General features: G+C 44.0%; 1 protein-coding gene across 2 annotated transcripts; it reads right to left on the reverse strand.

The window, feature by feature from the left end:
- Nucleotides 1–32,099: 32,099 nt before the first annotated feature.
- On the reverse strand, nucleotides 32,100–60,716 carry LOC146059048 (methyltransferase-like protein 21E). Of its 2 annotated transcripts, none has more exons than XM_083171193.1 (6): nucleotides 60,602–60,716; nucleotides 57,198–57,382; nucleotides 54,825–54,881; nucleotides 47,853–48,013; nucleotides 40,274–40,391; nucleotides 32,100–33,142 (listed from the first exon to the last, which is right to left on the reverse strand). In XM_083171193.1, the coding sequence occupies exons 3-6, from the start codon at nucleotides 54,838–54,840 to the stop codon at nucleotides 32,730–32,732; spliced, it is 708 nt and encodes a 235-aa protein (XP_083027319.1). In that variant the 5' UTR covers nucleotides 54,841–54,881; nucleotides 57,198–57,382; nucleotides 60,602–60,716; the 3' UTR covers nucleotides 32,100–32,729. The 2 variants fall into 2 exon arrangements, with proteins under 2 accessions (XP_083027319.1, XP_083027320.1); XM_083171194.1 differs by having other exon boundaries at nucleotides 54,825–54,884.
- Between the last annotated feature and the right edge of the window lie 3,329 nt (nucleotides 60,717–64,045).

Below are 64,045 nucleotides of genomic sequence, written 5' to 3' on the forward strand. Positions count from 1 at the left end.
AATAGGGCAATCTGGGGTGTCTCCACTTCAATTGCTCCTGGCGGGGAAGTTACGGGGTAATGCACCCCCCTTGATAGCCCAAGCCTTACGAGTGTGGAGACAGGTGCAAAAGATGACAAACTTTGAGGATATCGATCCACAAACCTCGGTTTTTTCCTTGTCAGAGGTTAAAAATTTGAAGGGGTTAGGAGGGGGAGTGTGGGAGGCATATGGTTTGCTGGAGGTTGGAGTGTGGTTACAAGATGGGGGTATTCGATCCTTTGAGGACTTACAACAGGGGCATGATCTCCCTAGGAAAATGTACTTTAGTTATCTCCAGGTTAGGAGTGCGTTAGCATGTATGATAAGGAAGGGATCCCTGAAGATTCGGGAAGCTCCCTGTAAGGAATTTGTGAAAAAATTGGGTCCCAGGAAGCACCTTTCCAAAATATACAGGTATATCCACTCCTTCAATCAAGAAAGCGGCTGGGAAAAGTTGAGGTCTCAGTGGGCTAGGGTTATCCCTCGGGTCTTGTTAATAGATTGGAGAGAGATTCTATCGGCCACAAGTAAATCTTCGATGTCCCTCTCAGTACAGCAGGTTCAATTCAATATTTTTCATCGAATATATTTTACTCTGGAGCGAATGAGGCATATGGGGAACACCGACAGTGCGGGGTGCCCCAGGTGTGGAGTGGAGCCTGGCACACACTGGCATTTAATCTGGGAATGTGTGCATGTGCAAGCGTTTTGGTCTGCCATTTGTAATATCATGCAGGAGTTGGGCATCCCAAGTTCAACCTTCAGTACTATATGTTTAGTCTTGGGGGTAGTGGATGTCCAACTAAGCGGACATTGGACCCAATTGATCAGGATCTTAGTATCATGTGCTAAAGTAATCATAGCAAGGAAATGGATGGCAACGGTGGGGCCTTCAGTGGCGGAGTGGACCAATTTAGTCAATACTACTTGTTCTCTTAATATGTATACTTACCCTGAATCCCCCCCCCCTCCCTACCTACCGCCTAACTCTAACCCTCTTTTCCCTTCCTACAGCCTAATCATAGCCCTTCCCCCTCTGCAGCATAAACCTAACTCTCTAACCTCAGTGCCTAACCCTTATTAGTCCTTTATGGTGCTTAATTCCTCCCATCTCTGTGATTCTCATGATCATTTAATTTGTGTAATTTGTGTGACATCCTTTGTTTAGTTTGTTCCAGTTACTTAATTGCTTTAATCAAAGCTAAAATAGTATCCTTGGACTTGCTAATATGTTGTTCAAGTTTCACAATATATTTGGTGTTGAATTCCAAATGAGACAAGTGTTGTTAATAGCTGTTTGGATATTATCCATTTTTTGATTAAGTGGTTCAAGAGGTTGATATAGTTCACTGATAGTTCTACCAGCTGCGCTGGACACTTGAGAGGTTGGAGAGGGAGAGATTTCAGACATGACAGAGAGATCCGTCAGAAAATCTGGAAAGGGAGGAGAGCATTTGGAAGAGTGTGATTATCCTTTGGATTTGCGCATTGTGTGTGCCTGCAACGTTTCCAAAACCGCTAAAAACATATGTAAATTTCCTCCACATGTATAGGGGATGGTCACATTTTAGAAAAAGGGCATTGATTCTATCCATTCTCTTGATCTATTGTGACATAACTCAGGTTTCCCTCCTGGCTTTGACCATAGGGCAATCTACCGTTTAATAATGTGAGGTCTCCTATTTTATCTGATATTGGTTTCTTATCCCTTTCTGATGCTTCTACTATATTATTATTTACACACTGGAATCTCTATTTTTTTTTCTCTGCTCTCAATATAAGGGTCTATAAACTACAATCTATCAACTTAATGCCCTTCTATTATCATCTCAATAGGTGTCTTTGAGGAGCTAGACACTGGGGAAACCAAGGGAGCAGATGTTTGGGAATGGATTTGTTCCAACCTATCAGTATTATTCAATCATCAATGAGAAAATTCATTGAAAGTGCACCTGTGTTGGTCCTGTATGTGGTCCCACAGTCTGCATGCAATCTATCCCTCTTCATAAGGGCTATGTTGGTGGGAATGTGGTTTTTGTTTGCGCCCAGTATGTTTCCCATTTGGACCGGAGTACATCAACTTATTACCAGATCATGATGGCATCGCCAACTTTTTCTCTTTTACCCAAATCTAGATCGCCTGTGGCGGAAGCCCTGGTTTCCAACCCCCCAAAAATTAGCATTCATATGTAGACATGTCGGTTGAAGCTGGACTTCAAAAGAAATATGCTGGAGAGCCATTTACCACCTTGTCAATCTTGCATTAGAATCTGTCATAGAATGCAACCATTTTAACAGTGCATGATCCATAACCAGGGTAAACTTGACCCCACAAAGATATTATCTAAAAGCCTCAAGAGCCCATTTTATAGCAAGGCACTCTTTTTCTACTACAGAATACTTAGCCTCTTATGGAAAGAATTTTCTACTCAAATACCATCAATGCCATCAAACTCCTGACACAACACTTCCCCCAAACCTACATCTTAGGCATCTGTTTTTGCCATAAACAGATGCCTAAGAGACTTTATGGAGACTTTAAAACCGGGCCTTTATACAAAAGCATTTTCATTCGAGTGAACACAGACTGGCATTCCTTAGACCACTCAAGTTTATTTGGGGCAACATTTTTAAAACTATCTGTTAACAGAGCCGCTAAGGTAGAAAACTCAGGCAAATACCTTCTGTGATAGCCTGCCAAACCAAAGAAAGACCTCAAATCTAACACCTCCTGCATTACTTTGGACATGTAAGTTTGTCCCTTGGTCAGTAAGGATTTCTTTAGGTAACCGAACCTTGGAAAACAGTTCCAACAATTTAGTTGCAACCTGATTGGCTGTGGGGAGCCTCAAAGGAAATGCCTCTGGATAACGAGTGTCATAATGCACCACAACTAAGGTGGTTAAATCGGACCCACTAAATCAACCCCTAATTTTTCAAAAGGGACCCCTACAATTGAGAGGTATCAGTGGAGCAGGAGATGGTCGGTTTATTGCTTTGTTTTGGCACAAAACTGAGAGACCTCAGCATAAACACCCAGCCAATAGAACTGGGAGGTTCTTCTCTCTATCATCTTATCACGTCCAAACTGACCACCCCAGGGTAGTCATTACCTGCTTTTGAAAAGGGCCTAGGACCACCAATCGTAACACTACCCCATTTGTTTGGGCTTGCCCAGACATTATAAAACCTCTCCAAGCAACACAAAGTGGAAATATTTTAAGTTTTTTACATGTGACAATATGACACCATCAACTGAAAGAACAAAGGCCCTTTTAAAAGCAGGTTCTTCCCGTTGAGCCTTTCTGCCAGAATACAATAACAAAAAATGTAGCTGTTAACCCACAAGTAATTTGTCAGTCTTCCCCCTGATCATCAAAATTGACCATAGTGGTTGGAAAGGCCCAAACATCTTTATGTACACAATAAATGCGAACTAGTTAATGGGGCAACAATAAATGCGGACTAGTTAATGGGGACACAGATCCCTTTGTATTAGTGTGGTAGTAGCAAAGACAGAGTCCACCAAACCCTCAACCAGTCTTTTCCTGACTTATACACGTACCTGTATCCTTGGTGGGAGAGGATAAGTCTCTAAGGCCCTTATTCAGATCTGATCGCAGTACAAATTTGTTCTCAAAATGGGCAAAACCATGCGCACTGCAGGTGGGGCAGATGTAACATGTGCAGAGATAGTTAACTTTGGGTGGGCTGTGTTGAAACTGAAATCTAAATTGCAGTGTAAAAATAATGCAGCCAGTATTTACCCTGCACAGAAACAAAATAACTCACACAAATCTAACTCTCTCTATACATGTTATTTCTGCCCCATCTGCAGTGCTCATGGTTTTGCTCATTTTGAGAACAAAGTTGTACTGTGATCAGATCTGAATAAGGGCCTAAAGCTGTAAAGATACCAGATAAATAACAATCCATATGCGGACATATCGACTCTTGGTGCCCATCTTGGCCACACAAGGAACAAACCTGCACTGGAGTTGTTGGGGAAGCTGGTGGCTCTGGACCTCCAACTTATGGAAAATGAGCGGCCAAGAGGTTCCCTGTAAAAGACTTCTCCGCTGAAAACCCTCTTTACTCATAGCAAAGGGAAGAGCTGTGGGCCTCAATTTCTCTGCTGTCTGATATACCCACTGTAATAGCTACTTACAAAGTATACCATCAGCAGTTCAAATATAATAGTTTAGCTGGTACTTGTGTACTAGCACGGCGCCCCGATAATTAGTCACCCGATTTTTTAATCGCATCGCATCACATGCCATACACCCGATGGCATGCGATGCGATGCGATTTTAACGCATATACGATATTAAATTGTATAAGCACCCTAATGTGTGCTTTTAAGCACCGTAATGGGTGCTTACAATGCCTAAATGCACCCCCACGCCACCCCCCCAGTATAAACGTGAACCCGAAGTGTGGCGAGCGCAGCGAGCCCGCAAGGGGCGGCGGTACGCGTCCTATGACCTTTTCATACCCCCACTATCCACGCCGGCGTGGAGTTGATTTTATAAAGTGTGGCGAGTCCGAACGTGGCGAGCGCAGCGAGGGGACGCGGATACCTGTGAAGCCCGCGAGGGGACGCATATACCTGTGAAGGTATCCGCATCCCCTCGCGGGGCTCGCTGCGCTCACCACGCTTCGGGCTCGGTGGCTCGCTGCGCTCACCACACTTTATAAAGTCAACTCCACGCCGACGTGGATAGTGGGGGTATGAAAAGGTCGTAGGACGCCTACCGCCGCCCCTCGCGTGTTCGCCACGCTTCGGGTTCACGTTTATACTGGGGGGGGGGGGGGTGGCGTGGGGGTGCATTTAAGCATTGTAAGCACCCATTAGGGTGCTTATACAATTTATAATTGCATCCCATTGAATTGTATGGCATTGTATGCCATATACAATGGCATACAATTTTAAAATTGTATGCCATTGTACAACATCGGCCGAAATTGCATCGCATCGCATGCGATATGGTCTGCGATGCGATGGGCGCCGTGATGGAAACCGTGCAAACAGGCAGAGTGTTCACAGCAGTTTCAGTGTGCAAATTCATTCAGGGCAGATAGAGCTCCTAAAGGTGCAGGCCTCTCTCACATGTTACCCACTACTAACTCATCTGGCTGTTATTTATTAAAATAATTAATTATACATTAAATGTGGTAAATTGCAGTATATTGTTTTGTTGGAAATCATATTTAATCCATTACAATGGCAGTATGGTTTTTCAAATGGAACCTACCAGGGGCTGGCTGGCAACTTTTAGCTTGGGGGGCAAGTCCAGAATACTGGCCCATAAGTAACAGTGTTAAATGGAGGTTTTTCATAATAATAAAAAAGATTAGGACTGACCAAAGTTCTGGCAGGCGGCAGTTAGAAATCGAGGCCCCGGCTTCCGGATGGCAGGTAGGCCCCAACTGGCAGGAGTGTGTTTAACATTCCCCAGCTTTGCGGCAGCGACCCGCCGGCTCCAGGGGGCTGGTGCCAGTGATGTGGGGAGGTCTACGGTCTACGGCAGTGAAACATCGAGGCCCCAGCTTCCAGAGGAAAGGTAGGCCGCAACCTGCAGGAGTGTGTTTAGCACTCACCGGCTCTAGCGACCCGCCTTATCTCACAACAGCATCTCTGCCCGCACACTGTACCGCACCCCCCACCCAAGCTCACAAGAGTATCCATGTCAGCACACCCCCTGCAATCTCAAGCCAGCATAACCCACCCACACCCACCCATACCACATACAATTAAAATTAACATTAAAGTGCCGGCTTCCGGTTCCGGCGCTGGAGGAAGCAGCAGCTCCCGCTTAGAGCTCCGTCTGCTCCCCAGCCTTATCACCCAGCCGACCGAACCCAAGCCCCGCTGGTCCTCCCCTACCCATCAGCAAGCATCCAGGAGGCTGCAGGGCGAGGAGAGAGCTGCTTACCCCCGGGATCGCGGCACCGCAGACCCCGCCGCCACGAGGCAAACACGTCGGCCCCCCCCGGCAGCACAGTAACACAGACGCGCTGAAGCGCGGGAGAGGGACGCGACTGACGAGAGGCGCCTAACGGGGATAGACATCTCCCCCCCTTCCGGACAGAACTAACTGCAGGCTCCGGAGACGCCGCAGTCACCGCAGAAGCCTCCTGCTGACCTGCAGCGGCACACACACAGACGCCGTTCCCGCTCAGACAGCACAGCGCAGAGCAGCCATACACGCTGCACGCGCTGGAGCACAGGGAGAGACACATCAAGTGGGGTAAGCTCTCTAACTTCAAGCCCAGACACTCCAGGCACCCCATCCCACCACCCTGCGCCTATCCATTCACCAAGAGCAGAACCAACACCCTGCCAGGCACCCACCCCCAGTAACAGGCCTTTCACACCCAGCCTGTCCGGCCAGACTATACCCCTGCCCTGCAGACCCTTTGACAACCTGCCTAACGAGGCACATATAAAGGGAGAAAAAGCCTCCCCAGCCTCACTCAGCCAGCACCGGCTGCCCTGACACCTGGCAGATATGGATAAAGGGCAACAACTGCCCGCACAAGAGGAGACCCCACGACACCGCTCATCTAGCCGCCAAACTAAAGACAAAATGGCGACTCAAGCAGCGTCCACTGTACAGTCCAAGACCCAGAATACAACAAATAGAGGGAAGAAGGGCGGGGAACCCCAAGACACCCAAAATCTTTCCACCCCACAACCAGGAGCTGGGAAGGATCCACCAGACTCCATTACAGATTCGACGCAAGCTGACCCGGTAGACAAAGCTACCTCACCCACACGCGGGCGACAACTCACAAGAACCCCAAAAGTACATGAGGGTCCGATCACTTATACAGACATGGTCCAGGCCATACAAGACACAATTGGCCCCATTATGGAAACTCATGCTGGAAAAGTTACCCAAGCGGTTCAAGACATTAAGTCACAATTCCAACAAATTACAAAGAGAGTAGCCCACACTGAGCAACTGACTGGAGAGATGTTCCAAGACGTAACCACACTTAAAACCCAATGCGAAGCCATGCAGAAGTCGCAATACCAGATGCAGGCTAAGATCGACGATCTGGAAAACCGTTCCAGAAGGAACAATCTTAGAGTGGTGGGATTACCTGAGGATGTGAAGGGACAAGCCCTACTTACTTTTATACAAACCACACTTCCAGAGATGCTCTCAGTATCAACAGAATGCGCAGGAATGATAATAGAACGCGCCCACAGAATAGGCCCTCAGCGACCCTCTGCGGACGCACGCCCCAGGCCAGTTATCTTCCGCTGCCTTAACTACATCCACAAGGAGGCACTGTGGTCGGCCTCAAGGAGAAAAAGAGTCATCTCTTGGAATGGAGCTAAACTCATTCTGTTCCAGGACTACTCTGCAGAAGTAGCAAGAGCGCGAAAAGAATTCACACCCCTCTGCTCCAAGCTGGCCAGAAACAACAGGAAGTTTGCCCTGCTATATCCAGCGCGTCTTCGCATATTTTCGGGATCCTCCTTTAAAGACTTTTCGACGGTGTCCGATGGAGAGGCTTTCCTCTCTGAAGAAACCCCCGGAGAGACATCAGCAACAGCACTTCTGTCCTCTCAACCACTCTTCACACAAGACCAGAATGAGTGAATTGATCTCCCCCGTTATCCTATCTTCTTACCAAAGTTAATCCCCCCAGACTTCCTTTCCCCCACTCCATCTACCCTTTATTCTGTTATCGGAACGAGACTCTTCCTAAAACGGCATTTGTTCTTTGAAACAGCCAGTTTACACTGAAAGATGAAGAATTAAACGGCCCCACTCCAAACTCCCCCCCCCCCCTATACCTACCAGAGGGCTTTACTGAGGACTATGGCAAACACTGGGAGAACAATTTCCAAGATTATTGACCACCCCCCCCCCCCTAACCCAACCTTCCTAATCCTCTCTCTTTTCCGGGACTTCATATTGGCGAAACCCAAGTTACTTATAGCCTGAAGAGAGGACCAGCGAGCTTAAATTAATGTTGTTTACAAGTTATCACCCCTTGTCATAGAGAACAAGGAGGTCTATATTTAGTCGGTATCTGATAAGTTCACACCATTAGGGTGTCTGATAATACCAGCTTGGTAAGGCTGAGGAGTCCAGGGTCTGCTGGTTCAGCCCTTTAGGCAAGGCCTAATCACACCTCATCCATTACCAACCAGAAGTTAATTAGGATATACAAAAGGTTTAGGTGCACCAGAAGCACCTGATTTATGTATATGTTTATGTTACTGTCAATGATGTGTTTGTTAACGTTTGTCTCCCTTCTTTCCCTTGTGTTTTTTCCCCAAATCACCGAGAGATATTTAATATGGTTTTGTCCACTCAGATACTTCTTAATCATAGAATACCCGGTGCAGAGGCTGAGATATATGCTACACGAGATTACCAAGATGATGCTTCCACGAAACTGTAAGTTACCATATCTCCTGACAGCTAAATGACTTCCCTGAAATTTGGTACATTGAATGTGGGGGGGTTTCATTCCCCTGCAAAGAGAAAAAAAGTTCTGCTATATCTGTCCAGAGTGGGGGTTGAAGTAGCGTTCTTACAGGAAACCCATCTGATACCCGCTGAGATAGCGAAATTAAATACCCTAGGCTGGCAGGTGATCTCATCAGCACCCTATAATTTCAAAGCCAGAGGAGTAGCCACTTTAATAAGGAAATCAATACCATTCGAGACACATTCCGAACAATCGGACCCAGGGGGTAGATATACAATATCGGATGTTACTATTCACTCCTCCAGATATGTATTAGCCAATATTTACGCTCCTAATGTTAATCAGAGCCAGTTCAATATAGACATGGTCACCAGGCTTCTCCCCTATACACATCAGCAAATAGTTCTAGCAGGCGACTTTAACCTGACGGCCTCTAATATACTTGACAGAAATGTCACATTATCTACTAGGCACCAAACTGCCAAATATGGCATCCAGTACCTTATGTCCCAGCTGCAACTGGTAGATGTTTGGAGGGTGTGCCACCCAGTTGACCGGGAGTACACGTGCCTATCGGCGGCGCATGGCTCCCTCTCCAGGATCGACTATGTGCTCATGTCCACACCCCTATTTTCAAGGGTACAGGACTCAGCGCTAGAAACCATAACCGTATCCGACCATGGGATCAGCTGGGTGGTGCTCGCGACACACATAGATAAGGGCCCTGTGAGACAGTGGCGTTTCCCATCCCATTTGTCAGACTCAGAAAACTTTCGCAATATGCTGGAGGCATCCTGGATGGATTACAAACATACTAATATGCAAGCAGAACAGGACACCCCTCTCCTATTTTGGCAGGCCTCAAAACCGGTAATTAGAGGCTCAATCATATCATATTCAGCGAAACATAAAAAGGAAGCCCAAAAACTGTATCTAGAATCCCAAGTTAAGCTTACTGAAGCATACCAATTATTCCAAAAAAAACCCACAAGGATAAACAGAGCTTAATATGAAGAGCAGAAAACCCTCTTCGATATAGTATTATCTAAAATAGAATCCAAACTCACATTCCTTTCCCAGGCCAGATTCCACAAACATGGCAATAGAGTGAGTAGACTTATGTCAAACCTGCTAAGAGGCCAACACCCCCCGTCCACCATACAGGCCCTACAAAAAACAGATGGTACAGTGGTACACTCAGGCTCTCAAATAGCGGAAACCCTACACACCTTCTACGAGAACCTATATTCTCAACCTCAAATAAACACACAGGAGAAAGAGAAATTTTGGGAATCATTAGAACATCCGACGCTAAACGTGGATTCCTCACATACACTAACTGCCCCGATAACTGAGGAAGAGGTCCTAGCCACAATCAAAACCCTGAAGACGGGAAAATCCCCGGGGCCCGATGGGTTATCAAACGAATATTACAAGCTCCTGGCCCCCAAATTAGTTAAGCCCCTGTGCTCACTTTACAATGAAATATTAAAAGGCGCCCCCCCTCCATTGTACTTTAATTCAGCTATACTAAAAATTATCCACAAACCAGGTAGAGATCCCCTTCTCCCAAGCTCATATAGACCTATTTCCCTTCTAAATACGGACTATAAGATTTTCACAAAACTGTTAGCCGACAGACTAAAACTCCAACTCCCTTCCCTGATCCACCTAGACCAGACGGGATTTGTATGGGGACGCCACTCGGTGCTCAATGTGCGGAAGGCACTTACAGTTATGCAGTGGGTGGAGTCGGCCGGGACGACGGACCCATATGCCTTGCTCTCACTGGACGCAGAAAAGGCGTTTGATCTAGTCACCTGGGACCACCTGTTCCACACAATGGAGCGGTTCGGGGTCCCGACCGACTTCACCCGTACGATTCAATTATTATATAATAACTCCACCTCCCAAATACTAACAAATAGTTACCTGTCAGCCTCCCTGCCGATATCCAGGGGGACTAGACAGGGTTGCCCCCTGTCACCATTACTTTTTGCACTAGCAATTGAGCCCCTAGCAATAGCCCTGAGAGCTACCCAAGACTTTCAGGGAATAAAGGTGCACACATCGACAGTTAAAATAAGTTTATTTGCGGATGACATTTTATTATTTATCGCTGACCCCAGCTCTTCAATTCCTGCAATTCAGAGAGTTATATCTCACTTCTCTCAGTTTTCTGGGTTCAGAGTGAACTATGATAAGTCCCGCCTACTTCCCTTTCATACCTCCCGAGCCTACTTTTCCTCCCCATCGGCCATTTCTCAATTCACGATATGCCACCCCACTCTAAAATACTTAGGAGCAGTGGCGGAACTACCAGGGGTGCAGGGGATGCAGCTGCTATGGGGCCCGGTGGCTGGGGGGCCCGATGGAAAGCAGGCACTCCCCTGCACCATGCTTAAAATCTTTATTATTTTTTTAAGAGTGCCGCAGCAGCTTTTAAGAAGGCTGAGCTGCACGGCACACGCAGGAGAGTAAAGAGCCGGGGGAGAAACGGACACACCCACGCTGTCTGCTAGGAGGCAGGAGCGTTATCGGCGGTGAGAGAAGACTCCTGAGTGTTGAGTCGACGTGCACAGACGTGGTGGTGGTTGGCTGTATCCATGGAGGCCAATACACCCGCCGGCAGCTGCCAATACCTCTGGCCTCCCCTCCAGCTGCCGCCGATACCCCTGCTCCCCCCCGCCGGCAGCTGCCGCCGATACCCCTGCTCCCCCCCGCCGGCAGCTGCTGCCGATACACCTGGCCTCCCCTGCCGGCAGCCCCCGATACCTCCGCCCGCCGCCGATACCCCCGGCACCGATACCCCCGGCACCCATCTGTCGGCCACCGCCGATACCCCTGCCCCCCCCCTCCCTCAGGCACAGGTGCAGGAACATTGAGTCAAGCAGATCGGGGAATAGGCTGGAAGCCAAACTTGTAGAGATAGCGCAACTGCATGTTGAATTTGCCGCTATCCATGAACTAATCACTGCTCGCTCCTGATTGGCTTCTGGTCTGTGAGCTGTGATTAGCTTCAGGAGAGCGGCAAATTCAAAATGCCGCAGCACTGTCTCTACAAGTTTGGCTTCCAGCCCAGTCCACGACCGATCTGCTTGACTCAAAGTCCTAGGAGGGACAGTATCAGCAATCTCCTGCATCTCAGGAGCTTTGTATATGGATCCACTGCCATGCCTGTCTTTGGGCCTGACACACCAGTCCCATTTTGTCCACCTCCCCTACAGCAACACGCCTGCCTGCCACCCACACCCCCCCTACTCCTATTGTCGCATGATTAAATGGACCCCCCCCATGCTCCAACATGTACTGCCCAGCAGTAAGGCGATAGTCCAGAGGCCTATCGTAATCCCGCACCTGTGAAGTAGAGAGGAGCCGCGGTGCCTGAGGAGCAGCTTGGGACAAGAAGGAAGAAGGAGGGTAAGTTTGTAATTGCTTTGTAAGGCAGAAGGGGGCCATAGGGTGTGTCAAATAATGTGTGTCAAATAATGTGTAATGGCATTGCGGTGTGTCACATAATGTGTAATGGGCATTGCGTTGTGTCACATAATGTGTAATGGCATTGCAGTGTGTCGCATAATGTGTAATGGGCTTTGCGGTGTGTCGCATAATGTGTAATGGGCTTTGCGGTTTGTCGCATAATGTGTAATGGGCTTTGCGGTGTGTCGCATAATGTGTAATGGGCTTTGCGGTGTGTCGCATAATGTGTAATGGGCATTGCGGTGTGTCGCATAATGTGTAATGGGCTTTGCGGTGTGTCGCATAATGTGTAATGGAATTGCGGTGTGTCGCATAATGTGTAATGGCATTGCGATGTGTCGCATAATGTGTAATGGCATTGCGGTGTGTCGCATAATGTGTAATGGCATTGCGGTGTGTCGCATAATGTGTAATGGCATTGCGGTGTGTCGCATAATGTGTAATGGCATTGCGGTGTGTCGCATAATGTGTAATGGGCATTGCGGTGTGTCGCATAATGTGTAATGGGCATTGCGGTGTGTCGCATAATGTGTAATGGGCATTGCGGTGTGTCGCATAATGTGTAATGGGCATTGCGGTGTGTCGCATAATGTGTAATGGGCATTGCGGTGTGTCGCATAATGTGTAATGGGCATTGCGGTGTGTCGCATAATGTGTAATGGGCATTGCGGTGTGTGTCGCATAATGTGTAATGGGCATTGCGGTGTGTGTCGCATAATGTGTAATGGGCATTGCGGTGTGTGTCGCATAATGTGTAATGGCATTGCGATCTATTGGAGTGGCACATTTTTTACTGTTCTCAAAACTGGTGCGCACTGGTAGAGACCTGAGTTGGAGGGGGGGGGGGGGGGGGGGGCATTATAAATTTTTGCTATGGGGCCCACAAAGTTCTAGTTACGCCTCTGCTTAGGAGTACTGATTCCCAACAAATTAGAAGACCTCTACATGGCTAACTTCCCCCCCTTATATACAACAGTAGAAAAGCAGCTAACAGGCTGGATGAAACTCCCGCTCTCTTTGGCAGGTAGAATATCGGTCATAAAATCGGTTGCATTCCCCAAACTCTCCTATTTACTACAGATGTTACCACTACAGCTGAAGAAAGCTGATCTACAAAAATTTAGGACTCTATTTATAAAATTTGCCTGGGCGGGCAAAAAGCCGCGTATCCCCTTTGACCGTCTCAGACTTACTAAACAAGATGGAGGGCTTGCCATGCCAGATATACAGGCCTTTTCACTAGCCTCCCATTTTAGGTATATTACAGATTGGTTTCTTGGTGGTTCAGAATATACTGCCCCCACTCTGGAAGGACAGATATTTCAACCTCACTCCCCGGCAGCATTGATTCATGCTCCGGTGAAGATGATACCTAAGCAGATCAGGGACTCAGTGCTGTTTGGAGACACATATAAATCGTGGAAAAAAATAAACAAACTATTACACAGAAACCCTGCTTACTCTCCTTTTACCACCCTATGGGGCAACCCCCTATTTATTCCTGGCATGGAGAATGTGGAATTTAAGGGATGGAGAGATAAAGGAATCACCAGCATCCGTAAGATTTTTGACCCAGGGGGCACCATAATGCCGTTTTCAAAATTGGCTGAGAAATTTCACTTACCAAATAGACAATTCTACATGTTCTTGCAGGCTAGACATTTTGTACAGTCACAAGAACACCCCATGGATAAAAAAGAGACCACTGACCCCATAGAGAACCTACTGAGACCAGAATGCGTTTTGGGATACAGAATAAGGTACCTTTATTCCTTGCTGATGGCCACCGGAATATTGCACCATCATAGTCAACTACATGAAAAATGGACGGTGGATGTCCCTGATCTTCCTGCCCCTCCCAGATTATTTAACAAACTTTCATTTACAATGAAGCACCTACACTCTGTATCCTTACAGGAAACTCATATAAAGTTTATCAATAGGGCATATATAGCCCCAGTTCAGAGAGCCCACTTTGTCCCTGAAGACACGGGGGCCTGTTATAAATGTAAAAAGTCAAAAGCATCATATTTCCACAATTTCTGGGAGTGCGGGAAGATCGGGAATTTCTGGGATAAGCTAATGGGGTTTATCAATCACACTTACTCCCTGAAACTGCAGAAAAATCCATCGGCTTGCCTATTCTTGCTTTTCCATATATGGGACCTAGGACCCAATAAAGTAAAGATAATACCGATCCTCACGATCATCCTAACCCTTGCCAAGAAACTAATACTACTGCATTGGATACACAGAAGAGCCCCCTCTATTTTAGAACTTAAAAAAGCATTACTTAACATATTATTTTACGAAAGACAGGCTACGATAGCTGACCTAGAAAAGGGAGCCCCACGATTCTATAAAAAATGGGAAATATACATAATGACCCTAGACCAGGCAACTCAGGAGCGCATCCAAAAGCTTTTTGAATCTACCTCCTGGTACCAACTAAGACAACTAGCCAGTTGAGAAATGTAGGCCAGACTGCTGCCCTACGGGTAGAAAACCACTATTGAAGACTGAGACGCGAAACCAGATATTGATACTACTATAACCCCCTCCCCCCCCCTCCCCCCTCCCTTCTCTCCCTCATGTTGTCTTGTCAATTTACGATTACATACTAGAGATATGGTTTGGAATAGAAATTAGATTAAAAATTGTTCTGAAGAATGTGTAGCCAATGTTAAAGTAAACATGCTAACTGATATATATACCCATCTACACTGTGCAAATGTTATGCTTGTATTATAACATGTAAAATAAAAACCGTTTTACAAAAAAAAAAAAAAAAAAAACATTAAAGTGCCTGTCTCTCCCACCAGTGTCCCTAGCACCTCCTCAATAGGGATGCCCATCGACCATTAATAGTTTATGGCAAGCTGTGCTGGCATCTGCAACGATGCCCATCCCTACTCCTCAATCCCCCAGCAGCATCCTCAGCCACTCCCCCACCACCAAGCACCTACCCCCACACATAGCACCCTACCCTCACCCACGTAATAAATGCCTTCACAGGTTAAGGGGGCACAGCCCCTTACGCCGGAGTGAAGAGCACACAGGCTGCTCCCCCTGTAAAATAACAACGAGCGGGTCCGGCTCCCAAGATCCGGCAGATCCGAATCTCGGGATCCGGGTCAGGAACCGAAGCGGCTCGGGAGTTCCCGCCTCAATTCCGGACCGAAAACGAGGCAAAACGTCATCATCGCGCTGTCGGATTCTCGCGGGAGCGGGATCTTATAAAAGACGCACGCGCGCCCCGCCATCTTCACTCCAATCTTGGAGAGGGAAGAGGGTGGTTGGGAATCTCTGTGTGCCCTGTGCTGTGCTCTGTTCCATGCTGTGCTGTGCTGTCCTGTGCTCCGTGACCTGCCCTGTGCCCTCACTGCCCTGTGCTCCGTGCACTGTGTTGTAGACTTGTATTGAGTGAGAGTCAGTGACTGTTTATAGGCCTGAGCCCTGTAGTGTGATTTAACTAACTAGGTGCTGCAGTGCTCACACGCAGGGGCTGCAGTGTTCACTGTCCAGGGGCTGTCCTGTGGCCCGTGCCCTGTTGTGATTTATTTAGCCCTAAGCCCTGTGTTGTGATTTATTTAGCCCTGAGCCCTGTGTTGTGTGATTTAACTAACTGCTGCAGTGCTCACACGCAGGGGCTGCAGTGCTGCTGAGTAGTACACTGTGTACAGGGGCTGCAGTAATACAAGGGGCTGTGTCCAGTGTGATGGCCTATATCCATTGTCCAGTGTCACGAGTCACGACATATATCCTGTGTCCAGTGTGATGACATATATCCAGTGTCCAGTGTGACGACATATATCCTGTGTCCAGTGTGACGACATATATCCTGTGTCCAGTGTGACAACATGTATCCTGTGTCCAGTGTGACATGTAACCATTGTGTGACGGCATATATCCTGTGTCCAGCGAAAATATGTCCTCATGGACATCCATGGTCTCATCCATTCCTATCGTACTTCTTTTTTTGGATGGGATGTGCCGGATGGATGGCTGGGTGGGAGAGCCCCAGCAAATCTTTTTCTTGCTCTTTTTTCGTCTTTTTTTGGCTCTTTGGAGCAATAAATATTTTTTTGGGATATGATGGATGAATGGTGGGGAGAGGAAGTCCAAACAGCTGGGGATGGTCATCCAATTAGACCGAGTGTGCGGCTTCGTGAGGGACACACGTGAAGTTGTGAAGTGGTGAGGGAGGTAACGAAACACACGCCTAGCCAATCATATCAAACGAATTAACCTTAGCGGTAAATTGGGTGACAGATGTTGCAGACTGATAGACCTCACAACCTAGATAGGGGTCTATAAGGGTAGACTAGATAGGGATCTCCAAACCAGGGGTTCTAGAGAGGTGGAGGAACTCGGTTATCTGCCACCAATTACCCCCCTCCCCTCCACCCATTAGGTGATGGATAAGGAGGCAACTGGTAATGTTTCCAGAATTCATTATTAGATTTTAAACTGATCAGAACAGATAAACACTTGCCGCAGATTAGAAGTCAGTCTCTGCACAGACCGGCGGCTGCGCAGGAAACTCATACAGGGGAAATTGGCCCAACTACAGTAAATAAAAACAATTCTGTGAGCTGTGAAGTGATCAAAATTGACTAGAAATGAGTGGAAACTAATGTTATTGAGCTTAATAACACTTCAGGGGCAAAACAGGCCCAAATTCTGTTATTTTAGCAATTTTTAGCATTTTTCCCAAAAAATCCAGATCCAAAACCAAAACCCGCAAGGGTGGTTTTGCCAAAACCAATCCAGATCCAAAACACGAAGGGAGATCCAGATCCAAAACCAAAACCCGAAAAAGTGCCTGCCGCTCATCTCTAAATAATACCAGGACACCACACACAGGCTCCTCCCCCTGCATAATAATAACAGGAGGACACCACAGGCTGCTCCCCCTGTAAAATAACAATAATAATACCAGCACACCACACACAGGCTGCTCCCCCTGCATAATAATAACAGGAGGATACCATAGGCTGCTCCCCCTGTAAAATAGTAATACCAGCACACCACAGTCCTGCTCCCCCTGCATAGTAATAACAAGTGCCTTTGAACTTTCACCGGCCTCCGAATCGAGGTCCGTGTGTACTGCAATGCCACTGCTGCGGTTCCAGGCTTTCCAGAGCCGCTGCCACAGCCTGACTCAACCTCCATCATCCGCCTGCGGGCCTTTCCTCTGCATGTCCACAGCAGATGCAGGGGTGGGTGGCGTCTGTGTCATGACGTCACCCGCGCGTTGTCACTTGCAGGAGGAATTAATTTAACACACACGGCCCTCCCCTATTTATCCTGGGCATGTCCTCATGCAGGAGGCCGGCGGCCATGTTACTGTAGCTGCAGCCATGATCTTAAAGCAGCGGCTACAGGAGAAAGAGGAAAACAAGCAGGCGGCCCATAGCATTACCTGATACAGCGGCCTGGGGGGCACATGGCACCCTGTCCCCTGGCCCAGCCCACCTCTGGAACCTACAGTATTTCTAGCATTGTTACTCAGTATTCTCTAGTGGGGTTTTCCCATTGTACTGTGTTTAATGCCTGGATGTATTACAATGTTGGCCCACCCCTTCTTGCCCTCTGCATTTCCCTCCCTTCATTACATTTGTTAACATTTCATTCAATAAAGACATTAATACCTTAATAAAAATTATTTTAAAAGTGGTACAGCATGGAAGCATTACTTTGGTCATCCGCCATACCAATTAAATACTAGAGGAGTGCATGATTTAGCAGCAGGGTATGTGCACTGCTGATCCCTGTTTGTTTCATCCTTGTCTCCCTGTGTCTGTTTTTGTCTTGTGTTGTGTTTTTGTTTTTTTCCATTTTTACCTGTCACAATTCATCCTGGAGACCCCAGAATCAGGCCCAAAATCGTACCTGTCCATATGCTTTCTGTGCATCTGTTTTTAGGCTCTTGTGGCTGGAGAGCCACTGCAAATGCAGGATCCCTCGTGGGTACTCTGTCTTCAGACTTCCTGGTTGTGGCAGCCGGCACCTGCTCTCCATGCCAGCATCTGTACGCTGACCAAGTAGCGGGTGCGTGCATCTCTCAAGGAAAAGTTCCAACTGGTCCAGAAGTATGGGTGTGGGAGTTGTCAGCTGATCGCAGGATAGCCAATGAGGATGCAGTTCTCCGACTTCCTGTGCCTCCATCCAACCAGCAAGTTCTCACCTGTACCAGCCAAGTGTTCAGCCAAAGACCTCACTAGTATCAGTCTGGTGTTCACCCAGAGTGCTCACCCATACCAACCAGGTGCTCAGCCACAAATCAGCACCAGCCCCTGCCCAGCCTCCAGTTTAAGACATCTTGAGATCCAGACAGCAGTTCTGTCTGTTCCTTATTAGTTTCAGTCCAATATCCAGCCAAGTTCCCATCTGTCACATACCTAGTTATTTCTGCATACTGTGTTTATTCAGGATGTTCTTAAGTTGCTGTATTCTCAGGGTATTCCAGCCTGCACTTCTGCTGCCATACATTTAGTGAAAGTCTGTGTGCTGCTAATTGCACACCTGTGAGAATCCCAGCCACAGAAACTTCTGACCAGCCATTAAGTCCTTGGTTGCCTGTTTGGTGAAGTCATGCTAGCTCTCCTCTTATGCATGGTATGCAGTCATTAGATCTGCAGTGTCTAGGTCAACAGTCAAAAAGTCAAAAACTATTGGTCTACAGTCAATAGGTCAACATGATCAAAAGATCGACAGTCAAAGAGTCGACATGGTTAAAAGGTTGTCATGGTCATATGGTCGACATGAAAAAGGTCATCATGAGTTTTTACAGTTTTTGTTGAGCCGAAATTGTCGACAGGCAGTATTTCATACCATGCCATCCACTATGGTGGTGGGAGAACATAGTAGTGTGCCGAATGCAGCAAAGCACCGTGCCCGAAGCATGTTGAGCGTAGCGAGCCATGTGATGAGACGCGGTACATACCGACCTATGTCAACATAGACACCAAAAAAAAACATGAAAAACTCACGTCAATCTTTTCTATGTCGACCTTTTGACCAAGGCGACCTTATGACTGTTGACCAATAGTGGTCCACCTTTTGACTGTAGACCTAGACATTGTAGATATAATATACCGTAACCCTTATGCACTGATTAAGCCATTAAGAGTCCATTCCTGCCATTACAGTTGCTGCCTGGTTATTTGTCCAATCAGTGCAAGGCAAGGGATTTAAAGATTCACCTCTTGAACCTCTAAGCAATGGTTATTTCACAATTTCCTGACCCCAGTTTCCAGTCGCTACTCTGCATCTCTGACAGTTCGACTCCCTAGTCATTCAAAGATTCTGCCACCATCGGTACCACAGCCGTAGTATGTGTTCTAACCGCTTTGATTACCTGCCAGCTACAAGCTGCATCTATCCATTGTCTGCTACATCTCCGCTGACAACTTCCAGTTATCCTGCCATTCAGCTGTATCCAGACACTCACCAGTTGCTGTACAGTAGCTAAATTGCAGTTTTCCAACTCTGGTCCAGCTACAGAACCTACCACCTGCTCCAGGTCCCTGCTACTGGCTTCACTGTCCAGCCCATCCACAGTACGTGTGTCCTGCTACCAAAGCTCTTTGTGGATTATCCAGCTCCCTCCGTTTTCCAGATGCTGTCAGCAAATCATCCGTCATCTGGTTCCCAGCCACTTCTAGCGTGCCATACGCTATCCAGATTTTGGTCACTACTACCGCATTAACCACAACCCAGTTGTCAGTTGCCATAAGTTAGTTCCAGCATCCCTGGATCTTGTTATGTTGCCAAGTTGGCCTATTTAAGTTATTTATTCACTTTCAGTAGCTGTGATATGCCAGGCAGGCTATTCTAAGTTTCCGGTTATCCCCAGGGTTTTGTTTTGCCAAGTGGGCATATTTAAGTTACTGTCACTCTGTGTGATCTGCTCCTGTCTTTCACTACTCCGATACGTAATTCACAGCATCATCCTTGATCACTCTGGTTCCCTTATCACAGATCCCAAATCTGAGTTCATGAACTTTTATAACTCCCTCTACTCTGCAGGCCCTGATAATGAGGCAGGATAATGTGACACATCTAATCTACCCTCACTGACACAAGAGGAAAGAGATTTGTTACACAGCCCGATCACAGAGGAGGAATGTCAAAACACCATTACATTCTAACCCAATGGTAAGAGCCCAGGCCGCAATGGGTTTGGAACGGAATTTTATAAATTACTCAAAAACGAGATCTCCCCTCGTATACTCTTTAGCCATATCTTGACCTCTAAAACATTACCACCCCGTTTTAATGAAGCCAAAATGATTTTCCTTCTAAAGCCTGGCAAAGACACCTCCCTGGTCGGGTCCTACCATCCTATTTAACTCCTAAATCAGGACTTTAAGATTCTGACCAAACTAATGGCCAATCGCTTGCAAATATACTTACCTCTCTTATATATATGCTTGTAATCGCCTGGAATTAGACCCTGACACTGATCTTCCAGACCTCCATAAATGGGCTTCACTGACCACGGCCCCCGACCCTGAAGTTATTCTATCCACATTTCTCTTAGATCTTAAACTTATCCCTTACAGCTCCTACCAAGAAATTCTTATTTTGTAAAATTCTTCACAGGGCTTACTTCTCCCCCCAAAAGATGCCACCTAATGGGTACTGTAGATACTTCAGACTGCCCGAAATGTCACTTCCCTGGATCCAATCTCTACCACTGCCTTTGGGCGTGCCCGCACATACAAACCTTCAGGAACAATATACATAACAATGCCACTTCCTCCCTGAAGCTACAGTTTCAATGTAATGAATCTTGGGCTCTATTTGGCTATTTGACTGATCAACTCTCCGTGCCCAAAAGTGATAGAAAACATCTTGTAATTCTTTCGGCAGCTGGCAAGAAGACTATATTACAACAATGGATTCAGGATATTGCCTCTAGACTTCTCTTTTTATTCACCATGGACTGGCTGGAAACTTCTTTACACCAAGAATCTATGACCTCTGCATTATTTAAATGATAGGACAAATACATCCAGACCTTACCATCTGGAACTAGGTTGGCAATTCAGACCTGTTTCCAATCAACATCATGGTACACTATACAAACCCTTCAAAATAAGACCCCTCTGGCACTTTAATTGCCCAAAATTGACCCTTTCTATATATCCCCCTTTCTCTTCTTTTATTTTCTTCTGTTTCTCAGTTCCCCTACCTCTATCTCCTACTAGATGGCTGGATCGGTCCATGGATGGGTTAATGGCTTGGGTTTAGGAGCTTGGGTTTGTTTTTTCTTTCCTTTTTCTTTATTAGTTTATACGTTTCCTTTTGTTGTTGTTGTTATTTTTGCTGTTTATGTTATTGCCAATATCACTTATTGATTATTTCTTTGATTTTTATTATTTGTAATTGTTGTTTAGTAGTGTTCTCACTGTGAGTCATGTTCAAGCCCTTTTCTATTTTACACTATCGAATTTCTATAGGTATTAGTTCTTTATTTGACACTTATTCCTTTATTAATATTTGACTACAGGAGTCACTATTTTATAATTTCTTACTTTTCATTGTTTTTCCTTGTTCAACACTATTATATATTGTTGGAAAATATTAGAAAATGGTGGATTGCTCCTCAATCATATTGTTTTTTGTTCTTATCGCTTATATTTGATATTGTCATGAGGTTCAATAAAATGTATTTTGAAAAAACATTATATTTGTTATTAGTTAAAATATGATATATTATCACAGCATACATAAGCATTCCAGGTGGTTATTTATTATGCCTACATAGTTATGCCACCTGGTATGTAGGGTTTGCTTTCTGATGTAATGCATATTTCCTTTGTTTGCAAGGACGAATATAACAATGTTGGCATCCATATGTAATTATTTCCTTCTAATCCTGGGTATGCAGTCTGAAAGGAGATGCTGTATGAATCAGATGATCAAGCCAAACATCAACCATATGTCATCACCAGTAAGTATGACTTCCATCAGGCAAGTTACATTGATAAAATACAAGTTATTTATTTTAATTTTTTTTGCAGCAGGACATTTACTTTTTCTTGGATCTAGACCATTGCTTTGCCAGGATTGGCCCATCATAATGTACTCCTATTTCCATACCAGCAGCATGCTGGGGGAGGGTGTGGGAGCCCCGGGATAACCGCCCATCTTTGGATCTGACCATGCGTACACCAGTATTTCTGCTGGCTCTTCGGCATTGGAACTGACATATTAGAATGGGACGCCTTCTCTCAGAAATTTACAAGAAGTCACCTGACTTCACCAGCCAATTAGGTTACAGCAGCCCTATAAAAGTGCTTTAGAAGTCACTACCTTAGTACTGTGACTCAATTGCCTAGGTGGCTCCAGTCCGGTTGCCTAGCCAATTGTACCTGGTTGCTGCTGATTTCAGTCCAGTTGACTTTTTGGTTCCAGTCTGGTTGCCTTTAACTCAAGTTCAGTTGCTTCCACAGTTCCAGCTCTACATAGCATCTGTACATACCTGTCATCAACACTGGATTCTAAATAAAGTTATATTATTTCTAGTAGTCCAGGTCACACCTTTGGGCATATATTCAGATACTTCTACTCTTTTGCTCCAGCCACCCTTTACACTTCTAACCAAACTTAACCCTGAGATGTGGCAATTTGCCACCACCATGTTGACTTTGTGTAGGTTGAAAACAATATTGCATACCCTTCATGTCCCAGTCTAACACTGCATACATTACAGTTACTGTGATTTATTGTATCCAAGATATCTTCATCTTCTAGATGGGTATGTCAATTCATGAGTGTACACAACACATGTAAAGTATTAGGCCAGAGATAGTGAGAAATTTTTGGGAACATTAGCAATATATCAGCTTTCAATATACAGGGATGGAATGATCACGGTTGTTTCACATGACAATATTCCACATCAGTGCAAAGTGTTGTAAGTGATGTTTTTCATGAATGGAATGTACGCTAATATCTGTATATTGACTGAACATATACGTAACTGTAGTTAAACTTCAAGCTCCACACCTTTAAATAATATTGTATTAGTTAGACAATGGAAACAAGTGACATTGGTTGCAATGGTTTACAGTAGTATTATGTTTGCATCTAAAGCAATGTTATTAATTGAACCCTACTACCGAAAAAGATTTTAAAAAGTTTGAGTAGAACCTTTCCATTTTTTGCTTAATATTTGTACATTTTCTTGTCATTTAAAAGACTAACACTATTCTTACAGTAAAAGAAAGAATACCAACTTAATCCTGGGCGCTGATTGTAGTGATCCCCACAGTCTCTCCCCTTTTTTTTCAGGATATTTAACCGAAAAATAAAACAGAGGGGGGGACACACAATAGTGTAATATTGTTTTTAAATAAACACAAGTTATAGATAAAAATTATATGATGTTTCTGAGACGTTGAGACTCGTACCCTTTTGAGTGGTCTGCTTAGGATAGGCAGACAATAGCGCTCATGTAGGGGCGGTAACGTCACCGAATCGTCATCAAGGATGTCCAATTGCAATCAAGTGTACATGCAAGAAAGTTTTAAAAGCTGGTATAGTGTGATACCGCTTTGTTTATTTGACATGTAAACACAATAAAAACAATGGTGTAAAACATCAGCCTCTCACCGGATGGAATGTCTACAAAAACAATGCAGACAAACAGGCATAGATTGAATTCCCAGGCGTCCCCGGAGCCCACAGTCCAAACCAGTCAGAGTCCAAAAGGTTCTCCACCTTCTCTCCACGGCCAACGCGTTTCTGAACCCAAATGGTTCCTTTATCAAGGCATGTGGAGATAGCATCCTAATCCTATCTTTATACCCCTAGTGGGTATAACCTATTTCCAGACATGGGTTAGCTACCAACTAAGTCCCCTATGCTAGAACAACGCAATCACTAGAATCCATTCCATGTTATATAAACAACTCCCGCCGCAATATAAACACAGCTGTAAGGATCGTTATTTAGTCCTTTACTTCCGCATTCCGTCTCCTGGCGGAAGCGGAAGTGACGAATTGCGTTCCAAAGCGGGACAGAAATTTCCTGTGTTTGCGTTCCAGGTCTTGAGACAGAGCTCCCGTATGGCGGAAGTGACGTTTCTTGCGTTTCATAGCGGAATAGTTACTTCCTGTGTTTGCGCTCCATACTATAACGATTGCTGTTTCTGAGCTCATTACATTTATATTCCGCTTTTTATTCCTATCAGCTCTCCGTCCATCCGCCATTTTGTTGGAGTTAACAGAGAAGATAAGAAGCAATTAATATTTTGAAACCTCACAGAGACAAAATTAGCAGCATTTTATGGAAATAATAGCATAAATTTTGATAGCAGCATAATGATTATTTAGCAGCATACCATGAAAATTTATAGCAGCATCTTAAAAATAGCAGCACAAGCAAATAGGTTATTAGCAATACAATAAAAATATTAAAAATAGATTAAAAACAAATAAAATTTATATCACGTCAAATGAACCACTTAAGCTCAAAGTCTTTGTTTAAGCCCCCCGGAATTAATGTTTGATAATTAAAAATCATCGTCATCTCATTCTTGGCAAGTGTAGCGGTAATATCACCTCCTCTGCAGTTGCCTTTGACTTTTTTGAGAATATAAAAATTTTTGGTACTCTTTACTTAGATGGGCGCCAGCGATTGAAATCGCGGGCGTCGGGGGTAAAAATCGCGGTCATCGCGGTAATCGCAGGCATCGCGGGTAAATCGGGATGGCCGCGATGCCCGCGATGACCGCGATTTTCCCATAGGGAACAATGTTAAAAAGGCTGATTGACCGCGATTTTACTGTTAAATGCCTCAATGGACCCGATTTGGCCATAGGAATCAATGTTAAATGGGCCACAGAGCCCAAATAGGCACAATTAACCCTTAAATGTCCCCCCCAATTTTTAACGCCACCCCACGATCCACGCCAACCCGAAGCGTGGCGAGCGCAGCGAGCCCGCGAGGGGCGGCGGTACTCGTCCTCCGACCTTATCATGCCCTACTATCCACTAGGGCGTGGAGAGAGAATAGAATAGTGTGGCGAGCGCAGCGAGCCACTGAGCCTGAAGCGTGGCGAGCGCAGCGAGCCCCGCGAGGGGACGCGGATACCTTCACAGGTAGACGCGTCCCCTCGCGGGCTTCACAGGTGTCTGCGTCGCCACGGACACCTGTGAAGCCCGCGAGGGGACGCGTATAACTGTGAAGGTATCCGCGTCCGCTCGCCACGCTTCGGGCTCGGTGGCTCGCTGCGCTCGCCACACTATTCTATTCTCACTCCACGCCCTAGTGGATAGTAGGGCATGAAAAGGTCGGAGGATGCGTACAGCCGCCCCTCGCGGGCTCGCTGCGCTCGCCACGCTTCGGGTTGGCGTGGATCGTGGGGTGGCGTTAAAAATTGGGGGGGACATTTAAGGGTTAATGGGCTCTGTGGCCCATTTAACATTGATTCCTATGGCCAAATCGGGTCCATTGAGGCATTTAACAGTAAAATCGTGTCCATCGGGTCTTTTAACATTGATTCCTATGGCAAATCGGGAGCATCGCGTCGTGGGCGCATTTATGGCCGGCCGCGACGCGACCGACACGATTTCCATGTTTAACATGGGTTTCAATGGGAAATCGCGGGCATCGCGTCGGTCGCGTCGCGGCCATACATAAATGTACCCGCGATGCCCGCGACGGGCGCCCATCTAAGTAAAGAGTACCAAATTTTTTATAAAATCGGGGTTACATTGGTGTTCACTTTTAAAATGCATAGATAGGGCATGATTTTCTAAGCCTTTGCGAACATTCCTGAGATGTTCGCCTATTCTTATTTTAAAAGGTCTACTGGTTCTTCCAATATAAAACTTGTTGCATGCACATTCAATTGCATAAATAACGTTAAAAGAGTGACAAGTTAAAAATTCCTTAATGACGTGTTTTTTCTCGTTGATGGTAATTTCTGTTACTTTTTGTCCGATGTTATTTTTCACGGTTTTACAGCCCATACACGCACCACATCTATAAAAACCTATAGATGTGACTGTTGATGTCTTAGGTGACGTGGGACATAGGCTTTTGACCAACTTATTCTTCAAATTAGGTGCCCGCCTGAATATACATGTAGGTTTCTCAGGAATTTCAGCACCTATTACGGGGTCTTTCCTAGGAAGGCCCCAATGCTTCTGAATTATTTTCCTTATCTCATGATGTTGTGATGAATAGTTGGTGGTAAAGGACCATTTAAATTTTTCATTATCATTGGTCTTCTTCTCTTTTGGCATGAATAGGACCTCTCTATCCATACTCTGTATTTGGGCCAATGATTCCTCCACTCTCTCAACATTATACCCACTCTGCAGGAACCGTTCTTTCATTTCTGTGGCTTGTTCACAAAAAATATCTTGATCGGTACAGTTCCTCTTGAGGCGTTTAAATTGCCCCATCGGAATTGTATCCAGCCATCGGTCCTGGTGACAGCTGTTCCTGTTTATATAGGCCTGTGAGTCGGTGGGCTTGGTGTAGTTCTTCGTTTTGAAGACTCCATCTTCTATATATATGACAATGTCGAGAAAGTTCACTTCACTTGGACTGATATTATAAGTGAATTTAATACCCTTATCGTTGTTGTTGAGGTATTCACAAAATATTTCCAGACTTTCCCTGTCTCCACTCCAGATAAAGAGGACATCGTCAATATAACGCCGCCAGGACACCAGGTTTGCCCCATATGGGTGGTGGGACCAGATGGTATCGGTCTCCCACTCACCCATAAAGATGTTAGCATAACTAGGGGCAAACCTGGTGCCCATGGCGGTGCCCCTCTTCTGGACAAAAAATTCCTCCTTAAATATGAAGTAATTATTGTAGAGGATGAGCTCAATTCCTTCCAATAAAAAGTGTTGAAGTTTTACATTGATTTCCGACCTGGAAAGAGATCGTTTGACCGCTGCTATCCCCTGACTGTGACTAATGATCGTATATTGGAAGGAATTGAGCTCATCCTCTACAATAATTACTTCATATTTAAGGAGGAATTTAAGGAGGAATTTTTTGTCCAGAAGAGGGGCACCGCCATGGGCACCAGGTTTGCCCCTAGTTATGCTAACATCTTTATGGGTGAGTGGGAGACCGATACCATCTGGTCCCACCACCCATATGGGGCAAACCTGGTGTCCTGGCGGCGTTATATTGACGATGTCCTCTTTATCTGGAGTGGAGACAGGGAAAGTCTGGAAATATTTTGTGAATACCTCAACAACAACGATAAGGGTATTAAATTCACTTATAATATCAGTCCAAGTGAAGTGAACTTTCTCGACATTGTCATATATATAGAAGATGGAGTCTTCAAAACGAAGAACTACACCAAGCCCACCGACTCACAGGCCTATATAAACAGGAACAGCTGTCACCAGGACCGATGGCTGGATACAATTCCGATGGGGCAATTTAAACGCCTCAAGAGGAACTGTACCGATCAAGATATTTTTTGTGAACAAGCCACAGAAATGAAAGAACGGTTCCTGCAGAGTGGGTATAATGTTGAGAGAGTGGAGGAATCATTGGCCCAAATACAGAGTATGGATAGAGAGGTCCTATTCATGCCAAAAGAGAAGAAGACCAATGATAATGAAAAATTTAAATGGTCCTTTACCACCAACTATTCATCACAACATCATGAGATAAGACAAATAATTCAGAAGCATTGGGGCCTTCTTAGGAAAGACCCCGTAATAGGTGCTGAAATTCCTGAGAAACCTACATGTATATTCAGGCGGGCACCTAATTTGAAGAATAACTTGGTCAAAAGCCTATGTCCCACGTCACCTAAGACATCAACAGTCACATCTATAGGTTTTTATAGATGTGGTGCGTGTATGGGCTGTAAAACCGTGAAAAATAACATCGGACAAAAAGTAACAGAAATTACCATCAACGAGAAAAAACACGTCATTAAGGAATTTTTAACTTGTCACTCTTTTAACGTTATTTATGCAATTGAATGTGCATGCAACAAGTTTTATATTGGAAGAACCAGTAGACCTTTTAAAATAAGAATAGGCGAACATCTCAGGAATGTTCGCAAAGGCTTAGAAAATCATGCCCTATCTATGCATTTTAAAAGTGAACACCAATGTAACCCCGATTTTATTAAAAATTTTTATATTCTCAAAAAAGTCAAAGGCAACTGCAGAGGAGGTGATATTACCGCTACACTTGCCAAGAATGAGATGACGATGATTTTTAATTATCAAACATTAATTCCGGGGGGCTTAAACAAAGACTTTGAGCTTAAGTGGTTCATTTGACGTGATATAAATTTTATTTGTTTTTAATCTATTTTTAATATTTTTATTGTATTGCTAATAACCTATTTGCTTGTGCTGCTATTTTTTAGATGCTGCTATAAATTTTCATGGTATGCTGCTAAATAATCATTATGCTGCTATCAAAATTTATGCTATTATTTCCATAAAATGCTGCTAATTTTGTCTCTGTGAGGTTTCAAAATATTAATTGCTTCTTATCTTCTCTGTTAACTCCAACAAAATGGCGGATGGACGGAGAGCTGATAGGAATAAAAAGCGGAATATAAATGTAATGAGCTCAGAAACAGCAATCGTTATAGTATGGAGCGCAAACACAGGAAGTAACTATTCCGCTATGAAACGCAAGAAACGTCACTTCCGCCATATGGGAGCTCTGTCTCAAGACCTGGAACGCAAACACAGGAAATTTCTGTCCCGCTTTGGAACGCAATTCGTCACTTCCGCTTCCGCCAGGAGACGGAATGCGGAAGTAAAGGACTAAATAACGATCCTTACAGCTGTGTTTATATTGCGACGGGAGTTGTTTATATAACATGGAATGGATTCTAGTGATTGCGTTGTTCTAGCATAGGGGACTTAGTTGGTAGCTAACCCATGTCTGGAAATAGGTTATACCCACTAGGGGTATAAAGATAGGATTAGGATGCTATCTCCACATGCCTTGATAAAGGAACCATTTGGGTTCAGAAACGCGTTGGCCGTGGAGAGAAGGTGGAGAACCTTTTGGACTCTGACTGGTTTGGACTGTGGGCTCCGGGGACGCCTGGGAATTCAATCTATGCCTGTTTGTCTGCATTGTTTTTGTAGACCATTCCATCCGGTGAGAGGCTGATGTTTTACACCATTGTTTTTATTGTGTTTACATGTCAAATAAACAAAGCGGTATCACACTATACCAGCTTTTAAAACTTTCTTGCATGTACACTTGATTGCAATTGGACATCCTTGATGACGATTCGGTGACGTTACCGCCCCTACATGAGCGCTATTGTCTGCCTATCCTAAGCAGACCACTCAAAAGGGTACGAGTCTCAACGTCTCAGAAACATCATATAATTTTTATCTATAACTTGTGTTTATTTAAAAACAATATTACACTATTGTGTGTCCCCCCCTCTGTTTTATTTTTCGGTTAAATATCCTGAAAAAAAAGGGGAGAGACTGTGGGGATCACTACAATCAGCGCCCAGGATTAAGTTGGTAATCTTTCTTTTACTGTATGTCTATTTTGTATGATAGGTGATTCATACGCTACCAACCAGATCCTTGGCTGCAGATAGCGCAAGAATTAACCTCAGAGAATCCTTTTGTTTTTAGAATTTAACACTATTCTTAACCTCTTGTATAGAATATCGCACCAGCTTCACTGATAAGAAAATTACCGTGCCAGGTCCAAATAAATATGCTCACAGATCCCAACGTATTGGAGAAACCAGCACCAGTCCAATTGCAAAGAATTAATACGTGTTTATTGTCCAACAGACAGCAAAAAAATCAGCCATGATCATGTCAGAATAACAAACTTCCAACAGGCTTAATTGAGGCTATACTTAGCATTGTCAGCATAATCAGGCCGCGTCTCCTCGACGGCCATTTCGGTGCCTCTGCACCTTTATCAAGAGGGGTGACAAACTCTTGATAAAGGTGCGGAGGCACCGAAACAGCCGTCGAGGAGACGATGTCTGATTATGCCGACAATGCTAAGTCAATCTATGGTTGATGGTATATTTTTTCCCAGAAAATGGGTGATTGAACGTGCTACCTGTTTGCATAAACCCACAAGTGGTACAATTGGGGTATCGGAAACAGCCTTTTTTGGGGGTACCAAAGAATGTGTTGTGCTTCTTTTTAGACATCTCTGTGATGTCAGTTTTAACCAGGTAATTGCGCAGGTTTTTGTTCCTGCGATATGCAGGCATAAGTTGGGTGCCCTGTAAGTGTAAGTTGATATCTGTATTAATTACCGGCCAGAAGGACTTTATTATTTTGGTTAATTTAGGGGATTGATGGTTAAAGGTGTTGGGCCAAACAAATTTATTTGCCTGTTTCTTTTCCCTCTTTTTATTAGATGATGTACCCATTAACTGGCACATTGGTATTTTTAGTGCTTTGGTTCTCATCTCCTGCACCAGTTTCTTGTCGTAACCACGATCATAGAATTTCTGGCACATGTCATCTGTTGGTTTCTGGTAGATATTAGTGTGTATACCTTCTGAATCTTTAGAGATAGTGACATCCAGATAGTTAACCCTGTCTTTACTGACCTGATAAGTCAGCTTGACCGGGCTATCTGTTGCATTATGTTGTTCTATAAGTGTGGTAAATTCAATTTCAGTGCCTTTCCAGAAGACCAGCAGATCGTCTATATATCTGAAATATGCATATACTTTATCTGCTATGCTAGGGTTAGAAAAAAAGATATAATTTTCTACATGAAACATATAGATATTAGAAAAAACTCCCCATCAAAATAGAAATAATTCTCGCTTAAGACCATTTCAAGCAACTGCATGAAAAAAGTCAGGTTTGGACCAGTGTATAGAGGATTGTCCGTCAGTGTTCTTCGTACTGCCTCGAGACCTTCATGATGAGGTATACAGGTGTATAGATTACACACATCAACCGAACACATCAGGCAATCGTCCGGGATGTCAACAAAGGCTCTCAGTGCTGTTAATAACACGGTAGTGTCTTTTAGGCAAGATTGCTTTGCCTGTATGATGGGCTGAAGGTATCCGTCAAGATAAATTGAAATTGGTTGAAATATCGACCCTCTCGCCGATATTATCGGTCGACCAGGCGGTGATAGCAGGTTTTTATGTACTTTTGGCAGGGTATAAAGTAGAGGCCTGATAGGTTTGTCCACTGTCAGGCATTTCATAATGGCATCATTGATAATTCCATCCACACAGGCTTTCTGTAATAATAAATCGAGTTCCTTCTTAAACCGGCTCGTGGGGTCTGAAGGTAAAGCTCTGTATGTGCGTGTGTCCGGTAGCTGTCTTTGGATTTCCTGTTTATAATCGGCCAAATTTTGCACCACTAGTGCTCCCCCTTTATCAGATTGTCTGATTATAATATCATCATAGGCAGATAAGTTCTTTAACGCTCCTCTTTCATCTTTGGTAAGGTTCCAATACTGTGGAACGATATCCATGGTATGCTTGGGAGTTGCTTGCTCTATCGTGCGACTAAATGTTTTTAGAGAGGGGTTGTTGCTTAGTGGGTCAAATGTTGACTTAGGGCAGAGAGGAATTAGATGTGTAGGTAGTGGGGTTTCTTCACTCACTGGTGTACTCTCTCCAAAATGTTCCCTCAATCTGATTTTCCTATTCAATTTATATGCATCCACTTTCCATTGTAGGGTATCAAATTTGGCTGTAGGGGTAAAGGTTAATCCCTTACGCAAGACAGATTTTTCTGCTGGAGTCAGTACGCGTGTGGACAAATTAAAAATGTTGTCATCAGCTGGATTACTCATTACTCATTACTGTGAGTGTATATATATATATATATATATATAGGGGATCGAATGATCAGGCGGCACTCTCGGATTTAGTGAAAGAACTTCAGTGGAAATTTATTGCTCCAACATGTTTCGGGCAGCGTGTGCCCGTCCTCAGGGATCCCTGAGGACGGGCACACGCTGCCCGAAACATGTTGGAGCAATAAATTTCCACTGAAGTTCTTTCACTAAATCCGAGAGTGCCGCCTGATCATTCGATCCCCTGCATTGGGACCCACGGGTCCATACTGGAAGGCACCGGGTCAGCAGATATCTGGACCTGCTCCTGGGAGTGCCGGCCAAACATACAAGCATATATATATATATATATATATATATATATATATGTCAGTTGGGGTCAGTCCGGCACTCTCCGTGATAGATAACAAGAACCCGGGTGCCCTCTGGAGGATGATAGATAGGTTGCAGCAATAGAACAAAACAGTGGCACTCCACAGGATTTTCAAGGTACACAAGCCCTGTTACCTTGAAAAAGGGGTAATTCTGAACCCCGAAACGTTGGTAGTTATCTTTTGATCACTAAAAGTTTTTTTCAAAATCCCGTAATTTATGATTTTTCCCTGCCCTATTTCCCATTTTTGTATATTTTAATCGTATTGGTTTTTGGGCCACCTTCTCTCTAAAAAATTATCTATTTTGCCCTGTTCCTGACTGTCCTGATTGTAATCTTTTCTTCTATTTTGATCACTAAAAGTTTTGTTTTACTGCTGCAACATGTGTGTGTGTGTATGTGTGTATGTATATATATATATATATATATATATATATATATACACACTATTTATTTCTTAATGTGTGAACATATGTAAAATAGTTTCACATATGTTTAATTTTACCATTTTCTATAAAGTTTTTGTTATACTGATTATTAGTTTTAAAAATATAATAACTTAATAACTTAATTGTAATGTTCATGAAATAAATAAACATTATTTCCTGAGCTTACATCTTCTGCTAGCTCTATAGAGTTTTATGTCCAGACTGGGCAGATCATAGACAACCTGCATGTCGAATGATTTCTGGAAATTATTAATAAATGTATTTTCGAGATGAGTATTTTCTGTCCGAAATCTCATGGCCCAGAGGATAGTGGTCTTCTCCTTGCACAAATGCTCAAATGTCTCTAAAAGTTCCTCAAGGTATGGGTGGTTATAAACAACATCCGCTGCTAGGATGTAATCAAAGTCTGAGGAAGACCTAGGAAACGTTTCCTCCAGATAAGATCCCCAAGTCAGTTCTTTAACCTGTGGGACATGTTTACATTTTAGTTTGGTGTTTCGAATAACATTATATTGCAGGTTTCCAATGAGTTCTTTTAGGTCTGTGGCTATAACTTGTGCACCTGCAAAACAAAAAATGTGTGTTTAATGGAGGAGAAAATAATTAGACACTTTATTACATTACACCACAAGATTCTCAAAGTATATAAAAATGTATCAGTTTTATGAAGTGTAAAATGCCAAGATAAAAAAAAAAAAAACTTAGACCTGTATAATACAGTTGGTAAGGCATGGGAGAGAAGGCATGTCACAAGAGAGAAGTCACAAGGCATGGGAGAGAACCAGGGCCATTACCAGGGACATCTTAACGTATGGGCTCAACAGGCAGTTGCCCAAGGGCCTTTCAGCTGGGGCAGATTGGGTTGTGGGTATCTGCCTCCTATGCTTATGGAGAGACAGTGGAGAATGCTGCCTGATACTATATCCATAGGCGAATCTAGAATTATGGTAATGGGTGGTACCAGATCTAGACATAACAGCAGGGGGACCTTTGTGCGGCGTAGCCGCGCGGCAAAAAGGGGGTGTGGTCTCATGGGAAGGAGGCGTGGCATCACAAAAAGGGGTGTGGTATTACACTTTAGACCATACACAGTAATGCCCATTACACATTTTAGCAAACTCCTTAATACCCATTACACATAAAGCCACACGCCGTAATGCCAATTACACATAAGGCCACACACCATAATGCCCATTACACATTGTGCCACATATCATGATGCCCATTACATACTATATAACAAACCGTAATGCCCATTACATATTTGCCACATAAGTGCTGCTTACCTACGTGCTCATTGCTAGGGGGTTCTTGCTTGATGGCACCATAGTAGCCATTACACATGATGCCGCACACCATAGTACCCATTACACATGATGCTGCACACCATAGTACCCATTACACATGATGCCGCACACCATAGTACCCATTACACATGATGCCGTGTACCATAGTACCCATTACACATGATGCTGCACACATAATGTCCCTTACACATGATGCTGCACACATAATGCCGCTTACACATGATGCTGCACACCGTAATGCCCCTTTGAAATAATACCCCTTTCACAACAGAAAATGCAGGGATTTACCCGGGAATATGGTCCCAGGATCATGCAGGGACATTCCCAGGCTGACCCTTTATACACCAGCCTAGTCCCTGCATTTTCTGGTGTGAGGGGGAGAGACAACCACTCCCCTCTCCCTACCCCCCTTTAACAAACCAGCTATATCTTTGGAACCAACTGACCCATTTACATGAGACCAGTATCATATTGAAGAACATTTGAGTTGACTTCGAATGATTTTGGTCCCGTTAAACTAGGCTGTTTGGTTCCAGAGAAATTGGCCCTCAAAGAATATAAACAGTCATGAAATTACATTTAAGAAATGAAAAAAAAAAAAAAAAACGGTTTAACCTCAATATCCCTGGAACCAATTAATCCATATAGATCCAGCCTGGTATCAGATTGAAGGCCCAGCGATTTGGGTTCGACTGAGATAAACCTTGAGCTTCAGTGATGCCGAAGGGGGAACTGGCAGCCATTGAACTGGGTGGGGGTACCATGTTATCCTATAGGGAAAACGTTTCAGCTTTGCCTGGCCGTATCTCCGGTTCCCAGAGGGCTAGAGACACGGGACTGGGCTTGTTGGAAAGCCCCATCCCTCAGCTACAAAATGTCCTGTGCACCCCCGGACTACCCCCTAGATTCGCCTATGACTATATCCATCAATCAGAGGCTAGTACTCTCTAGCTGCCTCCCAGCCTGCAGCCAGACAGTGAATGGCTATCTGTATGCTAAATGGTGGATGGCTAGAGCTATCCACCAATCAGAGAGCAACCAACCATTCCCAACCAGTCCACAGCAAGAACATTTTATAATTTTTGTTTTTGTTTCAATTCTTCCCGTAAATGGGTGCGGAGGGACCCCAAATGCATTGCTTGGTACTTGTGGAGTATCACGGCTCCCACGATCTTCATCGTATGCTGATTGTATGCTAAAAATCGCGATACGATTTTTACCGATTTTTGAGCATTTTTGCTAAAAAATCGTATGCGATCGCATCGGATGCCATACGATGCGATGCGATGGCACCCGATTTTGCACTGAAATGCATCAGAATGCATTGAAATGTGTATTAAACTTGTGAAATGCCCCCAAATGCCATTTTTCATAGTTCACCACCCCCACTATCAACGTCAACCCGAAGCGTGGCGAGCGCAGCAAGCCCGCGAGGGGCGGCGGTACGCGTCCTACGACCTTTTCATACCCCCACTATCCACGTCGGTGTGGAGTTGAGAATAGAAAGTGTGGCGAGCGCAGCGAGCCACCGAGCCCGAAGCGTGGCGAGCGCAGCGAGGCCCGCGAGGGGACGCGGATACCTTCACAGCTATACGCGTCCCCTTGCGGGCTTCACAGGTATCCGCGTGCGCTCGCCACGCTTCGGGCTCGGTGGCTCGCTGTGCTCGCCACACTTTCTATTCTCAACTCCACGCCGACGTGGATAGTGGGGGTATGAAAAGGTCGTAGGACGCGTACCGCCGCCCCTCGCGGGCTCGCTGCGCTCGCCACACTTCGGGTTGACGTTGATAGCAAAAATGCTCAAAAATCGGTAAAAATCGTATCGCATCGTATGCCACTACATATGGCATACGATGCCATACGATGGGAGCCGTGATACTCCACAAGTACCCATTGCTTTCCCCGGGGTATACAATGCTGTTAACACAGCCCTGGACATTATCTCCCTACCTCCCACAGTTCTCCAGCAGTCAGTGGTTGGTTATTGAAGTAGAGGAAGGGCTGGGTTGTACAAGGGTGCAGAGTAGGAATAAGGTGGTGGAATGTGTTGTTACGGGTTAACGCATTGTTTCAACATTTTGTTTGTTATCTGTGACAGAAGGCATTCCAATATCACAATTATGGAGTATGATGTAAAACACATATTTAGTTTTGTTGCATCATGTTGTAATATTGAAGACTTTTGCTTGACTAATTTATGGATCCAGGACAGAAGGAGCATTTGTGCTGCTGATGATTATGCTAAGTGTCAGTATTATGAATAGGGGGCTGCTGCAGCCAGTGGCATGTTATGCTAGCAGTGCCGGTGCAAGGCGCCGGAGCGCCCCAGACGGGGGGTTGCCCAGGCGCTCACCCGCTTCATGGGTATAATTACTCACCCTTCGTGAGGAGCTCGGGTCTAGCTCAGCGGGCGGGAGGGAGAGCTGGAGGTCTGGCTAAGCGGGCAGGAGGGAGGCCTCGCAGTTCAGTCCCGGCGCAGTGTGACTGACATCCTCCACCACCCGCACCGTGTACAGCCGCTCAGCCGGGCAGCGCTGAGCACTTAGCTCACCCTCAGACGCTGCCCGGCTGAGCGGCTGTACGCGGTGGGGGTGGAGGAAAATGTCAGTTAACATGCACCGGGGTCCGGGACTGAACTGCACACAGCGCAGCGAGCCCTCCCTCCTGCCCGCTAAGCCAGACCTCCAGCTCTCCCTCCTGCCCTGCTCCCAACTACCGCCCCCCAACGGCCGGCGCCCTAGGCAAATGCCTAACACTGCCTAGTGGTGGCGCCGGCCCTGTATGCTAGGCCATAACTAGAGTGGTGCGGAGTGTGGTTGCACACTACAGAGATCTGCTCAAACACAATGCAGATTTTTTTTTTAACAAAGTATAAGTAGCATCATATCGTTTTTGTTTTAAATGTCATCAACTGACTACATATGAATCCAAAAATATTTTATATTATAAGACTACCATTTAAAGTAAAAAGGTGATTCTTTAGTCAAGGTGAGACTTTGAGGTCTAATACTTCAGTTTTATCCAAGTTTATTTTATATCCTGATAATGATTCATAGGTATAGATTTCTGCAAACAGTTTTATTGCACTGGATGTGAAAGAGAGCAGAGTATACAATCAACGTATAGGCAGTGGCTGCCAGGCTGAAGCCCAGAATGTCTATTACTGTAGCTCTGGCTCTAACCATTAGACTTTTTTGACATGGGAGAAAATAATTGGAGAAGGCAAACCACTTTGCCCAGTGACCTTTACAATTGGGAAAGGGTTTGCTGAGAACTATTGACAGCGAAGATGCCAAAGCGCGTTGTGGTATGAAGCAATGAGCCCTTCCAGAATACCACCATTTAGGCATCTAAGGATCAGTGATGGAATCTTTTGTATGTTGGCTAAATGAATGAGTTCTATTGTGTTATCTGCGAACTGGAAGCATAGGATAAAGGCAGAATGGTCTAACTGAATAAGCAAGGGAATTGCATGACCTAGCGATGTTGCCAAGACCTTTGGAGATACTGCATGTTGTGGTCCATTTGATATTAGGTAGTAGCTAAAGCATAAAGGTGGATCTTCTGGATAACTAATAATTTGGTTCAGATAGAAGATTGCCCAGGAACACATGCAGTACTTTCAGATAGGGGGGGGGGGGGGGGGTGTATTTCTCTCTGAGTTCTATTTGGACCATTTATATGCAGACCTGGGCAGCTAACTAGGGTATTGGGTTCTGGGGGGGTGCTACTGAGTCTGCCTATCACAAAATTAATCAATTCTGTGAGGTAGACACATTGCAGGCTGGCCCAAGGCTAGTGTGGCTCAGATCTGATTGGACCTGCCCTTTGGAAGCATTTACAGTGCAAGCAGGGATCATGGGTTTGCGGTGCCATGATTCACGAGTTTATGGAGAAGGGGGGGAGGGATGCCGATCCGAAAAAATATCCGAAAATCACAGTATTATGCCACTAGACATGGGCCGATTCAGGGGGGGCGGGGCCACCTGGGCACGTATGCCCCCCTGTCATTTCTGACATAGCTCATTTTGTAACTGAGGACATGTTGCTAACCCCCCTGGGAACCGGAAATACTGCTGGGCAAAGCTGGAATGTTTTCCCCATAATTCCAACCCTCGCCAAGTTCCAACAGCTGCCAGTCACCCCCCCCCCGGCATCGCAGAAGCTTGTGGTTGATCTCAATCGAACCCAAATTGCTGGGCCTTCAATCTGATACAATCTGTTCCATATGGATCAATTGGTTATGGATATATTGCGTGTAAACTGATTTTCTTATTTCTGAAATGTAATTTCATGGCTGTTCATGTTCTTTGAGGGCAGATTTCTCTGGAACCAAACGGTCCAGTTTTACGGGACTAAAATCATTCACAGCCCACTCAAAAGTTTTTCAATATGATACTGGTTGGTTCCAAAGATATAGCCGGTTAAACAAGATAGCCAGTTCATAGGCAAACACAAGGGGAGTTTCCGGTTGCCCAGAAACCCCCCTCCTCTTGGCAAGTGTCTTAAATTGTGACAACAATAGCTGGTATATAATATCAATAGAGCTATCACCACATCATGAAGTGAGGGACAGAGCAGAGCTGCTGCCCTCAAACATCACAATGGACCAAAGAGTAGCTGTCAGGAGAAAGAGACAGGAGCCTTACCATGAAGTGGGAGATTGTGAGCTTAGAAAGTGCAGTACTGGTTCTATTATGTTTGTGTAATTATTAATTATGTTTAACCTTTTCCTGACCACTTATCTTATTTAAATGTTTGAAAGAGCCTATACTATAGACCAGGGGTAGCCAACTCCAGTCCTCGAGAGCTACCAACACGTTTTCCAGCTCACCTCGCAGGTACACAGGTGCACTCATTACTAACACATTTTAAAAGATACTTCACTTGTGATTCTGTGAAGAGACCTGGAAAACATTAACTGTTGGTAGCTCTCGAAGTCTGGAGTTGGCTACCCCTGCATATAGACCATCTGTACCATTAAATATCAATACTGTATTCTATATAGTATCCAGTGTATTAAAAGACCAATTTCCGGGGCTGTTATCACTCCCCCAGACTCGCGTTATTACTCACACCAGTGGTGTAAAAGCGGCCAACCCGGGAATGTCCCTGCATGATCCAGGGACCATATTCTCGGGTAAGTCCCTGCATTTTCTGGTGGTAAAGGGGTATTATTTCAAATAGCCGGGACATGCAGTGCTCTTAATACAGCCGGGCAGCCTCCTGCTCTCTGCAGGCTGTCAATGGCTGTCACTTCTGCCCGGTGGTGGCTGTCCCCCAGTTACCGCAAGCATGTATCCCCCCTTGGCAATGAGCATGTTACCCCAGATGGCAACGAGCATGAAACACCTGTCAATGAGCATGGAACCCTTGGTAATGAGCATGTAGGTAAGCAGCACTTATGTAGCATAATTTGTAACAGGCATTATGTTGTTTGGCATAATACATAATGGACTTTATGATGTGTGGCTTAACATGTAATGGGGATTATGGTGTAAATTTTTAATGCGTGTCTTTGGCACGCAATATCCCTGTTTATGAAGCATATTGTGAATTTTGCCTCTATTCGTTTAGTATTATGTTAATTTTGGCTCAATCCGTGTGGTATTATGTGAATTTTGGCTCATTCCATTTGGCATCATGTGTAAGGGGCAAGTATAATGGGGTCTAGTACAGTATTTTATTGCATAATGTGTAGAAGTTGTATATGGGTGGTACACTACACTCAAGGACATGACCCTTTTTAGTGACCACACCCCCTTTTTCTGGCGCGTGCCTTCGGCGGGTGCACAACTATATCCTTCACTTTTGTCACCAAGATGGGCTTGTGTACTTTAAACACCAGGGCCTATTTTTAATCCAATTCCCCCTCTCTCTGCTCTCCTCTCTCTCGCCGCTCTCTTAGCATGTACACTGCCACCACTAGCACCCCCTCTCTCCCTCCCAAACCCTCTCCTATCATGGTGCCCCCCTGTCATTTTCTCCTGGATCCGCCCCTGCCTCTAGAGGGCAGGGTTTGATTGTACATCATAAGGGTTGTTAGGTACTCGGAGACCCCCCATGCGTGAATCACTGGGCCACCCTCCATGAATGAGTTGCCAAAAGTTTAGGGACAAGCAGATAAGAAAATATTTAAAAGTAGTTAGGGGTTGATCAAGCAGTGAAAGAGTAGAGAAAAGGACCAAAGGGAATGTTATCTATCTCAACCAACCAGCACTGAGGATGCATTTACACTCTATAAATCAATAGGTAGATGCTGACTAGTTGCTATCGGCAAGTCCTTAATTGTAAAAACAACCAGACCAGTGACAGAATGTAATACAGTCTGAGTATGGAGGAGGTTCACGATGCCAGCCGAAAATGCTTTTTTTAGAAATACTTACCAAGTAGACAAGCTACGATTGAAACTAAGCCCGTTCCAGATCCTATCTCGATTATGCATTTGTCCTCGATACATAGCTGCTTTCCGTGCTTTTCCAAAAAGTAACACAGTACTAGTGCCTGTGGGAAAGAAACATTGGACCATGGTCATTGTACTGTATATATCTTTTTAGGCATTACTTCACAGGTATTACGCGTCCGTACGCCACGCTTCGGGCTCGGTGGTTCGCTGCGCTCGCCACACTTTATAGAATCAACTCCACGCCGACGTGGATTGTGGGGGTATGAAAAGGTCGGAGGACATTGTGGGGTGGCATTAACAATGGGGGGGGGAGCATTTGACATAGAAATTACCCATCAGCGTAGGTATACAATCAAAAATTGGGTATGGGGGCCATTTAACATTGGTTCCTATGTAAAATCGGGTCCATCGCATTGGTCGCATTGTATGCCATTATAATGACATACAATGGACCCAATTTTACATAGGAATTTAACATTACATACAATGCTTACAATGTAAAATCGGGTATGTCGCGTCAGTCGCATCGCATGCCATTATTATGGACCCGATTTTACATTTGTCAGGAAACCTAAAAAAAGCCTGAAATCGGGTCGTTCAGGTCCCATCGCATACCTTAAGTTAAGTTATGCGATGGGACCCGATGGGCGCAGTGCCAGGAAACAAGTACGCAATTTTTTTTGTATTTACTAAAGGGGAGATGTATCTGACCTTTAAGAGATAAATTGCTAAAATTGCCCATAGCAACAAATCAGCTTCTCATTATCATTTATATAGCACAGTCTATAAATGACTGAAGCCGATGTTGATATAAGCCAGTGGTTCTCAACCTCGGTCCTCAGGGACCCCCAACAGTGCACATTTTCCAGGTCTCCACACAGACTCACAGGTGAAATAATTAGCTCCACCTGTGATCTTTTAAAATGTGTCAGTGAATATTGAGTGCACCTGTGCACCTGCCGGGTGACCTGGAAAATGTGAACTGTTGGGGGTCCTTGAGGACCGGGGTTGAGGACCACTGATATAAGCAATTTATCCACATTCTTTCTCTTGAAGATTTGACACATCCCTCCTAAATGAGGAGTATAAAAATATACTAGTAATGAGGATCAGTGGCTTAACAGTAGCGCACGCAGGGGGGGGGGGTTCTGAGTACCCAGAAACCCCCCAGGAATCTAAGGGCCCTAGACTGAAAGCTGAGGGTCCCCTCTTTCCATGGGTACAAGAATTTTAAAAATCGGCCCTGGGGAACCGGAGATATCTGACTTCAAAGCAGTGGCCCCATCCAAGCCTGTTAATTGCCCTTCCCAGTCAAATATTTCAGGTTCTGTCTGACTTAGAGATTTTCTGAGGGTATATTCCAAAAGCTGTGACTATCCCCCTTTGAAGGACACTAGCAGTTTGTCTCTACTGATCGCAGAACCAGAGATATCAGCCTTCCAGCAGCTGGTTACGGCTCCACACCTGGTATGTAGTTTTATATTCTCATTGGCCGATTGCTCTGCCTCCTGAACTCTGATCCCCTAGTCCCCAATACCATTTGGTAGGAGGGATTCTCCAGTTTTTAATTCCAGTAAAAGCTAAGAAATCTATTTCCGGGAACTGGAGATATCTGCAGTAAAGCAAGCTGTCCTCCCACCAGAAAATTATGAATAATAAGCCCACTCCACTATACACCCCTCCTCTGCGTATTAAACATCCTCTACCACCCTGGAAGTTATGTATCAGGACCCCTTCATTCAGCCCAATGCCCCCTTCTCCCACCTCATCTCCCACCATCTGTACAGTAAAGGGGTAATTAGTGTAAATTACTGATCCAGGCCCTACATGCTGAGCGGTTGATGTAATACCCCCTACCACCCACGGGACATTAAAGCTTCCGCTCATAGCACCCCCCACCCCTACCGCTGGAGGATAGGTAGAGGCCCCAATACATTGCTATGCCCAGGGGTCTACACTGCTGTTATGTGTGTGTATATATATATATATATATATATATATATATATATATATTTATTATTATTTATATACATTTGGTCTATCTATAATACTTTAACTGACCCGGCATATACTGGGTCACCTAAGTGCCCATCTCTGTGCTTTGCTCAACCCCTCTCAGGAAACCCCCTTCTGAAAATCCTGAGTTTGCCCCTGCTTAACTTCATAAAAGTTGCCCGGAGATACCCCTTCCACACCCGTAGAAGGCATTCTACAGGTGCCCCCCCCCCCCCCCCAACCCCCCTGCAGCTTAAACCTAACCCTCTTAACATGTGCTTAACTTCATTGGTGTCTGGATGTATCCATGATGTGCTACAACTGCTATTCAGTATATAGCTATAAATGATATATGATATGTGCGCCACGCTGCTGGTAATGCCTGACCAATAAAAGGCTGCTGCTGACACTCGATTCTATGAGCGTGGCTGCACTGCCCACAGACAGCAAACATGGGAGGAAACATTTTTAGCAATCTAAAATCTATTGAAATAAACAAATCATCCTAATAGTGCAATAGCCCATGTCTATTATCAAGAGGTAGTAATTAACGGTAAGGTGCATATGTGAACTCCTCATTGAGTCCTAATGGATTCATAGTTTGGAGTTCATAAATCCAAAAACATTCTCTTTGTAGTAACTTGCCATGTCGATCCCCTCCTCGTCTCATGGGTGGGCTATTACACTATTAGGATGTTTTGTTTATTTTAATAGATATTAGATTGCTAAATATCCAACCCATTTATGTATATAATGTGTAGTCTTTATATGTGTATGTGTTTTGTGGTGTAATAATTTTTCTGACATGAGATGCCGCTGCTTAAATGAATTAGTAATGCTGTAAAAACTTTATCTTTAAAAATAGACAGGGATACTTCCTGTATATACTGGTTACTATGGCAGCGGTAATCACCTCCTTTGCATATAGGAACGAAATCATACCTCCCAACATGACCCTCTCCAGGAGGGACACAATGCTCTGTTTCTGGACTTCCCTCTGAATGAATGATTAGCATCACCTGTGTTGAAAAACACCTTTCTTATCAATTACCCTGTTTGGCACAGGTGATGGAAATCAGACATTCACTGGGAAGTCCTGAAATAGAGCATTTTGTCCCTCCTGGAATGGGCCATGTTGGGAGGTATGACGAAATTGCTGTCCCCGCAGCTAGCCCAGTCCACGTGGTGACCGGCATCTGATGTCACTTCCAGTCGCCGGACCCGGGACGCGGCAGGCGAGCGGGACACCGTTCTTTGCAGCAAACACAGGTGGGAATCATTTACTGTATACTATTTATTGATTGCTTTGTTAGGCATTCTGTGCAAGCATATCTTCCCTTTGGCAAAGGTGTGCAGGGCCCCGAAACGGTCCGTCAGGCAATCGAATGGTGATGGAACCCAATAAGTAATGTATAATATGCCTGTGGGGTGGACATTTGAATTATGTTCCTTCAGAGCTATGCCGTATTATTGTCTACAGATGGATCTTTGTCCACGTTGGTGATATTGAGATCAAAAATTTTCTGCAAAAAAGAAAAAAATGTCCAGTGCTGGTTTTTCTATCAGGATTAAAACTCCCAGATGGATGGAATATATATATATATATATATATATATATATATATATATATATATATATATATATATATATATATACAGTAGAGAACAAAGTGCGCCCCTAGACAGACTTCCACCACCAACTTTCAATATAGACAACCGAATTTGCAACCTTTTGAATCACTGGTCAACAGTTTTATTACAATATTTCATAAAAAAACAGTATAAAAATTTCATTTTCATCTTTGAGTATTCGGTTCTATATATGCAAGGAAAACGGACCCGTTTTCCTTGCATATATAGAACCGAATACTCAAAGATGAAAATGAAATTTTTATACAGTTTTTTATGAAATATTGTAATAAAACTGTTGACCAGTGATTCAAAAGGTTGCAAATTCGGTTGTCTATATTGAAAGTTGGTGGTGGAAGTCTGTCTAGGGGCGCACTTTGTTCTCTACTGTCTATTTTTCCCATTTCTACCTCCCTTGCTAACAGGGAGGAACAACTTAGTTGCTGCCCACCCAATTACCAATACAGCGCATTGAAGGGGTACTCTTTTTCTCATATATATATATATATATATATATATATATATATATATATATATATATATATATATATATATATATATATATATATATATATATATACACTGCAGTTTCAGCCTGGCACTCTTTCCCAAATACCTCAGCAGCCACCGGTGCCCTCTCGGAAACAATACAACAAGCACAAGTATTTAAAGGTATGTTTGTTCACTTTGTTTTTGTACACCTTGAAAAAGGGGTTCAAGCACCCCGAAACGTCGGTTTTCACCTTATAAAAGCTATTTCTCTAAGTCCACCGAGTGCCTCTGCCTGTTTGTGGACCACTTGTTATATATATATAAATATATATATATATATATATATATATATATATATATATATATAGATAGATAGATAGATAGATAGATAGATAGATTTATTATACACTTAGAATGATAGTGACCGGGCAATAAAGTCAGAGGAGTTACACCCCCAGTCAGCATGATGTTGTGCCTAGAAGACGGGAGTAGACCACAGGGACACACATATATATATATATATATATATATATATATATATATATATATATATATATACTCTGTATGTGTATATATGTGGGTTAATTTTTAATTAACCTTTGTTACTGTGATCATAGCTTTCTCTTTCACCCCAGATGAGCTAATTTATCTGTAACCTGTGACAGCTGCCCCATAAATTCTAAAGGGGCCCATACATGGTCCGTTAAACAGATCCGTTTGGGTCTTAATTAGCACGCTTCGCATCGGATCGCATGCCAAGTGCATGCGGTGTGCATGCAATGCGATCCGATGCGAAGTTTAGCTAGTACAAAAAGTATGTGCAGCACATACTTTTTGTACCGTACTATGTGGGAGCGCGCATCGCATAGTACAAAACGGACGGTCCGGGAACGGACCGTCTATGGGCACCTTAAGTCAGGTGTTGTGTTAGGTGACTGCCTCATCTTTAATAGCCATAAGGCACTTGGCAGGTGAGCTTTAAACCAGGAAAAAACACATGTCCACTTTAGCTATGATGTGTCAGCAGTTGGCAGGCTCTTGAGAGACTATTGTTAGTGTAGGACTTGCAGTGAAATGGGGTCCCTTGGCGATGGGCTGCAACCCATTATTTATTTGATTATATGTATACTAAAGTGAGTTAGTTCATTATGGAGAGTGTTGAGTCCCTGTATTTGTATTTATTAGAGCATGTGGACCACAGGCCACTTCACCCCAACCTGGGAATGGCGAGTGCTGCTTGCACCCCATTCGCAGGGATGGCGAGTGTTGTGGTACTCTGTATGTGTGTATATATATATATATATATATATATATATATATATATATATATATATATATATATATATATATATGAAAAAATATATATATATATTTTTTTTTTTTCATAATCTTGAGAATGTTTTTGGATTTATGAACTCCAAACTATGAATCCATTAGGACTCAATGAGTTCACATTTGCACCTTACCTTTAATTACCTTCTTTTTTAAACCTGAGAATTCTGACCAAAACCTACTTGTCGCTTGCAGCAATAGTATTATATTTATTTGTTACATATTATTTCACACGTATATTTTATAATTATATTAATCTCAGCTCCAGTACTGGTATTTTCACATGACCTATTTCTCCGTGATGCTGCTTGTTGGGGTATCTCCTGTGATGATGTCTTGAAAAGATCCTTGTTTGGATCGAAAGGTCAACTGACTGAACTTTATTATGGCTGTCTGAGGAAACTGCTGGTGAGTGCCTTAGCCAAAGGATCTGCACTCAGTTCACATAGAAATCACATCTTCGAGAGTTTGTCTCTTTAATTACATTGGTTAAAAGTCCTGTGAGTGCCACCTGAATTGTTCTGTGTTTACCACACACACACACACACACACACACACACACACACACATACATATATTGTGACAATTGGGGTAATTCAGGCCTGACAGCATAGCCGTGAATTTGCCAGCATTCAGGTAGATGACACCCCGCTAGAGTGAAATCCCATCTTACGAATTAATGGGATTTGTACAGCTGCAAATCTATTCTCAGCCATGCAAATATGTTCAAAACCCTTTGTAAGAGATTTACCATCAAATAATTTTTACACTTGGAACCAATTATCACAGGTGCAGAGTAGCCATAGACTTTCTCTGTGGCTGCAATGAAAACAGGCATCTACGGCCTGTTGTAACCCCCCCCCCCCCCCCCCCATCATCAACTGGCCTGTGTACTCTTCATACACACAATATATCTGCTATCCCTTGCTATACTCTGAATAAACATAATAAAAATGTTGCCATCATACCACATGCACAAAATACACAACACCAGAAAAGGAAACGTATTGTGGCACCGAATGGGTTAAACCATGGTGGATGCAGAACTGTGTTTTATACAGTTTAATAAACTTATCTGTGCAAAATAGTTAAAGTTGCAGCAATCAGCTAGCAGTCTCAGGAGCAGAAAATGAGTATACAGTATGTTAGATATGAAAGCTAGAGGAGGTAGTGAGACAAAAGAATGGGTAATAACGACAGATATAAGGGGCGGGGAAGAAAGACAAGAGGACAAAAAGAGTGGTAATGGTTAGGAGAAACAGACATAAGGGGAGACAGAGACAAGAGTATATATTTGCATGCAGCCACCAGGGGGCACCTCTGGGTGTACTGGTGTCTATATGATCTAAGTAGAATATTCTGTGTTCAGAATAATGGCAGTTAAAATCTCTCTCTCTCTCATCTCCTACTATGGAAAGTGGTTGAAAAATCGCTGTAAGCATTGACCAATTTATCAAGCAGCAATTTAATCCCAAAAACTCCCAGTGTGTATGCACCTTAAGTTTGTTTATATGCAACTATCTTCCACAGCTCTCAAAGTGAAGCTGCCAAATCAAACTACATTGTTCAGAGCCATCAACGGATCCGTCCTACCTGTCACCATGGGAGGGAGGCATTAACAATGTGCGAGAACGTCAGCATACGCATTAGCCATTTTTTTAAAGATATCATTTAGAAGGACCCTTCTGAGAAATGCCTTTTAAAAACGGGTCTGGTATGTATGGGGCTTTATTATTAAAATATTAAACTATTAGGCCACATAGAGACAACGCGACAATGAAACAAAGCAACACATATGTAAAACATATATTTTGGGATATGTGTTATCTAGATGTGACATCAGGTAGAGGAGCGATAAAGGAAAATCCAGATTGCTGACATTAGGCCAGAAGATAATAGATAGAAAAGGCCTCAGGCGAAGATAAGAAAATAAGTGAAGTATTATTTTTAACCCCTTGTGTGTTTCACCCCTAACCATCTGCGCTATTCTCACTAACCATTCTCACTACTATATACAATATTCTTCAGTGTCAACCAACACATTCAAAACACAAGCGTAGATTTTCTAAAACTATCCATTGTTAAAGTGTTAAAGTAAAGCTGTATACTCACGGAAGGCCAAACCGTAGCACCATACAGATCTGTGGCTTCTACTATTTTTATATCATGTCCAGCAAAGTCAAAACCTTCCCAGGCCACACTTTTAAGATAAGCTGGAACGTAACGGCGATTCAGGATGTCTGTCACCATACCATCATTCTTGTTATGACCGTCTGGAAATAAACAGGAAACAAATACAACATAGATGACAGTTGTTTGCTGAATACAGCACTTGGCTTAGAATGAGTGATTCATAAAAGTCGCTCCTGCTGTATAGGAAAGGATAACATTACAGTTAGGGAGGCCAATCCCGGGATCGGGATCGGCGGGATCCCGGGATTTTGGCCTAAAATCGCCGGGATTTGAATCCCGGGATTGAAGATTTGAATCCCGGGATTCCGGGATTAGCAACCCCATTAGTTTTTGCTTAAAGCCGGGCAGCGCTGAGCACCAGAGTATGGCTCAGACGCTGCCCGGCTGACTGTTCATTACCCCCGGTGCTGCTGTCGGGAGTTGTGAGGGACAGTGTGCTGTGCCGACGGCGCCCAGGCTGTGCAGCGTGACCCCTGACATCACGTCACACTGCGCAGCCCGGCCGCTGCTCTGCCTGTCGTGCTGACCCAGACAGACGCCCGCTGTTATGCCTTCTGCCCACCCGCCGGAGATAGATGCTGCCTGTGCGCTGTCACCGCCACTGCCGCCGTAAGTGACAAGGCAGAGACTATGGGCACGGGGATGATGTGCGGGGTGCAGCAATTTATATTGACATCTGGGATTGCCCGGTTTTTTTTTATTAGGGAGGCCAATCCCGGGATCCCGGGAATCCCGGGATTGAGCATTTTTCAATCCCGAATCCCGGGATTGAAAAAATGCCCCGGGATTGGCATCCCTAATTACAGTATATGAGGTTTTTGGAGGATCATTGCAAATTTTTTCACTCCAGTTATTAAAGTGCATTTTTCATTAAGCATTACTCCCAGATTTATGAGGGATCGCAGTTCTCTGATACTTTAGGTCACACAATTCTCGAGCCAGTTAGAACAGTTGTCCTTGAACAATGTACCGCACCAAAATCAATAGCAATAAAACAATCTGGAATTGACTTACTTTGAAGGAAACATATATATATAGCATTAGGTGTACTCCCATAATGTGCATTATGAAAATGCCCACAGCAGATCTGTTCAGCTTATTTTGAAACAGTTGGGGCAGATATAATAATAACATGGTGTAACCACTGCACATGCCGAGATTTTGGCAATTTAGCTGACACTATGCCCTAGCAGCAACATGCGGACTATTAAAATTTACCAGGAAAGGGATCATGATCGTCATTGGAGAAAACATTAAATGGAGGCAAACTTACTGCCCCCCCCCCCCAACCTTCCATATTAAATGGAGGCATACTCACTGCCCCCCCCCCCCCTCCCCAACCTTCCCTATTAAATGGAGGCATACTCACTGCCCCCCCCCCCCTCCCCAACCTTCCATATTAAATGGAGGCTTATTCACTGCCCCCCAACCTTGCTAGTGAGCCCACTGAACAAGATGTGTGCTAAAGAGTCTGCCCTCTTCAGTGCTCCCACCTCATCAATGGGTAAGTTAGACAGCAATCTCATTCCCAGAGTCTGCAGATCTCTGCTTCTCTCCCTGCTATGTATGTTTTTCTTTGTTAACAGTTTAGTAACTGGTAAACTACAAGCATGAGGGTGTTACCAACATTTATGGGTCAGTTTTGCCTTATAATAGACTGTCCTCATCATGCTGCATGACATTATTCAATGACATAGCTGTGGAACGCAAGCCGGTGGAGCTGCGATGCTCGCAGCCCACAGCAGAAGAAGGAGGAAACGAAGAGTTATGGCTGAGTGAAGGTAATGGGGCTCAAGGTAATTTGGGTGCACCACTCGGGGACGGGACGCCAGCCCTGGGTACCACCAGAGTGCATCCAGCCACTTGCCCCCAGTGACTTCCACACCACGCCAACCCCCCCCCCCCCCCCACAGACATTGCACTCTAGGGACACTTGCATTTGAGGAGACACATACCCATTGAGAGGTACCGCTGCAGTGCCTGGGTACATCCTCGAGTGCAGAGACTGCTCCCTTGAGTGAACTATCATTCTCACTGTCAAGGCACTAATCCCTCACAGTGCACAATTCCTTATAACTTTTTGTTTTTGTTTTAAAAGTTTTTTCCACATAATTCTTGTACAAATAAGGTACTATCAGCACCACTGTGAACAGACACAGCTCGAGCCAAACCACACCTAGCTAAGTTCTCCAGTAGCACCGCTAGGACACTTATTGGTTAACACTTATTTTGAAAACATTGTAGTTAAGACAGGCATTGTGACCAAATCAAAGTATCTTAAATACACTGCAAGAAACATCTAGGGTGAAATGTAATAGGATGAGAGACTCAGAAAGTGAGAGCTTTGGTAAGAAATCTCCAGTTTCTTTTAAAGCGGCAATCATTTACACTGCAAAACCAGTTCGATTTTGAAGTGTAAATAATTGCCGCTAAAAAACTGGAGATTTCTTATCAAATCTCTCACTTTCTGAATCTCTCACCCTATTACATTTCACTGTACAGAATTAGTAGACAAACATCACAGAGCGCAGGTCTCTGCACCCCTGTTTATATCGATGTCTAAAAGAGACTAGCCCTCTCCCAGAGACCAGCAGCTATAATAGAAAACCCCTTTGAGGTGAGCGCTATACCACCCTTTACTATATAAACTTAACCACATGTTCAGTGTGTCCCAGTGACATCACTGAACAATATTGATTAACGATATTGTTCAGTGTGTATGCATAATATCAGGACCCTTGGCCTTTACTGTTAGTTATATTGGCCATGGCCTCTAATGCCTAATCTGTATGGGGCTTAACCGAGTGGGTGGTACATGCAGTTCTGTCTTTATGTGTCTATGGGGCTGTGTGTGTGGCTATGATGCAGTGTATGATGGCTATCAGGGGCATAACCACAACTTTGTAGCCCCCATAGCAACATATTGAAGGGGCCCCTGTCCCAATGATTCTTGAGAGATCTGTCCACAATAGTAAATAATACTATGCCCCATAATCAGGGCCGGATTAAGGGCCTAATGGGCCTGGAGCTCAAAATGTTCATGGGTTTATTATATGAAGTGGAAGAAGTGAGGCCAACGCCATGTAGGAAAGTAGAACCTGTACACTATAAGCCCCACTGTCTCCCTACATTAAAAAAGTACAAAAATGACATAAATGTGCAAAATACAAATGCAATTTTAATACTTATGATTTATGGTCAACCATGTGACCAGCTGTGATCATCATGCTGTCATGATGTTGGGCCTATTTTTATGTGGAGTCCTGGAGCTGCAGCTCCATCCCTCTCATTGTTAATATGGCCCTGCCCATAATAGTTCCCTGCTTAATTTTCTGAACTATAGTAGTGCCCCAGTCAATATTATGCCCCATAGCAGTGCCATAGTTCATTTTCGGAACCATAGTAGTGCCCTAGTTAATATCATGTCCTATAGTAGTTCCCTATATAATAATAAATCCCATAGAAGTGCCCTAGGTTATTTTATGAACAATTGTACTGTAGTACCTTAGTTTACATGATGTTACATAACAGGGCTGCCAGTGCATATAATGCCATACAGTATCCCAAATTCCCATTATGATAGTGTCCCCAGTTCATATTATGTAACACTACAGTGCCTCCATTTCATATTTTGCCACATTCCAGTGCCTTGTTCTTATTATGTAACATTATGGTGCCCTCCACATTACTATGAGGAGATCATATTATAACACATTACAGTGCCCTCCAGTACATATTGTACCACATTACAGTGCCTTGTTCTTATTATGTAACATTATGGTGCCCTCCAAAATTACTATGAGGAGATCATATTATACAGTTCCCTCCAGTACATATTGTGCCACATTGCAGTGGCCTACAGTTTAAATAATGCCAAATTACAGTGCCCCTTTACCATACCATTATAACAACCACTACATACATCTCTCAATGAAAAGTTTTCAATGACACAATACAGACTGGGGAATTAATCAGTCCCATTTGCTTAGCAGGTAAATCTGAGAAATTGATTTGCAACTTTATAACTGGAGTCCAGCCCCCCCTAAGCCTCTGGACCCCACAGCAGTGGCACCCCTTGCACCCTCTATATTAATGCCAATGGTGGCTATGGGACTGTGTGTTTGTGTGATGGGGGCCTCCCTATTTTGACAGTGTCGGCGCCACAATATCTGATGGTAGCCCCGCAGGCAATGCATCTGCAACTGATGTGTGGGATTGATTTATATAAATTGTCTAGGTAAACAGAACTGAACAAACGTACCTTCCAAGTAGATCTGGCACATCTACTCTTGCCTGTGTGTAGGGAGGAATAGGGCTGCAAAGTGTTCCAACTCAGGTGCTGGATGAGTTTAATTGCTTTGGCAATTGTTCATTCTGCACACTGCTTTACATATAAGAAATGTGTTATTGACAAACTTCATTTTGCAAGTTAAATAGCAAATCTCTGTTGCCTATGTGAGGGAGGAATATCTTATAACTCTTAATGATACATGGTATCTACGAATGCATGGGTGTTTATGTAAGCCACTTTTATTACTTTTAATTGTAGTAGGGGGGTTGGGGATTGGGTGGAAAGAGTCCAATTAATGAGTGTAGATCATACCTCCCAACAGTCCCGATTGTCAGGGCCTGTCCCGCTGTCCCACCCGCGGGCGGCAGTGTCCCACGGTGTGGGGGGGCTGTTGGGAGTCCCCCCTGTCAGCTGCTAAGCAGCAGGTAATAAATGCTGTGCGCATGCGCACAGCGTCTATTCCCGCAGCCAGGGGGCTGGGGGCATGGCTAGAGGCTCACAGAGCCTCTGGGTCATGCCCCCATAGCGGCAACATGGGGGCGTGGCCTCGCGGAAGAGCCGCGAGTATAGGCCACGCACCCTGAAAATTTCGGCACGCCTCCGCCGCGCAGCAACAGCGTCCCGACTGCTGAAGTGCCAAAGTTGGGAGGTATGGTGTAGATGCATTTAAAGATCATTACATAGGATGTGGCCGAATAGGCTGTGTGCATGGTTTAGCTGTGTGCATAATAGTTTTGAAGTGCATCATTTTTAAAGTGCAGCACAATTTAAATATAACTGCAGCGTTATACTGGCATTCCACCAAAGTGAAACAGAAGGACAGAAAACAACAACTGAGAAAACCAAAGACTGCTTTGAGTGAGCTCACTTCATTCTCACAACATACTACTCCTGGCTGCTTAATCTGGCTATTCATCCATAATACTGTATCACCATTTTTACATCTGCAAACAACTTTTACTGTCACTGTTAATGCTTGTATTTGCACTGTCAGTTTTGAAAATGCCCTGCTGTACCTCTAATGACTTCACCTCTCCTGCTCTTCCATTGATAGTAAGTGTCTCCCAAAATGTTATTCTTGGTCTTCTCTATCTCTATACGTCCTCTCCGGGTGAGCTTATTTGCTCACTCGACTTCCACTATCACATCTATGCTGATAACACTGAAATCTACCGCTCTTTTCCTGATCTCTCTCCCTCTATCCTCACTCATATCTCCAACTGTCTCTCTGCTATCTACTCTTGGATGACTCAGCGCCTTTTTAGACTGACAATATCAAAGACTAAGCTGACCTCTTCCCACCCTCCTGCATAAAACCCGACTATCTCTCACCCTAAACTACTGTTTATGCTCACCTCTTTCCCTTCTGTGTCACCCCAGTCTGTCTAACCCTCCCCTTTAAAATGTAAGCTCTCACGAGCAGGGCCCTCTCTCCTCATGTGCCTTTCTTAGAATATATAAACCTCTGCCACCCTGATAATTGCTTCACTGTCCTGTTCCCTGGTGCAACTATCCATATTTACCATGTACAGTACTTGTCCTAAACTGTCTTGTACTGTACTTCGGTATGTGTTTTTGCTCATAACTATGCTCTGTAAAGCTCTGCGGAATAGGTATGCGCTATATAAGAACCTGTTAATAAATAATAAATAAATGAATTGCTTTAATCATCACAGCTCTATTGTCTATTATTGTATGGTTTAACATTACTGCACTATTACTGTGATAAGCCATTGTTCAACATAATACTGCTCTCCATTCAGCACGGTATCCGGACTGATCATAGATTGACTCTAAGTCGACAGGGTCTAAAGGTCAACAATCAAAAGGTCAACAGAGTCCAAAGGTCGACAAGAAAAGGTTGACAGGGTCCAAAGGTCGACGGGGTTTAAAGGTCGACAGACAAAAGGTCAACAGGATCAATAGGTCGACAGCCAAAAGGTGGACATGGTCAAAAGGTCAACATGAAACCAGTCATCATGAAAAAGGTCTAAATGCATTTTTTTAACTACATTTTGAGCCGACATGTGCCGACAGGTGGTATTTTTTGCCTTACCATCTACTATGGCGTGGAGGGCGAATATATCAGTGCTTCAAGCCCGAAGCATGGCGAGCATAGTGAGACATGCGAGGGGACGCGGTACACTTAGATAGTGTCCATGTTAACCTATGTCGAAATAGACACCCTACAAAAAGTCATTTTGACCTTTTCCATGTCGACCTTTCCAACATTGACCTTTTGACCCTGTCTACCTTTTCACTGTCATCCTTTGAACCCTGTCGACCTTTTGGATGTCGACCTTTGGACCCTGTCAACCTTTTCAATGTTGACCATTGGACCCTGTTTACCATTTAACCCTGTCGACCATGTGACTGTCATCTATAAGTGGTCGACTATATGATTGTAGACCTAGACACTAGTTCTAATATACCATAACCATTCAGCACAGAGGTATAACTCACTCGTCTATACACTGAATCTGAAATAGTGCAATACTTCAGATTTTGCATTCATATTAATTAAAACGTATTATTTACTTTAATAGCCTTTAATAGCATTTAATTACTTTAATAGCCTTAGCTAAAGCAAGAAATGTTACCTTGTTCATCTGCCATTTTGTGTCCTGAAGATATTTAAGTACTTAGTTGACGCTCTTCTGCTGGGAAGTAGAAAACATAAAACATACTCCATTAAAGCTGAAGGAAGAATATCCACACCAGAATCAGCATCAATAAGAAACCTCAATTATTGATGGTGGCAAAGAGAGCGGCACTACTGCTTTCTACTAAATCATTTCTATTTTACATAGGGTATACCAATAATGAGGGAAAACTACACTTTACATAATTCCCAGGAAGGGCTGCTATATCTCTCCAGGAAAGTTTGGAATCATGTTACCAAAATTTGGAAAGTAAAACAATTTAGATATCCTGCAAAATTGCGTAGATTATAGACTGCCTGTGTGTAAGGACCTCATGTCAATGTAGTTGCCACGTACTGTATGTTGTCTTTTCTTTAGGTGTTGCTAGGATTGCAGTCTGCTACTCATTCAGGCCTTCCTGTTGGGGGTGAGATAGCCTTTACTATTATCCAAATGAGTGCCCTAAACAGGGTTTCCAAGACTTCTCAACTCACAGGTGCCAAATATGAGGTGCTGTAGAAGCAGACTGCTGGTAGTCAGTGCTACAATCTTTTGGAGGCTGTTTAGTAGGAAAAGAGGCATAAAGCCTATTTGGCAATTCAGATGGCACTGGTGTAGCAAGGCAATACACTTAATGATAGATTGGGAAAGCACATGCATCAGAGGAACAGAAAAGTATAGTTAATTTTATGCAGGCATAAGTCACAGTCCATAGGTGGCATCTGCGGTTTGTCCATAGGAAGGATATATTAATACCTTTTATGTAGACCAGTGCCTTTTGAATGACTTAACAATGTATAAGCCTATCTTTTGTCTCATATTGATGTTCTTTCTGGTAACTTTAGATGATTTAATGGGAGCCAGGTACTGTAGATGTCCACATTCACTTGAGTAAAGGGCAGTGTCAGACTCTAATGACCCTGAAAGGGGCCAAACTTCAAAAAAGGGAATCACACCAACTGCCACCCCAAATGCTGCCAAACATCACTGGCTCTGGACATTGGTGTGGATCCGCTATTTGAATTTGAGTTACATGAGTTTAGGATCAAGCAAAGTAGAATGCGCTTAGTGAACCACTTGCTGGTGGGGTTTGGGGAGTTCACCCAGGGGAGCCGAGAGAGGGGGGGAGCTGGAACTAATTACCCGGGCCCACACTTGCTGACCCCTCCCTTCCCCCTCCATCCCTCCCGGGTACCAACAGTAGCACACACTTCTACAGCACGTGCTGTGCTGACAGCAGGCTCAGCATGAGTGTCTCACTGAAAGCGTGAGAGGTCATGCTGAGCCTGCAGTCAGCACAGCACATGCTGTAGGTGTGTGCTGCTTCTGAGATTACAGTTTTTAGAGTTTTCTTTCACCCTCCTCAAAACATTTTGGGGGTGTGGCCTAAGTGTGGGAGGTTCCCACAACACACACTTAGGCCACGCCCCCAAAATTTTACCGGGGCCCGGCATTCCTCTCGGCTGCCCTGAGTTCACCCAGGCTAATTTAGAAGATACCAGAGGCAGAACTCTGGGAGGCAAGGGAGTCATCTGCCGCCGAGCTCCTGCTCTCAAGGGGGCACTTCTTCACCACTGCCAGTTTAAATCCATTAATTGAAAGCCATCAAAATCGCTTCTGTGGCTGAGTTTTGAAATATACTTTATATGTGTTCTCCCTCTTTTTCTGTATATACATACAGTATATAATATATATTTCATAACAGACTAAGTATATTTTGAATAACGTTGTGTGTGTGTGTGTGTGTGTGTGTGGGGGGGGGGGGGGCACCAATATTCATCTTGCCTCTGGGCAACTGGGACAAACTTACGCCACTGGAAGATACTGTATAGCCATCTGAGCAAGACCTGGAGTGGCCATATACAACAAGTAGGTCTGGTGTTATGTAACTATCTGATCAGAAAGATGTCAAATGAGTATGTAACTACACAGTACCTAGGGCATTATGTGTGGGGTAGGGGATGGGCTTGGCAGAAGCAGAGAATGTGGAGACCTCTCTTTGTGACTGCAGGGTAGTGCAGAAGATATGTTCCTGATTTCAGGACTGAAGCCAAGTTCCTAAGACCTAAGATGTGGCTCCTCACACATTAATAAGAGCACTGGCAAACAATGCCAGATTAAACATAGAGCGTCTACGACTGCACTGTTTCTTTCATTGTGCATACATGCCTCAAGGTTTTGCCCAGGAGTGGCCAGCTTTAGGAATAACTTTATTTTAAAGATTTCTTTATCATGCAAATCATGAATTCTTTGTACAGAATTTTAGCACTAAAAAACATAGAGTAAAATATTAAATATATATAAAACATATTCCACAAATGACTAATTTACCGTAAGATTGTATACTGTTGATTGTAATACTATGTAGGCGCCTGCTGCAGATGGCTTTATAATGAGTCCGACTGATCGCTGCTTCACCACCGTCACTCCATGGGCCATAAGAGCTTGCGCTCTGGCTGGGTGGAGGCGAGCATATATACAGTATGTGCCTTTGCTTCAAACCTTTATTCTATTTGCTACCGAAAAAAAGAATGAATAAATAATGGTTGTTAGTGCTTATATACTCTGGGGGAAATTTACTAAGAATACAGATATGAAAAGTCGTATTCATATTCTTCATACGAATGAATCCGACTGGCATCGCCGTCGTATTTCATTTACAAATTCGTATTCCGGAGTGGAATTTGAAAAGCAGTCGTATTTGACTGATTCGTATCTTCCGATGTCATATGAATTCCTTCCACAGGTACCCCTATGGATTTCTTCTGAACCATCAGATGGAGGGACGGCGGAATACCTACCTACGGTGTCAAGATAGGTAAGATCTGTATGAAAGGGCTATGTATGTAATAAAGTTTTATTTTTCTGGTGTGTATGTGTTTTTATTTAACTATTGGTTCTGCTGTGGAAATAATAATAATGGGCCGCATGCTGGGATTTGTGGTTCTCCAAGTCCCAGTATGCAGACCAGGCTTGCTGGGACTCATAGTTCCACTGCAGAACCCAATGGATTATTCAAAATTTTACACAATGTTCAGCCGGTACCCACAGCCCAGGGATACCGAGGACAGCCCCAGGCTATAGCCTGGGCAGAAAAGTACTGGGGGGGGGGCCTTCATTGGGGGGGGGGGGGGGTCCCCACTTCCCCAAGACCCCTGCCCAGGCTAACTGGTCAGGGGTAATGCTTTGGCCTCAGGACCTTATTTAACAAGTGTCCCCCCTGCTGTGGCATTACCCTGCTTGGCTGGCTTGTTGGGCCTGGTGCTGGTTCACAAAATACAGGGGACCCCTACTTATTTTGTCCCCCGTATTTTGGGAACCAGGACGGCCCTTGGGCCTGGTGCTGGTTTTAAAAAATACGGGGAACTCTTACATGGTTTGTTCCCTGATTGCTTAAAACCAGGACGGGCTCTTTGAGCCTGGGGATCTGCCTGATCCATGCAGGCTAAAGCCAATTACGCCTGGAAAATTAAGTGAATTTTCCAGGCGTATTTTACCGGCATTTAGTGGCAGTATCGCGCTAATTGTTTCAATACGGCCGCTTAGTAAATTAGGAATCACCATTCTTTTGAATGGTGATTCCTATTCATATTCTGTCAATGGCGTATGCATTTGTATTCGTAACTACGAATACAAAATATTGTATTTTGGGCATAGTAAATGGCAAAAATACAAATACGCCTAAAATATTTGTATTTTCTAATACGAATATAAATTTTTGGTACTTATGTACTAACTGGGCTGCCGATTTTGAAATCGGGTCCATCGCATCGCATCCGACCATATCGCATGCGATGCGATGCGATGGACCCGATTTTTCCATAGGATTCAATGTTATAATGGACTGAGTCCATTTTAACATGGAATTCAATGGGAAAAGGGGTCCTTTTCATACCCCTACTATCCAAGTGGGCATGGAGTTGGATATAAACCTGTGGCGAGCGTAGCGAGGCGAGCGTAGCCAGCCCCGCGAGGGGACACAGAATACCGTCCGCTCGCCACGCTTTGGGCTCGGTGGCTCGCCACAGGTTTATATCCAACTCCATGCCCACTTGGATAGTAGGGGTATGAAAAGGACCCCTTTTTCCCATTGAATTCCATGTTAAAATGGACTCAGTCCATTTTAACATTGAATCCTATGGAAAAATCGGGTCATCGCATCGCATGCGATATGGTCGTATGCGATGCGATATCGCATCGCATCGCATCTGGTTGTATGCCTTAAGTTAAGGCATACAATCAAAAAATCGGCAGCCCAGATACTACATAGGTACCAAATTTTTTAGCGTGTTTGCCTTAGTAAATTTCCCCCTCAGTGTTCACCTATGTTAACATTTGATGACATCAGAGAGAACATTTTTAATTTATGTAAAATGTTGACTTTTACCATAGGGGGAGATTCTCTAAACTAAAAAAGCGGTAAAAACCCAGTTATCATGGTTTTTACCGCATTTTGGGATGCTCTAAGCATCCCCCGCGGGGGGGTTGGGGCAATCGCCAGAAAAATTGTGGCGACGCCCCATAGAAGCCTATGGGCTTCTAACACAACCCCCCGCCACCCCGCACAGTGCCAGGTAAGAGAGGGACGGGGGAGCTGTCCTTTGCCATAATTATCACATATGTTACAGTAAATGCGATAATTATGTCTGCGGTAGCCGGCGATAGGGGGCGCGGATGTTAGAGCATCCCCCCCAGGGTTTGCCAACAACTTTACAGTAGCTCAAAATGTATATCCACTTTACTGACAGTATAACCAGTAAATCACACACAATTCCACATTAACTTTCCAACACTGTTTACTGCTATACTGTATATTCTATATAACAAATTATTCATTGTTCATACATTGCATATATTATATCCGTTTCAAGGTCACCTTATAGTCATTATCAGCAGCGTTAGTAATTTTTATACTTGTGCACCCATTCGTGCCGTTCACTTTTTGTTTTCACATTAAATTTACAAAAATAGACACAGGATAATTCTGGTAAGCTGCCATATAACCATGGAATTGGGTGGTGATTGCCTGCAGTATGCTTTCATTAGCCTTGCATGCTTTGGATGAAATATACCCTGCTGTAAATTGTACGTTTATTAGACGTCACCATTAATTCCTGGATACATAAGTGATATGAAGCAGAATGATTTTCTACTGCTCCCATAACAATTTTTACTATCCCCATGATTTACAGCACGTAGTAAATACATCACCACTAAGCACTGACTTGATGACATCACTAAGCACTATTTCCATAATGTAGACACACGAGAGTGATGACTGTACATGTATCTGTTCTTTAAAATTATTCTGTGTGCTTTATTACAGTGCTAATTTAGTGTTGACAATTTTATTTCCGTATCATATTCTCTTCACTTGGTTAATCAAAGGAAGAACAACATGTGTTGTTAGACATAAGATGCAGAGAACATTTCCCCCTGATATAGGGGTATACAGTAAACGTCCCAGAAAGCTGTGTTTGATAAAATATATTTCTGCCAAATAAAACATGTTTTTCACGAATCATGAATTATCACTTGGTCAATGCTGAAAACAAAAGTTTTTTTTGATTGTTTAGTCATGAATATATTGTCATCAACTATGATATAATCTTTTTCTGTGGTTTTGTAAATAGAGTTATTCATTGTTATTATTACTGCTGTGTTTTATATACAGCTGTGTAACAAGGATGGAGCAGGACAAAACAAGCTACATTCTGTCTAATGTAAAACATTACCTTGAACTGGAGCAGGCTATGACAGTACTCACTGCATTCCTTGGAAACACTTGGACTTGGATGTTTTCCTAACAGTACAGTTCTTGCTTCAGAGACAGAGGGACGGAGCTCCTAGTGTTACATGCTGATAGTGTGAGGGATATGTTTTCCCTACAAGGAAAAGGATTAGTGAATGCTGACAGCTGCATCTGGAACGTCCTATCACAGCATTCCTAAAACAGGGCTGAGGGAGAAATCATGCTGAAGATCTTAGTAACCATTCAGGTAGCAAGATTATCATACTTCTCTGCTCTATTTTATCTACACATATATGGATTAATTTACAGTATACTATTAGCTGTGGTGATATTAACAATAGAGAATCCCTAAGCTTTGATTCGTCCATTATATCCTGAAAAAACTGTGGGCCTTATTCTAGTTCACTCTTTCTGACAAAATCCTTCTTAGATGGACAAAACCATGTGCACTGCAGGGGGGCAGATGTAAAATGTGCAGCGAGAATTAGATTTGGGTGAGTTATTTTGTTTCTGTGCAGGGTAAATACTGGCTGCTTTATTTTTACACTGCAATATAGATCTCACTTTGAAGTAAAACCCCACCCAAATCTAATTCTCTCTGCACATGTTACATCTGCCCCACCTGCAGTGCACATGGTTTTGTCCATCTAAGAAGGATTTTGTCAGAAAGAGTGAACTAGAATAAGGCCCTGTGTGAGAGAGCAGAAAGAGAAATAATCCCTTTTACATACTTATTCACAGCATCTTCTACCATGTTACGCTAGCATTAGGATTATGGGGTCGAGAAGATTTGTGCTTGTTACATTAAATAAACTGCATTCAAGGACGTAGATCGGTTCCTGTACATGCGTACTGTTCCCACCATCGGAAGTGTACGATAACCATCATGATTCAGGCCCAAAGTTCATTATTCTTACTGTACCTTCTTATAGATGCACTTTACATATAGAATGGCACCGTTCCTGTGGACAGGGCCCCTAGTTGCTTTTTTTCCACCAAAATATCTTAAAAATAGTTATGTTGACAGTTTAAATGCCTAAGGTGCCCAACAGGATATGTTGGAAGTGAGGCTCAATATGTTAGAAAATATGGGTCACCACGTTAGCATGCGAGGGGATGTGTACGCGAACACCATCCCCTCACATGCGGTCAAAGGGTAAAGAAATCATTCGATCGTTGCCGACCATGGAATGTTTATTTTCCCATTCGGAAATAAGTCAGTGAACTTATTTCAGCCAGAGATGGACAAAAAGGGAGCGCTGATGTTATGGGAGGTCAGCCGCTTGCCCCAAGGAGGCATAGGCCCGTCTGTGTTCCCAGGGGAACAAACGGCACTTTCATGGGGATGCCCATAAACGCTGGCCATTCCCCTGATGCCACCCCGTCAGTGGGAGCGCCTCGGCGAGTGTGATACGCACCGAAGGCGTTCGCATAGGGGGCCTGCACATGTGTATATCCGCGCATGCGCAAACCCCCACCATCGGAATCGGGGACGAATTCAGCCCGTTCTGAACAAGCCTGTGCCAGTATAAGCAAAAGGAAGAAGTCTTGCATTTGTGCCTCGCAATGCTGGGGTCATGAGTTTAGTTATAACCATGGATTTTATAGTTTCTACTATGTTATGTTTGTATGGGTTTCCTCCTAGTGCTCAAGTTTCCTACCACACTCAAAAAAAAAACACTAGACTAGAAGGTTAAGGTCTTCTGATGAATTTACACCTGCTGTGTGTGTTAGATAATGTGTTAGATAATTTAACACAGTTAGCTCCACCAGGGCAGGGACAAGTGTGATTGATCAAACATTCTCCATAAAGTACTATGTTCTAATTTATTAGCTGTGTAAATAAAGGTTCATAATAACAAATGTGAAGAAGTAGTGGTCTAGTATTCACAAAGATCCATTTTGTTTTTATAAATTTGCATAACAAATCTTTACAAGGCATCTAGTACAAATCACACGCGGTTGTAGAGTACCGCATATGATTTGAACTAGCCGCAATGCGATTTAGCACAAAACGTATCGAGCACAAAACGTTCTGTGTGTGGGCACTTTAAATTTAAGCTGCATCATTACTCTTGTGGAAAGTGATCTCTATTTGGAGGTAGTGTTACAAAGCAGTGCTAACTCAGCCTTTACATGCACAGGTCAGAAGGCAGGCTAAACTATTTGCTGTTGGCAAACTGGTCACAAATATATTACAGTATTAATATTTTATTGAAGAGTAGTTTTGAAATGTATACTCTATACTATCTCACTGCGACAACATCGTAAACGAAGCAAACGCCAACACCCAGTACACGCAATCCTACACATTTAAAATTGTGCTAATTTTATCTAAATTATGCGATAAAATGCAGCACTTAGCTACATAGCCACAGCCACTGCCATTTGTGCTAATTCAAACAATGCATGTACAGTACAAAGGGCCGTATTCAATGAGAATATTCACGGCATGCAGCGAAGCCTGTTTAGGATTCGTTGCACGGTCGCCACTGCCCGCCGTGTTCCGGAGCTTCGCTGTCCCCCCTATTCAACGTCGCAGGGGCACGCTGCCCCTGACACCGAGTGTGAACCCCTGCGGCGGACACTGCACGGAGCCTGAGGACGGTAGCAGGCAGGGAGATGGAAGTCTCCCTGCCTGCCCCAGAACGTATGTGGGGGAGAGGTGGGCTCCCTGGGAGCCAGGGAGCACAGGCTGCCCCCCCCCGGGAGAGCCAGCATGGGACCAGGTATTCACTGCACCCGATCGTGCATATGTAATGATCGGGTGCAGTAAATATATATGAATATTTAATGAGTGGCTCTGGGCTCCCTGCTGGCTGCTCTGTGTAAAAAAAAAAAAAATTTTTATTAAATATATATTCATGTGCTATAAGCCAACACCCAGTACACGCAATCCTACACATTTAAAATTGTGCTAATTTTATCTAAATTATGCGATAAAATGCAGCACTTAGCTACATTAGATATTCATATAGCATGCCCCTTCACAGAATAAAATTCCTGATTTTTTGACACGAAATGTAAAACGACAACTTTATTTTAAAAGTTCACTTTCCACTTCACCATGAAAAGATGGCGATTTGCTACACAGCGAAAATCACTTAGAAAGACGGCGAGAAGTGAACGTTGAATAGGTTGATTCGCTTACTGACACAAAAAATCACCTTCCAACGCGAAAATAGCACAAATTCGCCGTGAAACATCCTCATTGAATACTGCCCAAAGAGTTAAGAGCTGGCTGATTATGTAAATATTAGCTGAGGTTTTCAGCAGCCATCAGTACTTCCACAGTCTGCGGCACCTCTGTAATTACCTGTGCATATGATGAGATTGCTTTTTTTTTTTACAATTATTGTAAAAAAATTTTGCAAATGCAACGCCCAAGGAAAATCCATTAAACACCCAACATTGCAGAAATTTTGAA

This window comes from Crinia signifera, chromosome 2 (genome assembly GCF_055691185.1).
Source record: "Crinia signifera chromosome 2, ASM5569118v1, whole genome shotgun sequence".
In the NCBI taxonomy this organism is placed as follows: domain Eukaryota; kingdom Metazoa; phylum Chordata; class Amphibia; order Anura; family Myobatrachidae; genus Crinia; species Crinia signifera.

Excerpts from the sequence above, each read along its gene's own strand:
- LOC146059048 (XM_083171193.1), bottom strand. Across the intron at positions 40,392-47,852 it reads GTGCTACGGTTTGGCCTTCC|GCACTAGTACTGTGTTACTT; the intron begins GTGAGTATACAG and ends TCTTTCCCACAG. Across the intron at positions 33,143-40,273 it reads AATCGTAGCTTGTCTACTTG|GTGCACAAGTTATAGCCACA; the intron begins GTAAGTATTTCT and ends TTTGTTTTGCAG.